Below are 72,089 nucleotides of genomic sequence, written 5' to 3'. Positions count from 1 at the left end.
ACCGCAAATAGTTTAAGTTGATACTTCACTATTACGAGCCATTTTCGCATGGCCGTACACATATACATCATAACATATTTAAACCAACAAGGGTAGTCCTATACATGCCATTTCAAGTTCAACCAAGAATTTATACCAAAATGGGGGCTTGATAGTGTGGATGACTTCGACTTCAACGATCCCGAATCCGATTGCTATCGAGCGAAATCTAGAAAACTAAGAGCCAAAGCAGCGGAGTAAGCATTTTTATGCTTAGTAAGTCTCAAGGAATATAATCAACTCTAATTACAGCAATACATTCACATAGTTAAATGCATCATTTCATTAATGCACATTCACATAATCATACTTACTTCACCATCCCAACTCTTATGTTCATACACAAATAACGGCTTCATTAAGGCTGATAACTCGTTCCATCATAGGAGCGGATATTCACACGCTTACTCCTAGCGCATAAAGCACACACCGCACTTACCTTGTCATTGGGAAATTTCACAAGTGCATTAGCTGAAATTTTCCAGCAAGCTTATAATTTTCAAATCACATACCTTCGGAGTTTAACCGGATGTCGCTACTCGATCAATCGCTTTGGGACATAGCCGGTTATGGTAACCCGCACCAAGGCCTCACGGGACTTAACCGGATATCACGATTTGCACAAATGCCTTGGTCTTAGCCGGATAGAATGACTCGCACGAATGCCTTGGTCTTAGCCGGATGTAGCCACTAGCACAATTGCCTTGGTCTTAACCGGATATAATTTCCAGCATAATTGTCTTGAGTTTAGCCGGATATCATTCAATTTCCCATGAACACATACATCAATTATCATTGGACATACATAATTCATTTTCGTTACTAAGGCTCAAACGCAATTATAGTCACAAGCATATTTGCCTTCGGGACTTAGCCCGGGTAGAATTCAAATACTCATGCATACATAATCAATAATCAATACACATCCATACTTTATTTCACATAATTCAAGTAGGGTCACTTCTTGAGGACTTACCTCGGATGTTGTCGAGCGGCTTTTACGGCTATTCGATTACTTTTCCTTCCCTTGTCCAATTGTGGCCCTCTTAGCTCTTGAGCTAATTCAAACAAATTCAATTTATCAAAACCTCATTGTGCTAGCTTATGGCCGAATATGACAAGGAATTTAAATGGTCATATGGCCACCCTTTAGCTTGAATACACAATGGTCATGCACATTTTATACTACATCAAGCAATTCAATACAATTTATTCGAGCATCAAGGAAAAGCTAAGGCCTTCAATAGGCTACCCAAGGCGAATATACTTGTCCATGTTGAGGCCAATTATGCACTTAATACCACACAAAAACAGCATGCATTTTACTAGTTAATGCTTTGCATATTGTAGCTCAAAACTTACAATATAGCATCAAGCACTCATATGTGTGCTAGGCAGAATGTGCTTACAATTTCACAATTATTCTTCAACATCTTCTTCTTTAAACAAACTTATTCATCACTTCCTTCATAACCAAAACATCATGTGCAAACATATATATACATATATGAGCATGGGCGAATTTCAAGGTGTCCATAGCCATCCAAAACACAAATTTTAACTAACATGCAAGAAGCATGAACCATGCTCATGAATGCATCATGGCGAATATGACAATCATGCTCCTTTTCAACTTCAATCATGATAAAACAAAAGAAAGCTCAAAATCTTACTCAAGAGTAGACAATCCATCATTGCATGCATCATCATCAAGCTTCACACTTAGCATGCAATGGCTTTATCACCATAACAACTTTGGCCAAATACCATTTCCATGGCTTAACAAAGATTTGAGCCATGGCTAACATGCACATCAAGTTAGCAACCAAAACATGCATGAAACTCCTAACACAACCTCATACATACCTTAATCTTGATGCAAACTTAGCCAAATCTCCTTCTAGATCTCTTCCAAACCAAGCATGAAGCAAAAATCCTCCTTCTTCCTTAGTTTTGGCTCAAAGAAAGGATGAACAAAATTTTTTCTTTCCTTCTCTACAACTCACGGCAATGGGGTGGGATTACCACACTCACACACATTTTTTCATTTTTTATCACCCATACACCTTTGTTTATTATTTCACCCTAATGCACCAACAAAACATGTTTCATGACATGTTTAGCCCATCCTCCTTGTCATGGCCGCCACCACCTATAAAGGGGAATTTGACATGCAAGTCCATTATTTTGCATGCATGCTTTAATTAGTCATCACACATTTCCTATCATACTTTCAAAGTTCATTACTAAGTCCTTTCTTGTGGAATTCACCCTTATAACACTAAATCAATCATCATAAAATGTCATACATGAGCACACACATATTATAGGCATCAAAATAAATTTTTAATTATTTTTATGCCTCGGTTTTGTGGTCCCGAGACCACCTTCCGACTAGGGTCAATTTTGGCTGTCACAACTCTCCCCCACTTAAGAAATTTTCGTCCCGAAAATCTTACCGTAAATAGGTTTGGATATCGCTCTTTCATAGAGTTCTCGGTCTCCCAAGTAGCTTCTTCTATCCGTGCTTGAGCCATAACACTTTTACTAGCGGAACCGCTTGTTTCACAACTCTTTCACTTCTCGTGATAGGATATGAATCGGTTCTTCCTCATAACTCATATTAGCTTGAATTTCAATTTCGATGGACTAATCACGTGCGATGGATCGATCTATAGCGTCGAAGCATCGAAGCGTGAAAGACATCGTGAACCTTTTCGAGTTCGGGGCAAAATCAAACGATATGCCTTTGGATCGACTTGCTCGGATATCTTATATGGCCCAGCGAACCTCGGGCTCAACTTGCCCTTACGGTAGAATCGAGTATCTTTTTCCAAGGCGATACCTTGAGAAACACTTTATCACCCACGATACTCGATATCCTTACGCTTCAGTCCGCGTCACGACTTCGACGATCGGAGGCTATCTTGAGACTTTCACGGATTACTTTCACTTTCATTCAGCATCCCTAATCAAATCTACCCGAAAATCTTGCTTTCACCGAGCTCGGTCCAAAACAATGGTGTACGGCATTTACGACCGTACAAGGCCTCGTAGGGTGCCATCTTAATACTTGATTGAAAGTGTTATTGTAAGCGAATTCAATCAACGGCAAATACCGTTCCCATAAACCACTAAACTCGAGGACGCAACATCTTAACATATCCTCAAGTATCTGAATTATCCGCTCGGATTGACCATCGGTTTGGGGGTGAAAGGCGGTCTTTGAAATGCAACTTGGTACCCAAAGCTTCTTGCAACTTTTTCCAAAATCGCGAGGTAAATCTCGGATCTCTATCCGACCACGATGGAAATAGGCACCCGTGTAATCTCACAATCGAAAGCGTACAATTCAGCTAATTTGTCAATTGAAAAATCCGTGCGTCACGGGGACAAAGTGGGCCGACTTAGTCAATCGATCTACCACGACCCAAACCGCATCCTTCTTACTTGCTGACAATGGCAGTCCGGATACAAAGTCCATTGTGACTCGATCCCATTTCCACTCGGGTATCGTGATTGGCTGAAGTAATCCTGAAGGCACCTGATGTTCGCTTTCACTTGTTGACATATTAAACATCTCGAAACAAAGTCGGAGATGTCTCGCTTCATACCATGCCACCAAAACCGACGTTTCAAATCATTGTACATCTTCGTACTCCCCGGGTGGATTGCCATTCGGCTACAATGGGCTTCATTGAATTATCGAAATGAGTTCAATTCTTTGGAACACACAGACGACTTTTGAACCTCAAACAATCGTCATCATCGATTTGAAACTCGAATCCTTGTTCGAACACACTCGGCCGTTTTGCGACCAACTCGTCGTCGACTTTTCGAGCTTCTCGAATTTGATGTATCAATAGTGGTTTGGCTTTCAATTCAGCTACTAACACACTATCGGATCGAGCAGACAAGTGCACGTTCATCGCTCGTAAAGCGAATAATGATTTACGACTCAAGGCATCCGCAACCACATTCGCCTTTCCGGGTGATAGTCAATGACCAGCTCGTAATCCTTTAACACTCGAGCCAACGTCTTTGTCGTAGATTTAAGTCTCTTTGGATCATCAAATATTTGAGACTTTTGTGATCCGAGTATACATGGCACCTTTCACCAAATAAGTAATGTCGCCAAATCTTTAAAGCGAATCGATGGCGGCCAATTCGAGATCATGAGTCGGATAATTTTTCTCATGTGGCTTTAATTGCCTCGGCGATAGGCCATAACTCGACCTTCTTGCATTAATCGCAACCTAACCCAAGTAGAGGCGTCGCTATAGATGACAAACTCTTTCTTGGGACTCGGGTTGCACTAGAATTGGGGCTTCATCAAATAAGTTTTCGATTGATCGAAACTTTTTCGCATTTCTCCATCCATTCGAACTTAACATCCTTTTGGAGTAAGCCGTCATCGGCGTGGCTATCGTTGAGAAGCCTTTACAAATCGTCGGTAATAAGCAAGCAAGCCCCAAAAGCTCGAACCTCGGTAATATTTCTGGAGGCTTCCAATTAAGTATGGCTGAAATTTTATTCGGTCGACTCGAATACCGTCTGAGATACCACATGACCCAAGAAGCTAACCTCTCTTAACCGAACTCACACTTGCTGAACTTAGCATATAATTGCTTATCCGTAAAATTTGCGGCACTAACCGCGGTGTTCAGCATGTTCGGTCTCATTTCTTGAATAGACCAAGATGTCATCAATGAACACGACTACGAATCAATCCAAATATGGTCTAAAGATCCGATTCATTAAATCCATAAATACCGAGGGCATTAGTGAGCCCAAAGCGGCATCACTAGGAACTCATAGTGACCATATCTCGTTCGAAGGCGGTCTTGGGTACGTCAGAATCTCGGATTCGCAATTGATAATAGCCCGATCTCAAATCTATTTTCGAGAACACCGAGGCTCCCTTTAGTTGATCGAACAAGTCATCGATACGTGGCAGCGGATATTTGTTCTTTATTGTCGCTTTATTAAGTCGACGATAATCGATGCTGCAACCGCATGGTTCCATCCTTCTTTTCACGAACAACACTGGCGCACCCAAGGTGAAAAACTCGGCGAAGCAAAACCTCTATCCACCAATTCTTGCAACCGAGCTTCCAACTCCTTTAATTCGTTGGTGCCATACGACACGGAGCTATCGAAATTGGAGTGGTACCGGTACCAATTCGATGCCAAATTCTATTTCCGAACGGTGGTAAACCCGCAATTCTTGGGAAAACATCCGGTATTCACAAACCACGCACGATTCGGGTTTCTTTTCGATTCCTTGTCATCGAAGCACGTCGCAAGGTACGCTTCGCACTCTTTTCTTACATATTTTCGGGCCAACATTGCGATATTACGGTGGCAACCCTTTAAGTCCGTAGACTTAACCCGAATTATCTCGTTATTCGCGCACCTCAAATCGATAGTCTTGCTTTTGCAATTTACGACCGCATCGTGCATGGTCAACCCATCCAAACCAAGAATAACGTCGAATTCATCGAGCGGCAAAAGCATCAAGTCCGCGAGAAACAAGAACCTCGGAACACTAGGGACTTTTCTTGCACACTTTGTTGACAAGCACGTAATGACCCAAGGGTTTGACACCGAATTACAAACTCGATGAGACTCAATAGGCAAAGTCTTCTTTGGATGCTAAGGTTTCACATATATAAGATTGAGTAGAACCGGGGTCAATCAAAGCAATCACATTAGTATTGAAAAGAGTGAAAGCACCGTAATGACATCCGGAGAGGCAACATCCTCGCGTGCGGCGTATGGCATAAGTCCTCGCAGGAGCACGAGCCTCGGATCGATGGTAGCATCTCTAGATCCTCTCGACCGCCATCGACATTGCCCATATTTCTAGGTGGCCTACCTCGGCGATGGTAGCACCCGAGTTTCCACTCGACTCACATTCTTTCAAGCATCCTCGGGCAATCCTTCCTAAAGTGGTGGCCGATCCACACTTATAGTAGGAGCGATCACGAAACCAACAGCTCCCGAATGCCATTTGCCACAATGTTGACACTCCGCCCTCTCTCGGCGATCATTTCCACCACTAGCGATCAAGTGACTCGTGTGGTCACAGGGGTCGATCGCGTCCTCGTCTAGAAAAGCCCAAAGCGCCTCTAGACCGGTTCACATCATCTCGAAATCTCTTGATTGCTGTTGAAGAGACTTTCCGAGGACCTCTTCGAATTCTCCGGTTCCCACATCAGCTTTTGTTTCTCCTTTCTAAGCTCTTCGACTTTACAAGCTCGCTCAACAAGTACTACGATCTCTCGTATTTCGAGAATGCCAACGAACATCCTTATATCATCATTCAGCCCATCCTCGAGCGTTTACATAATAGCCGGACGAAATGCATTCTCGCGTGTATCGGCTAAGCCTCACAAATTTTGTTCATAGTCAGTGTAGACATAGAACCTTGCTTAAGATCAAGAAATTCCCTTCGCTTTTGGTCGATGAATCTCTGGTGATATACTTTTTTTTTTGAACTTGGTTTGAAAGAATTCCCAAGTCACTTGCTCTCTAGGTACCACGAAGTCGAGTACTCCACCAATAGTAGGTGGAATCACGTAGCAAGGAGATGGTACACTTTAAGCACTCATCGGTGTACAAGATAGCTCATCGAGCACCGGATAGTGTTGTCCAACCAAAATTCAGCTCGTTCGGCATCATCATCATCCGTAGCTTTAAATTCAGTGGCCCCATGTTTTGAATCCTATCGATTGGGGCTTACTTGACCTTATTTGGTCGATTCGGAGGTATTGTAGGTCTTGGGGTTGCATTTGTCGGGAATGGAGGTTGTGGGACAGCCGTGTTAGTTCGAATGTATTGATTAAACCATTCGTTCATCACACTATAAAAGGCTTGCCTAGCCTCATCATTCGGATTGCTGGCCATAGGTTGAGAGTCATAAACCTTGCCCCTTGTGGGAGAGCGGCGCCACACTCTCCATATCATCAGCTATTGCTCGGTTGCGATCGGGATCCATTGCTATAAACAAACTCAAAGTCAAATTGTCGAAATCACCACACTATCGATTCATCATTTAATGGCATGTATAGCTAGACCCCAAACACCTCACGGTAGTCCTAGAATCGACTAAACCGTGGCTCGATACCAATAAAATTGTAACACCCGAACCCGAGACTATCGCCGATTAATCGGACACGAGGGTTAGCAAGCCAAGTTCACTTGTTTTGCCCATCCATTGGACATTTCAGTCAGGCTGGAAAAACTGCGTCACTGTCGCCCTAAAATCATATCTCGAGTTTCAAAACTCGGAAACTGGTTTCGTAAATTTTCCCTGAATTTAGACTCATATATCCATCCATGGATTTATTTCTAGAATTTTTGGTCGGGCCAATTGGTACAGTTTATTAGTTAAAGTCACCCATGTTACAGGGATCGACTGCTCTGACCTTCGCGCGGTATAACTTGAATATCTCTCTGTACAGGGCTTTAATGCTGGTGTCGTTTGCTTCTAATGAAACTAGACTCAAAATGGAATCTGTACATATAAGGTATGTCTCCTAATTCTTTCTGGATAATTTATAGTAAATTTTTAAAGTTGCGACAGGGAACCCAGAAACCGTTCTGGCCCTGTCTCACAATAGCTTTAATATCTCTTAACATGTAACTCCTATGACCATTTCGTTTCTTCCATATGAAAATAGACTCATCAATGTTCATTTACAAAGCTGATTCACTATTTAATACCATTCCTACAAATTTTGGTGATTTTTCACATTCACGTTACTGCAGCTGGCAGCATCTGTTTTTAAGGTAGGTCTTACCTATTTTGTAGTCTCCATGAACCAACTAGTCTTGCCTTACATAGGTCCACATATGATCATTTTAACCATGCCAATGGCTGATCATGTGACCAACATTCCCATTTCCAATTCATAGTCACATCATGACACCATATATATATATACAAACCGCAAATAGTTTAAGTTGATACTTCACTATTACGAGCCATTTTCGCATGGCCGTACACATATACATCATAACATATTTAAACCAACAAGGGTAGTCCTATACATGCCATTTCAAGTTCAACCAAGAATTTATACCAAAATGGGGGCTTGATAGTGTGGATGACTTCGACTTCAACGATCCCGAATCCGATTGCTATCGGCGAAATCTAGAAAAGCGAGAGCCAAAGCGGTGGAGTAAGCATTTTTATGCTTAGTAAGTCTCAAGGAATATAATCAACTCTAATTACAGCAATACATTCACATAGTTAAATGCATCATTTCATTAATGCACATTCACATAATCATACTTACTTCACCATCCCAACTCTTATGTTCATACACAAATAACGGCTTCATTAAGGCCGATAACTTCGTTCCATCATAGGAGCGGATATTCACACGCTCTTACTCCTAGCGCAAAGCACACACCGCACTTACCTTGTCATTGGGAAATTTCACAAGTGCATTAGCTGAAATTTTCCAGCAAGCTTATAATTTTCAAATCACATACCTTGGAGTTTAACCGGATGTCGCTACTCGATCAATCGCCGGGACATAGCCGGTTATGGTAACCCGCACCAAGGCCTACGGGACTTAACCGGATATCACGATTTGCACAAATGCCTTGGGTCTTAGCCGGATAGAATGACTTCATACGAATGCCTTGGTCTTAGCCGGATGTAGCCACTAGCACAATTGCCTTGGTCTTAACCGGATATAATTTCCAGCATAATTGTCTTGAGTTTAGCCCGGATATCATTCAATTTCCCATGAACACATACATCAATTATCATTGGACATACATAATTCATTTTCGTTACTAAGGCTCAAACGCAATTATAGTCACAAGCATATTCGCCTTGGGACTTAGCCCGGTAGAATTCAAATACTCATGCATACATAATCAATAATCAATACACATCCATACTTTATTTCACATAATTCAAGTAGGGTCACTTCTTGAGGACTTACCTCGGATGTTGTCGAGCGGCTTTTACGGCTATTCGATTACTTTTCCTTCCCTTGTCCAATTGTGGCCCTCTTAGCTCTTGAGCTAATTCAAACAAATTCAATTTATCAAAACCTCATTGTGCTAGCTTATGGCCGAATATGACAAGGAATTTAAATGGTCATATGGCCACCCTTTAGCTTGAATACACAATGGTCATGCACATTTTATACTACATCAAGCAATTCAATACAATTTATTCGAGCATCAAGGAAAAGCTAAGGCCTTCAATAGGCTACCCAAGGCGAATATACTTGTCCATGTTGAGGCCAATTATGCACTTAATACCACACAAAAACAGCATGCATTTTACTAGTTAATGCTTTGCATATTGTAGCTCAAAACTTACAATATAGCATCAAGCACTCATGTGTGTGCTAGGCGAATGTGCTTACAATTTCACAATTATTCTTCAACATCTTCTTCTTTAAACAAACTTATTCATCACTTCCTTCATAACCAAAACATCATGTGCAAACATATATATACATATATGAGCATGGCGAATTTCAAGGTGTCCATAGCCATCCAAAACACAAATTTTAACTAACATGCAAGAAGCATGAACCATGCTCATGAATGCATCATGGCGAATATGACAATCATGCTCCTTTTCAACTTCAATCATGATAAAACAAAAGAAAGCTCAAAATCTTACTCAAGAGTAGACAATCCATCATTGCATGCATCATCATCAAGCTTCACACTTAGCATGCAATGGCTTTATCACCATAACAACTTTGGCCAAATACCATTTCCATGGCTTAACAAAGATTTGAGCCATGGCTAACATGCACATCAAGTTAGCAACCAAAACATGCATGAAACTCCTAACACAACCTCATACATACCTTAATCTTGATGCAAACTTAGCCAAATCTCCTTCTAGATCTCTTCCAAACCAAGCATGAAGCAAAAATCCTCCTTCTTCCTTAGTTTTGGCTCAAAGAAAGGATGAACAAAATTTTTTCTTTCCTTCTCTACAACTCACGGCAATGGGGGATTACCACACTCACACACATTTTTTTTCATTTTTTATCACCCATACACCTTTGTTTATTATTTCACCCTAATGCACCAACAAAACATGTTTCATGACATGTTTAGCCCATCCTCCTTGTCATGGCCGCCACCACCTATAAAAGGGGAATTTGACATGCAAGTCCATTATTTTGCATGCATGCTTTAATTAGTCATCACACATTTCCCTATCATACTTTCAAAGTTCATTACTAAGTCCTTTCTTGTGGAATTCACCCTTATAACACTAAATCAATCATCATAAAATGTCATACATGAGCACACACATATTATAGGCATCAAAATAAATTTTTAATTATTTTTATGCCTCGGTTTTGTGGTCCCGAGACCACCTTCCGACTAGGGTCAATTTTGGGCTGTCACACTTGTGTCGATTTCTTCCCTTGGAAAAGGGGTGTTCTTCAACCATTTTGGAGCAGTAATTGAGTGTTCATCAAAGCCATGACCGATGAGGACAACAAGAAGGAAGAACGGAGCAACCAAGTCAAGCCTCGAAAAACCACCGGATTTGATTCTTGTTCCTTATCTCTTTAATTTTTGTTGTTGTTATGATGAACATGTCTATAAGTATTCATGTTGTTGGAATGGTTAATTTAATCAGCTTAGCTTGAATTTAATTGGTGTTGGGTTGATTGCATTTTGTCTTCTTAAATTGTTAAAATTGTGTTTATGTTGTTATAGGCCCCGGTAAAATGCTTGATTAAGTAAAATCATGCCTAAGTTATTCTTGCGTTACAACTGTGAGGTAACTAATGAATTAATTATTTAAATGGATTGAAATTGTATTTAACTAACACAGTACTTGATCAGTGCATGTTTATTCTTCTAAGGTAGCTAAAGGTTAAATTAGCAATGTATCTGGCAATATTATTGCCTTGCATAACTTGCAAGGTTATTTTGATTAAACTGTTTCAAGGTAGGGATACCTTGCTACCTCACATAGTCTTTTATATGCTTGTTAGATTTAATTAATTGCTTGAGTTGACATAAGGATATGCAAGAGATTAGTTCAGTTTAATGAGTATGTATGTGCAATAACATGTTTGATTACTAGAATCTGTTTAGTCGGTTGAATTGACATAGGGATATGTCAAGAGATGAATGGATTTTGGTATGTAAGTATGTTCATAAGTTAGAAAATTATTGGGTTGCCGTGATTTTATTCGTAACAATATAAACATAAGTTTAATAATTCTAAGATGAGAAGTGTAATTAATCCAACACAATTATATCATCTTGATTAAATCTTATTTTGGAATCGTGCATTAGAACTTTCTTTTAATTCATTTTTTATTTATTTTAATTTTCTTAAGTTTATAATCATCGTCATTAAACAAAATATTTTTCTTCACCAGAGTGTTTTAAATTGCATTCATAAAAAATCCTTTTCACAGTCCCTGTGGGTACGATAACTCGACATTTACTTGTCACTTTATATTACTTGTTGCGATTGAGTACACTTGCACATTTCTGTCGTTCCAACTACGCACAATAAACAAGGACGTGTTAAGCATTCAATACTTAATATGTACACAAGGAATTCAGAATTTTACCTTTTTTATCAAGTGTAGTGTGAATTCATTATGACTAAGGGAGTATAATTCCCAATTAAGTCATGTACATATACTTAAAAATTTAGTTCCATTTCACTTATTATCTACCTAAGACAATTATGATGTTTTGAACATTGCTAACTATAATCATTCCATCATTCCATTTAATTTTAATCTATCATTCACTATTCATGAATCTTTTATTGAGCTCCCAAATCAAGTCATCTATTCATTCATTACAAGTTTAATTCTTTGGTTCTCTTTTTTAAATAAGCAGATTAAAGTTCCATTATCATGTTCAACTTCAATTTTGTAATTCCAACATTCATTCCCTTTTTTGATGTAATTGTACTTTTTTAGCTTCTAGATATTATTGAGCATACAAGTTGAGGAATTCTTTGTTTATGTTCATTAATCAAAACAAGCTTATTCTATCCATTTTTATTTCAAAGTTTAAGTTCTTAGCCCTTGGTAACCTTAGAAAAATATGACTTGGGCACTCGAGATTACCAATCGAACTCTCACATACATCACTAATAGTGCTTCCAACCTTAATACTAAACATATACACATATAAGGGCCCAAGATGCACTGAAGTGTTATGTCGTAAGGCACCATATCACACTATTGTCCCAATAACATATCATCATTTTAAAGTGCACAAATTAATCCTTATTGGCATGCCAATCATATGGTAGCTATGTCACTAAGTTTACCATGGTTGTTATCAATTATTAAACACTTATTCTACATATATGTCACTTATTCACACTTTATGTAAAATACATATATCATTTCATCCTATACCACAAGGAATATAATATCATCACTACCATATGGCCATTTTTATGTGCACACATAATTTCTCATTAAAAAATTCGTTCACTTTTCACCTAATGAATCTCGTTAGGCAATTAACTACATTCCAAGGCACATTTTACACATTTATAACATATTCCTCCATGCAAATATTTTTTTTCAACAATAAGTGACATGTTTTCTACATTTAGTTCATTCACAATAGATAATCTTTTTATTCCAACTCATAAGTGTAAAGTAATTTAATATTCCAGCCCCTCAAAATAGGGTTGTTTAGTTGTACATCAGTCACTAAATCATTTATTTATTGGTTTGAAAATTTTGAAATCAATATTTGTTTGATGTTTTTAAAACTATACTTAGTGAAATTTTTAGAATAAAAATTTTAGAATTTAAATCAATAGATATTAATACCAGTTTTTTTAGTCCACTCAGGGGCTGCTTGTAACACCCCTTACCCATATTCGACACCAGAACAGGGTACGAGGCATTACAGGACTTAAACACAAGCAAACACATATTTTCGAGCCACAAATTCTTGTCTAAATTTAAAACTTTTTGCAAATACACCCAAAGTCCCTAACACGAGCCTACGAGGCTGAAAACATACTTTGAAAGTGGTTCGGGACTAAACCGAGAACTTTAGAAAATTTCACAACACTTAGAAAATTTTTCCTGTTTTAAGAGCCACATGCCTGTGTGGCTTGGGACAGGCCCTTGTGGGCAGGCCATGTGGTCACATACGCCCGTGTCCCTAGCCCATGTAACTCTCTATTTTTCATCCATGAACAAAAAGAAGTCACATGGCCAAAGCACAAGACCGTGTGCTTAGGTCATGTGGTTAATTTAATTTTCCTAAATTTTCATAAAATAGGTGCAGACTTCACACTGCCAGAGCACACGCCCATGTTTGAGGCGGTGTCGCCCACACGGCTGTGACACACTCCCATGTCTCTACCAGTTTGCTCGATACTGAGCATCCTGTTTTACAACAATTAAGGTGCAGGGGACACATAGCCGGATCACACTACATGCTATTCAACTCAAATCATACAAATTTCCATATCCATGAAGGGCATCATTATATGCATATACTTAAACCAATATGAGCCAATTTCAATGGTCATTTACAAAATGAATTATCAACCAACACAAGCCAACACATTTTGCCAAATCAATTATGACACATAATAAAAGACCAAATCCCTATACATGCCATAACTATAAATATTAAAATCATTGATACCCAAAATATTAAGTTGATAGTGTCTTCAATCCCCGAGCTGGCTTGGTGACACTATAAAACAAGGGAAAAGAAAAGGGAGTAAGCTTTAAATTTTAGTAAGTTCCTATGCAAATAATAAGCATCATAAATACACATTTATCATGCAATTAACATGAAGTGAATTAACATTTATATCATTATAAATCTCATAGTCCAACTTGGCATGGATTTTATTATAACCTTAGTATCATAACTTGCACAATCATAATCTTACAGAGGGATTATTCACATATCGAGCTCATTAAGCATAAGCCTTACGTACATATCTGTACCATCTTGCAACATATCATGGTCTTTCGCAACATTCACATTTCCATTACGATTCCCGTTGAACCACTTGGAATACTAAAGGATACTCAGGAAATCTCACACTCATAGCACGATACCAATGCCAATAGCCCAACTATCGTCTTACACAAAGTCTCATATCGACGCCATATCCCAGATATTGTCTTACACTAATCTCAAATAACCCTAATGCCATGAAATTTGTATCCTATCTATTCCTCAGGTTCAACTGGGATTTCACGCTTGTCAGAACTTTTTCGACTATGTCCAAGGGTCAATCACAATTCATACAATAATAAAGCTTTTAAAACTGTAACATGTCGACTTTGGGGCTAGTCGAAAAAGTGGTTTCGAAACTACTAACTCGAAGTTGAAAAAATTATTTTAAATATTATTTTATGTATTTTAACAAGATTAGATAAGGGCATGAAAATTTTGATGAATTAATTTTAGCGATTTCTTGCTTAATTACGAAAAAAGACTAAATCGCATAAAGCGCAAAAGTCCTATTTTGTTAGATAAGGATGTCAATTAGCTAAAGAACCTAAATTGGGGGCCTTTAAAGAGTAGTTAGACCTCCAATGCTTAGGCTAGCCGGCCATAGGAGGCAAAAGAAAGAGAAATGGTCAACATTAGGGGGGTTGGTGACCAATTTTGACTAGAATAAGAATAAAATAAAGAGAAAAAGATATCATCTTTTCCTCTTCTTCTTCATCACCGAAAAATGCAGCCATTATAGAGTTTTTGAGCTTTAAAATTTTCATCCACTTAGTCTCTCTACAAGTAAGTGATTTTAATGAGTTTTCTTAATGATTTTTACATTTTTGAGACCCTTGTGTCATGAGTTTTCTAATGAGAGGACTATTTTACAAAATAGTTGAAAGTCTAGGATTTTTCCATGAGAGCATTTAGGTTTTTTTCTGAATTTTAGTGGAAGAATATGAGTCTTAGATGAGTAATAAACAACTTTTGTGAAGGGATTTCTCATGAAAGCCCTAATAGGGATTATTTTGCATAAGTTGTAAAACAGATGATAAATGTGTGAAAAAGAGGAAATTTCAGATTGCTATAAGTGTAAAAAGGGTTTGGCTAGGCTTACAAAAGGGAGAAATTTGATAAAAATCAACTTTCGAGCATAGGGGTAAAATGGTCATTTTGTGAAAATCTAGGGCAAAATAGTCATTTTGCCTAATTATGAAATTTTGAGTGTCTAAATTGATGTGCTGATGAAATAAATGAATTTTATTCATTTAGACCAAAAGAAGCATGATTCGGGTCTTGATCAAGGTAAGAACAAAGTTTACGAGGATTAAGCTAGTCTTCATCATTTTGTATCGAGGTAAGTACATATGTGAATAATGCGTTATTGAAGCTTACTTTGGAATATTTTGATAACATATGTGTGTAATTGGCTTATTTGTTGCCATGAATGTATAAATGACATGTTATGTGAGTAAAGTACATTGTGAGCAAGTACGATGCTATTCGGCTAGTTATGAAATCCTTTTGGACCTTAGACATAGCATACGATACAAAGGGGTATGTTATAAAAATTATGTGGTCTGAACTCATGAGTTGAGTCTGAGTTCATGAGATGAATGTTATAAGTAACGTGGGTCTGGGTGCTGGCTTTGTGTACAGACCTGTGAGTGGCTCAATAAACGAACGTTACATGATAGCTATGGGGTCTGGGTCCTGGCCTGATAAAAATACCCGTGAATAGCTCCAATGTAAGCGTTTCATAGCACGAGGTAGCCCTGATTTCTGATATGGTAATTAGATGCAAATTCGCCGCGTATCCATATGTATTCCTAGAGTTCAACGGGTAACATTGAAGATTTAATTGGTACAAACTTGATGAGGTATGTATACTGAACTTATGGATAGTACCTGAGTAAGGGACGAGATGCATTAAGTATACATGAATGAAAGGAAGTGTAAGATAGAGATGTTAAAGGATTTATATCTTTTAAGCATGACAAGTTACCGTTTGACGAATATGATTTTCTTTTAATTATACTTTATTTGCATATATGTAGTTACTAAGCTCCCACACTTACCCCCCTTTCTTTTCTTTCATTATAGTGCCACCAAACTAGCATCGGAGATCCAGTGACGTCTTAAACCATCGATCATACTCTCACTTAAGACCTTGGTATAGCTAGTTTAATTTTTTTGTTTTTTTTGGCATGTATAAGGACTCGAGTCTTTTGTTTATTATTTTGTTAGTTAGCCACAATGTGTCGGCTCATATGATAAAAATGATACTCATTTTGTATAGACCATGAATGCTGGCTAACACCAATTATTATTCAATGCAATGTTGCAAATTTCTAATGGTTGTGGCTGTTTTGGTTATGCATGTTATGTTCGTATTAGTCTTGGTTGATCTTGTGCAGATAGGGGTATGTAAGGGTGGCAAAGAGGCTTGGTAAATAGCTTTATTTTGTCCACACGGGTAAACACATAGGCGTGTGTCTAGGCCGTGTGTGACATACAGTTGACCACATGGGTGTGTTGTTCAGCCGTGTGTCCCTTGCATGTAAAACTTTCAAGTTAGTATGCATGGTAGTAAACACACGGGCAGAGACATGTCATGGCCGTATGAAGGACACGGTTCATGGATACGAGCATGTGTCAGGCCGTGTGAAAACCCCTATAGGTTCGAATTAGAAAATAAATCTAACCGGGTAAAGGACACAGGCGTGTCCCAATGTGCTTAGGCCGTGTGAGCCACACGGCCCATCAACACGACCTTACCTAAATGGTCACACGGGCGTGTTGCCCCTCTCACACGGGCGTGTACCCATGTGTTAAGTGTTATTTTTAGAATTCTTTGAAAGACCCGAATTGATTCCGAATGGGTTCCAATGGATGTTTTGAGCCTCATAGGCTCTTATTAAGGAGTTTATAATAAAAACTGAAAAAGTTTTTAATTTGACTATGTTTTGGTGATATGAAAACTTTGGTATGCATGAGTTCAAGTTAGGTAATGCCACATACTTCGTCCCGGCATAGGGCACGTGTAACACCCCTAACTCATGACCGACGCCGGTGTCGGACATGAGGGGTTAACGGCCAAACCCTCTCAAGATACCAACCAATTTGACATTACCAGTCAGGCTGGAAAACTGCGTCACCGTCGCCTTAAAAATCATATCTCGAGTTTCAAAACTCGGAAACTGGTTTTGTAAATTTTCCCTGAATTTAGACTCATATACCCATCCATGGATTTATTTTTAGAATTTTTAGTTGGGCCAAATGGTACAGTTTATTAGTTAAAGTCACCCATGTTACAGGGACCGACTGCTCTGACCTTCGTGCGTTACAACTTGAATATCTCCCTGTACAGGGCTTTAATACTGGTGCCGTTTGCTTCTAATGAAACTAGACTCAAAATGGAATCTGTACATATAAGGCATGACTCCTAATTCTTTCTGGATAATTTATGGTAAATTTTCAAAGTCGCGACAGGGGACCCAGAAACCGTTCTGGCCCTGTCTCACGAGAACCTTAATATTTCTCAGTATACCGCTCATATGGTCGTTTCGTTTCATCCATATAAAAATAGATTCATCAAGGTTCAGTTCCATAATTTACTCACTATTTAATTCTACTTCTACTATTTTTAGTGATTTTTCAATCTCATCTCACTGCTGCTGTCCGCAACAGTTAATGCAGTGAACTATGCCAATTTCATGAATTTTTCCTTGGCCTTAATCATCCATCATACATGACACAAATTATGGCCACCTTATCAAAATTTGAGTTTCTAAGACTCGTGGCTATAGGTTCTAACATCCCACTCGACGACCACATAGGCCATTTTCACATGGCTTAAAGTTTACAACCCACAATTCGACAAAATATAATAGCCTATACATGCCAAATGTTCTTCAACAACAAAAACAATACCACAAGATTTCAGCCGGTGTGATGACTTCAACGACGGTCCCGATCACGCATAAACAATACGAGTCCGAGAGACCTAAAATGGGTGACAAGAAAAACACCGAGTGAGTTTACAACTCAGTAAGTCATAAGCATTCATCAATCCATCGATAAAGTTGCTACAACATGAAACAATAAGCGAGGCTAGGTACTCATCCATATCGAATCTATACCAAGTCATACATCCACATTTCATATTCTACACAACAAGATATTTGAGGCATTTTCACACACTAACTCATTTCCACCACAATCATACAATTTCAATCATCACATAGATTTAAGGCTTACCAAATTCAACCCCGAGCATGAACATATTTTCTATTCGCCATGAGCTCGAGGTACTTACCCGATCCGCTGTCGGGATTAGCTCGATAATGTCGCACACTCAGTGCCAATTGTAATGCAAGAGCATATAGTGGATCCGCACACTTAGTGCTATATGTATTCAACTCGCACACTTAGTGCTATATAATCAAACTCGCACACTTAGTGCTGTACAATTTTAAACCCGCACACTTAGTGCCAATCTTGTCACCGTGTCCATATATACCCGCACACTTAGTGCCGAGACCAATACCTTATGTATTTTGCTGCCTTTATACATTCAACAATGGCATCATTCCATACACATACATTTCCATTTACACACCAACTCATTTAAACACATTTGCATATATATATATTGATCATTTAAATCAACACCAAATATACGCTTAATGACTTACTTTGTGTTGGGTAAAACAGTCCAAGTCGGCTACTCGATGACCTTCGTCTTTCCCTTGCTTGATTCTCCTTCTTTAACTCCTTGAGCTTAATCAATAAATCAACTAGTTTAACCCTCTTGCTAAACATTCATAATTCAATTACACATGCATATGTATGTTTGTATATTCGGCAACCATCCTCACTTATTACCCATTTGGTCAACAATCTAAGCCAAGATAAGGCTTCAATATGGTTGCCTCTAACCGAATACATGCACACCAATCTACTTCCTTTGGCCGAATATGCATGTCTATGTGGAGGCCAATTTTACACTTAATACTACACAAAAAAAACAGCATACATTTTCCTAATTAACGCATTACATATTGTAGCTCTATACACATCTCTCATTTATTTCATAACCGAAACAACATCACAAGCAAATAGACACCTTAAAATAGTATACATGTCATACCAATTCATCATGTGCAAACATATATTCATGTAGGTGCAATGGCGAATTCTCAAGTGGCTTATATCCAAATATACACACATATCCAAAGCTTAAATCTTACTTACCATGCAACATGCATGAATCATACTTATGGATATAACATGGCCGAATACCACAACACCATACCGTTTCAATTTGGTCATGGTTAAACAAAGAACTTAGTATCTCATTCAAAATGCTAAAAGAAAATCTAAGAATCCTCAATCCACCATCACATGAATCATTTTCAAGCTTGATATTTAGCATGCAATGGCATTAACACCATATTCACTTTGGCCGAATTTCATTCCCATGACATAACAAAGATTTGAACCATGGGCTAACAAGAACATCAAGCTAGCAACTAAAATATACATGAATCTCATGGCAAAACATCAAACTTACCTTAATCTAGGTACAAGTATGGCCAAACCTCCTCCTAAACCTCTTCCAAACGAACATGAAACAAGAATTCCTTCCTTCTTCCTTAGAATTTTCAGCCCAAAGGAAATGAAAAATGATGAACAAAATTCTTCTTTCTTTCTCCACACTCACGGCAATGGGCATGCATGAGACCATTTTTTCTCTTTTTTTTTGTTCCTTTCATTATTAAATTCCCATGCTCACTATTTTATTTTTTCTTACATACACCATTGTCCCAACATGTTTTATGACATGTTTTTACCCATAATCTCTTGTCATGGCGGCCACTAACTATTAGGGGGAAATTTGACATGCAAGTCCTCCCTTTGACTACATGCACTATTAGGTCCTTATAGATTAGCCTATCACTTTTCAAAAGTGTCACACAAGTCCTACTAACTGAATTCACATGCTATCGGCTAAATCGAAGCTTGAAATTTTCACACATTCATAATTACATATTCTAGACAATAAATATTACGTTCAAACATTTCGGTGACTCGGTTTAGCGGTCCGAAACCACTTCCGACTAGGGTCAATTTTGGGTGTCACAACTCTCCCCACTTAAGAAATTTTCGTCCCGAAAATCTTACCGATAAATAGGTTTGGGTAACGCTCTTTCATAGAGTTCTCGGGTTCCCAAGTAGCTTCTTCCATCCCGTGTTTGAGCCATAACACTTTTACTAATGGAACCCTTTGTTTCGCAACTCCTTCACTTCACGAGCTAGGATACGAATCGATTCTTCTTCATAACTCATATCGGCTTGAATTTCAACCTCTGATGGACTAATTACGTGTGACGGGTCAGATCTATAACGTCGAAGCATCGAAACATGGAAGGCGTTGTGAATCCTTTCAAGTTCGGGGCAAAATCAAACGATACGCGATTGGACCGACTCGTTCAGATATTTCATATGGCCGATGAACCTCGGGCTCAATTTTCCTTACGGCCAAATCTAAGCACCTTCTTCCAAGGTGAAACTTTGAGAAAGACCTTGTCTCCAACCCGATATTCAATATCTTTTCTTTTCAAATCCGCATCGACTTTTGGCGATCCGGCGACTTTCAAACTTTCACGAATTACTCGAACTCTTTGCTCGGCATCCTTAACCAAATCAACCCGAAGAATTTACCTTCACTAAGTTCGGTCCGAATAATGGGTACGGCATTTACGATAGTATAAAGCCTCGTAAGCGCCATCTTAATACTTGATTGAAAGCTATTGTTGTAGCGAATTCAATCAAAGGCGAATCTGCTCCCATGAACCACTAAACTCAAGGATACAACATCTCAACATATCCTCGAGTATTTGAATTATCCGTTCGGATTGACCATTGGTTTGGTGGTGAAAGGCGGTCTTGAAATGCAACTTGGTACCCAAAGCTTCTTGAAATTTCTCCCAAAATCGCGAGGTAAATCTCGGATCTCTATCCGACACAATAGAAATCGGTACCCGTGTAATCTCACAATCGAGAAACGTACAATTCGGCTAGTTTATCCAATGAAAAATCCGTGACGACGGGATAAAGTGAGCCGACTTAGTCATCTATCAACAACAACCCAAATCGCATCCTTCTTACTAGTGACAATGGCGGCCGGACACAAAGTCCATTGTGACTCGATCCCATTTCCACTCGGGTATCGTGATTGGCTGAAGCAATCCTGAAGGCACTTGATGTTCCGCTTTCACTTGTTGACATATTAAACATCTCGAAACAAAGTCGGAGATGTCCCGTTTCATACCATGCCACCAAAACCGACGTTTCAAATCGTTGTACATCTTCGTACTCCCCGGGTGGATTGCCATTCGGCTACAATGGGCTTCGTTCAAAATTATTGGAATAAGTTCCAAATTCTTTGGGACACACAGACGACTTCTGAACCTCAAACAATCGTCATCATCGATTTGAAATTCCGAGTCCTTGTTCGGAACACACTCATCCCGTTTTGCAACCAACTCATCGTCGACTTTCTGAGCTTCACGAATTTGACGTATCAATAATGGTTTGGCTTTCAATTCAGCTACTAACACATTGTCGGGTAGGATAGACAAGTGTACATTCATCGTCATAAAGCAAATAGTGATTTCGGCTTAAGGCATCCGCAACCACATTAGCCCTTCCCGGTGATAATCAATGACGAGCTCATAATCTTTTAACAACTCGAGCCATCGCCTTTGTCGCAGATTTAAGTCTCTTTGGGTCATCAAATATTTGAGACTTTTGTGATCCGAATACACATGGCACTTCTCACCAAATAAGTAATGTCGCCATATCTTTAAAGCGAATCGATGGCGGCCAATTCGAGATCATGGGTCGGATAATTTTTCTCATGAGGCTTTAATTGCCTCGACGATAGGCCACAACTCGCCCTTCTTGCATCAATCGCAACCCAACCCAAGTAGGGAAGCGTCACTATAAATGACAAACTCTTTGCCCGATTCGGGTTGCACTAGAATTGGGGCTTCATCAAATAAGCTTTCAATTGATCGAAACTTTTCGACATTTCTCCGTCCATTCGAACTTAACATCCTTTTGGAGTAACCGTCATTGGCGTGGCTATCGTCGAGAAACCTTTTACAAATCGTCGGTAATAACCGCAAGCCCCAAAAAGCTCCTAACGGTAACATTCCTTGGTGGTTTCCAATCGACTATGGCGAATTTTGTTCGGGTCCACCACGACACCGTCGACGGACACCACGTGCCCCAAAAGCTAACCTCTTTCAGCCAAAATTCACATTTCTTGAACTTTGCGTATAAGCGCTTATCTCGTAAGATTTGCAACACTAGCCTCAGGTGTTTAGCGTGTTCGGTTTCATCTCTCGAATAGACCAAAATGTCATCGATAAATACAACTACGAACCGATCCAAGTATGGCTGAAAATTCTATTCATTAAATCCATAAACACCGCAGGGCATTAGTGAGCCCAAACGGCATCACCAAGAATTCGTAGTGACCGTACCTCGTTCTAAAAGCGGTTTTGGGTATGTCCGATTCTCGGACCCTCAACCGATAGTACCCGACCTCAAATCTATCTTTGAAAACACCGAGGCTCCCTTTAATTGATCAAACAAATCGTCAATTCGTGGCAATGGATATTTATTCTTTATCGTCACTTTATTGAGTTGACGATAGTCGATGCACAACCTCATGGTTCCGTCCTTCTTCTTCACAAACAATACAAAGCGCCCCATGGAGAAAAACTTCGATCGAGCGAAACCTCTATCCGTCAATTCTTGCAATTGAACCTTCAATTCCTTTAATTCGTTAATGCCATACGACACGGGGCTATTGAAATCGGTGTAGTACCGGTACAACCGATGCCGAATTCCACTTCTCGAACCGGTGGCAATCCGGTAACTCCTCGGGAAAAACGTCGAATACTCACAAACCACTGTACCGATTCGAGTTTCCTTTCCGTCTCTTTACTTCCAAACACATACGCAAGGTATGTTTCACACCCTTTTCACATACCTCCGAGCGGTCATAGAAGATATTATCATTGGCGCTCCTTTTAAATCGAAGAGACTCGACTCGGACTACCTCATTATTTGCACTCCTCAAATCAATGGTTTTCCTTTTGCGATCCACCAACGCATCATGTACGGTCACCAATCCATACCAAGAATAACATCGAATTCATTAAATGGTAGAAGCATCGGATCGGTAGGAAAGCAGATTCTCGAATTATTAGGGGCATCTCTTGCACACTTTATCAACGAGCACGTATTGACCCAAAGGGTTTGACACTCGAATTACGAACTCGAGAGACTCAACGGTAGAGTCTTCTTTGGATGCTAAGGTTTCACATACATATGAGTGAGTAGAGCGGGGTCAATCAATGCAATCACAATAGTATCAAAGAGAGTAAAAGTACCGGTGATAACGTCAGGGGAGGATGCCTCCTCTCGTGCGCGGATGGCATATGCTCTAGCAGGAGTACGGGCCTCGGATCGGATAGCCGTATTAGAGGCTCCTCTCTGATTACCACCCCTACCTCCAGAGATTCTCGGGGGCCTACCTCCAGCCGTCGTTCCACTAGGTCTTGCACCTTGCGTCTTATTCCTCTTATCTAGCTCCGTGCAATCTCTAATGAAGTGGTCCTTGAACCGCATCCATAACAGCCCTATTAACAGACTTACCCCAACATTCACCTAGGTGTCGTCTTCCACATTGGGGGCATTCGGGTCTCTCTTGGCGATTATTGCCCACACTAGCTACTGAAGTAGCTCGGGAGTCCGTCAATGGTCGGGCTCTAATGGAAATTCCATGATCGTCCTCGACTTCATCGTGTCCTCCCGAACCTCTTTACAGCCGAGAACGGAGCTTTACTCGTCGATCTTTTACGGTAATCTCTTGCTTCAAATTCAGCCTTCTTCTTCTCCTTCCCAAGTTCTTCCGCCTTGCGTGCTCGTTCGACTAGTGTCACGAACTCCTTTATCTCCAAAATTCCCACTAGTAACTTTAACTCTTCATTCAATCCTTCTTCAAATCTTTTGCACATCGCAACCTCATCAGCCACACACTCCGAGCATCTTGGCTAAGTCTTACGAACTCATGTTCAGATTCAGATCTGATCATCCGGCCTTGCTTGAGTTCCAAGAATTCCTTACGCTTCTGATCGATGAACCGTTGACTAATGTATTTCTTTCGAAATTCGGATTGGAAGAAATCCCAAGTAACTCGTTCATTTGGGACTATGGAAATTAAAGTCCTCCACCAATAGTAAGTGAGTCTCATAACAAGGATATAGCACACTTAAGACATTCATCGGTGTGCATGACAGTTCATCTAACACTCTAATGGTGTTATCGAGCGAACTTCGGCCTTTTCGGCATCATCAAGTAACTATGGCCTTGAATTCCTCGCCCCACGCTTCCTAATCAAGTCCACGGTGGTTTACTCACCTCACGGGATCGATGAATCGGAGGCATTGCGGGCTCTTGGGGTGGAGTATTTAAATTCGGGAATGGTTGGACAGCCGGGTTGGTTCGGGCATATTGCGACCCACTCATTCATCATGGTGAAGAAGGCTTGTTTCGCCTTCATTTTGATTATTCGCGGATGATCGAGGCTCAACGGCGGTGTCCCTTGCGCAAGAGCAGCCGCTACACTTTCAACGTCATCCGCCAAGGGTCTCTCTACCGGGTTCCATTGCTAATCAAAACAAAAATTTCAACCGTCAAGTCATCACATTATTAAGCACTAACAATTTGGCATGTATAGCTAGACTCACACGCGCTATGGTAGTCCTAGAACCGACTAAACCATAGCTCTGATACCAATAAAATTGTAACACCCTAACTCATGACCGACGCCGTGTCGGACACGAGGGTTAACGGCCAAACCTCTCAAGATACCAACCAATTTGACATTACCAGTCAGGCTGGAAAACTGCGTCACCGTCGCCTTAAAAATCATATCTCGAGTTTCAAAACTCGGAAACTGGTTTTGTAAATTTTCCCTGAATTTAGACTCATATACCCCTCCATGGATTTATTTTTAGAATTTTTGGTTGGGCCAAATGGTACAGTTTATTAGTTAAAGTCACCCATGTTACAGGGACCGACTGCTCTGACCTTCATGCGTTACAACTTGAATATCTCCCTGTACAGGGCTTTAATACTGGTTCCGTTTGTTTCTAATGAAACTAGACTCAAAATGGAATCTGTACATATAAGGCATGACTCCTAATTATTTCTGTATAATTTATGGTAAATTTTCAAAGTCGCGACAGGGGACCCAGAAACCGTTCTGGCCCTGTCTCACGAGAACCTTAATATTTCTCAGTATACCGCTCATATGGTCGTTTCGTTTCGTCCATATAAAAATAGATTCATCAAGGTTCAGTTCCATAATTTACTCACTATTTAATTCTACTTCTACTATTTTAGTGATTTTTCAATCTCATCTCACTGCTGCTGTCCGCAACAGTTAATGCAGAGACTATGCCAATTTCATGAATTTTTCCTTGGCCTTAATCATCCATCATACATGACACAAATTATGGCCACCTTATCAAAATTTGAGTTTCTAAGACTCGTGGCTATAGGTTCTAACATCCCACTCGACGACCACATAGGCCATTTTCACATGGCTTAAAGTTTACAACCCACAATTCGACAAAATATAATAGCCTATACATGCCAAATGTTCTTCAACAACAAAAACAATACCACAAGATTTCAGCCGGTGTGATGACTTCAACGACGGTCCCGATCACGCATAAACAATACGAGTCCGAGAGACCTAAAATGGGTGACAAGAAAAACACCGAGTGAGTTTACAACTCAGTAAGTCATAAGCATTCATCAATCCACCGATAAAGTTACTACAACATGAAACAATAAACGAGGCTAGGTACTCATCCATATCGAATCTATACCAAGTCATACATCCACATTTCATATTCTACACAACAAGATATTTGAGGCATTTTCACACACTAACTCATTTCCACCACAATCATACAATTTCAATCATCACATAGATTTAAGGCTTACCAAATTCAACCCCGAGCATGAACATATTTTCTATTCGCCATGAGCTCGAGGTACTTACCCGATCCGCTGTCGGGATTAGCTCGATAATGTCGCACACTCAGTGCCAATTGTAATGCAAGAGCATATAGTGGATCCGCACACTTAGTGCTATATGTATTCAACTCGCACACTTAGTGCTATATAATCAAACTCGCACACTTAGTGCTGTACAATTTAAACCCGCACACTTAGTGCCAATCTTGTCACCGTGTCCATATATACCCGCACACTTAGTGCCGAGACCAATACCTTATGTATTTTGCTGCCTTTATACATTCAACAATGGCATCATTCCATACACATACATTTCCATTTACACACCAACTCATTTAAACACATTTGCATATATATATATTGATCATTTAAATCAACACCAAATATACGCTTAATGACTTACTTTGTGTTGGGTAAAAGCAGTCCAAGTCGGCTACTCGATGACCTTCGTCTTTCCCTTGCTTGATTCTCCTTCTTTAACTCCTTGAGCTTAATCAATAAATCAACTAGTTTAACCCTCTTGCTAAACATTCATAATTCAATTACACATGCATATGTATGTTTGTATATTCGCAACCATCCTCACTTATTACCCATTTGGTCAACAATCTAAGCCAAGATAAGGCTTCAATATGGTTGCCTCTAACCGAATACATGCACACCAATCTACTTCCTTTGGCGAATATGCATGTCTATGTGGAGGCCAATTTTACACTTAATACTACACAAAAAAAACAGCATACATTTTCCTAATTAACGCATTACATATTGTAGCTCTATACACATCTCTCATTTATTTCATAACAAAACAACATCACAAGCAAATAGACACCTTAAAATAGTATACATGTCATACTAATTCATCATGTGCAAACATATATTCATGTAGGTGCAATGGCGAATTCTCAAGTGGCTTATATCCAAATATACACACATATCCAAAGCTTAAATCTTACTTACCATGCAACATGCATGAATCATACTTATGGATATAACATGGCCGAATACCACAACACCATACCGTTTCAATTTGGTCATGGTTAAACAAAGAACTTAGTATCTCATTCAAAAATGCTAAAAGAAAATCTAAGAATCCTCAATCCACCATCACATGAATCATTTTCAAGCTTGATATTTAGCATGCAATGGCATTAACACCATATTCACTTTGGCCGAATTTCATTCCCATGACATAACAAAGATTTGAACCATGGGCTAACAAGAACATCAAGCTAGCAACTAAAATATACATGAATCTCATGGCAAAACATCAAACTTACCTTAATCTAGGTACAAGTATGGCCAAACCTCCTCCTAAACCTCTTCCAAACCAACATGAAACAAGAATTCCTTCCTTCTTCCTTAGAATTTTCAGCCCAAAGGAAATGAAAAATGATGAACAAAAATTCTTCTTTCTTTCTCCACACTCACGGCAATGGGCATGCATGAGACCATTTTTTTCTTTTTTTTTTTTGTTCCCTTTCATTATTAAATTCCCATGCTCACTATTTTATTTTTTTCTTACATACACCATTGTCCCAACATGTTTTATGACATGTTTTTACCCATAATCTCTTGTCATGGCCGGCCACTAACTATTAGGGGGGGAAATTTGACATGCAAGTCCTCCCCTTTGACTACATGCACTATTAGGTCCTTATAGATTAGCCTATCACTTTTCAAAAGTGTCACACAAGTCCTACAAACTGAATTCACATGCTATCGGCTAAATCGAAGCTTGAAATTTTCACACATTCATAATTACATATTCTAGACAATAAATATTACGTTCAAACATTTCGGTGACTCGGTTTAGCGGTCCCGAAACCACTTCCCGACTAGGGTCAATTTTGGGCTGTCATAGCACGGGTGTGGGGCATTACATTTAGTGGTATCAGAGCTATGGTTCAGTCGATTCTCAGACTAACGTAGCGCGTGTACGAGTCTAGCTATACATGCCATAGATAAATTGTGATACTGTGACGACTCTTTTTTTTAATTGTGTTTTCATATAGTAAGGGATCCCGACAAAACTATGGCAGATGATGTAGAAAGTAACGCGCCGGCTCTCGTTGAAGGGGCGGTCCATCCTATAATCGACCTCCCACAGTTAGTCAGGGAGGAGGAGAAGGGGCTTGGGAGGCCTTTCTCCATATGATGAATGAATGGTACACGGTGTTCGTCCGAGCGAACCCGAATACACAACCCTCTCCACCCCCACCTATTCCTCAACCTGTCCCTGTAGCACCTCAGGGTATGGACTCTGAGAGGCAGAATAGACCTCCAGTGGACAAGATCAGGAAGCACGGACCGAGGAGTTCCGTGCTAATAAAGATGATGACCCTGAAAGGGCAGAATTCTAACTTCAGAATACCATCAGGTTATTTGATGAATTATCTTGCATGCCCGAAGAATGCTTGAAGTGTTACATATCTTTGTTGAGAGACTCGACATACTATTGGTGGAAGACGTTAGTCTCAGTGGTGCCTCACGAAAGGGTCACATGGGAATTCTTTCAAGCGGAATTCCAGAAGAAATACATCAGTGAAAGATTTATGGATCAAAAGCGCAAGGAATTTCTTGATTTAAAACAAGTCTACATGTCGGTTACTGAGTATGAAAGAGAGTTCGTCCAACTTAGTAAGTATGCTCGGGAGTGTGTATCCTCTGAGCCTAAGATGTGTCGAAGGTTCGAAGACAGACTTAATGAGGACATTAGACTGTCAGTAGGTGTCCTTGAGTTGAAAGAGTTCGTAGTACTCGTTGATCGGGCCTGTAAAGCTGAGGAACTAATCAAAGAAAAGAAGAAAACCGAAGCTGAAACTAGAGATGCAAGGAAGAGGCATATGAGCAAGTCATTTCCATCTCAGTCTAAGAAATCTAGAGATGTCTACTCTCATTTCCACTCATCTGCTGGACATTCGTACTGAGATCGTTAGAAGCAAGATTCAGATTTTAAGTCTCAGACTACATCAGTGGCTAGTGTGGGCAATGCCAGTTCTTCCAAACCAGAGTGCCACCATTGTGGTAGAAGTCACTTAGGCAAGTGTAGAATGAACGATGGAACTTGTTTCCAGTGTGGTTCTCAAGACAACTTTATCAAAGATTGCCCTGAGATGAATGATAAAGAAAAGTTTCAAAGTACAAGGCCAAGTGGCACCAATTCTAAAGGAAGGCCTCAGAAGAATGTTAGAGTTGGGGCTGGTAGCAAGAATGTGACGAGAGGCACCACCGTAAGGTCTGAAGCTAGAGCTCTGGCTAGAACCTATGCCATACGTGCACGTGAAGATGCATCCTCTCCTGATGTGATCACCAGTATATTTTCTCTCTAAGATAATACTTTTATTGCTTTGATTGACCCTAGTTCTACTCATTTGTATGTGTGCATGAAATTGGTGTCTAGCACGAATATGCCTATTGAGTCTACGGAGTTTATGATTAAAGTGTCTAACCCGTTGGGCAAACATGTGATAGTTGATAAAGTATGCAAGAAATGTCCTTTAGTAGTTAAAGGTTATTGTTTTTCGGCCGATTTGATGGTATTACCCTTTGATGAGTTTGTTGTAATATTAGGTATGGATTGGTTGACATTCCATGATGCTATAGTAAACTGTAGACAAAAGGTTATTAGACTGAAATGTGAAAACGGTGAAACCCTTTGGGTTGAATCAGGTGAGCTAGGGAACTTGCCTATTGTAATATCCTCAATGTCTGCCCAGAAATGTTTGAGGAAAGGATGTGAAGCTTATTTGGCTTTTGTAATGAATACTAACTAATCGGAGTTGAAGATTGAGTCAGTGCCGGTTCTAAGTGAAAATGTGGATGTATTCCCGGAAGAATTGCCTGGGCTACCCCCTAATAGAAAGGTTGAATTTGGTATAGAGCTAATGTTAGAGCCATGCCTATTTCGATTGCTCCATATCGGATGTCCCCGACTGAGCTGAAAGAACTAAAGTCACAGTTGCAAGAATTGACCGGCAAGGGTTTTGTGAGACCAAGATTTTCATCGTAGGGTGTTCCGGTGTTGTTTGTGAAAAAGAAAGATGGATTTATGAGGTTGTGCATAGATTACAAGTAGTTAAATAAGAGGATAATCAAGAACAAATACCCATTGCCACGAATTGACGACTTGTTTGACCAATTGAAGGGAGCAGCATGGTTTTCTAAGATAGACTTGAGATCTGGCTACTATTAACTACGAGACAAAGAAGCAGATGTGCCTAAAATCACTTTTAGGACGCGGTATGGCCACTATGAGATTCTCATCATGCCTTTCGGCTTAACAAATGCTCCCGTCGTGTTTATAGATTTAATGAATAGGGTATTTTAGCCATTTCTAGATAAGTTTGTTGTTGTATTCATCGATGATATCCTAATCTATTCTAGAGACAAGGTAGAGCATGCTGAACACTTGAGAACCATTTTGCAAACTCTGAGGGACAATCAGTTGTATGCAAAATTTAGTAAAAGTGAATTTTGGCTTCGAGAAGTCGGCTTTTTGGGTCATATTCTCTCGATTGATGGTATTAGGGTTGATCCTAGCAAGGTTTCTACTATTGTTGAATGGAAACCACTAAAGAATGTAACTGAGGTTAGAAGTTTTTAGGGTTGGCCAGTTATTACAGGCGATTTGTAAAGGACTTCTCTATGATTGCGACTCCCATGACAAGGTTGCCGCAAAAAGGAGTTAAGTTTGAATGGTCAGATAAGTGTCAGCAGAGTTTCGAGAAGTTGAAGATGTTATTGACTGAGGCTCCAGTATTAGTACAACCCGAATCAAGAAAAGAGTTCGTGATTTATAACGACGCTTCTCTAAATGGATTGGGATGTGTACTTATGCAAGAGGGCAAAGTTGTGGCTTATGCCTCGAGACAGTTGAAACCTCATGAGAAGAATTATCTGACACACGACCTAGGTTTGGCCGCCATAATGTTCACTCTGAAAATCTGGTGACATTAATTGTTCGGAGAGATATGCCATGTATACACTGATCATAAAAGTCTTAAGTACTTGATGACCCAAAAGGATTTAAATCTGAGGCAACGGGGCTGGAACTATTAAAGGATTATGAGTTGATTATCGACTACCATCCGGGAAAAGCGAACATGGCCGCCGATGCATTAAGTAGAAAATCATTGTTTGCCTTGAGAGCAATGAACGCCCGATTGACTTTGTTAGAAGATGGTTCGGTTCTAGCAGAGTTAAAAGCTAGACCGACGTTTCTTCAAGAAATTTGTGAGGCTCAGAAGAGTGACAGTAAATTACTGTCCAAGAAAACCCAGTGCGAATCGAATTTTCGGATTGGTTTCGATGGTTGCTTGAGAATTCGGGAAAAGATTTGTGTTCCTAAAGACACCGAATTGTTTCGGAAGATTTTAGATGATGCACATAGTGGTTGTTTATCAGTGCACCCTGGGAGTACGAAAATGTACAACGATTTGAAGAAAATGTATTGGTGGCCGGGGATGAAAAGAGATATTTTGGAGTTCGTATCCAAATGCCTAGTATGTCAAGAAGTGAAAGCCGAGCACCAAGTACTTTCAGGTTTACTTAAGCCTATTATGGTCCCAGAGTGGAAGTGGAGTCAGATTATTATGGACTTTGTAACGGGTTTACAGGTGACCCCAAGGGAGAAAGATACTGTGTAGGTTGTGGTTGATCGACTGACAAAGTAGGCTCACTTTATTCTGGTACGCACCAATTTCGCACTTAACAAGCTAGTCGAGTTATATATTTTAGAAATTGTGAAGTCACACGGAGTACCTTTTTCGATCATATCAGATAGAGATCCGAGGTTCACATTGAGGTTTTGGAAAAAGCTCCAAGAAGCTTTGGGTACAGAGTTAAATTTTAGTACGACTTTCCACCCTTAGACCGATGGCCAATCGGAGAGAGTAATTCAGACCTTGGAAGACATGCTACAATGTTGTGTATTGGAGTTTCAGGGCAGTTGGGAAAAGTATTTGTCGCTGGTGGAGTTTTCTTATAATAACAGCTTTCAGTTGCATTTGAAGATAACACCTTATGAAGCATTGTATGGGTGTAAGTGTTGAACGCCTTTGTATTGGACCGAGCTTAGAGAGAGTCAGATTCACGGGGTTGACTTAGTCAAGGAGATCGAAGAAAAAGTTAAGGTGATTCGTGATTGTTTAAAGGCAGCTTTAGATAGACAGAAATCTTACGCGGATTTGAAACAAAAAGAGATCGAGTTTCAAGTCGGTGATAAGGTATTTCTAAAAGTATCCCTGTGAAGTAAGGTTCTTAGATTCGGTAAAAAGAGTAAACTGAGTCCGCATTTTATCAGACCTTATGAAGTGATTGAGAGAGTCAGGCAGGTAGCCTATCGATTAGCTTTACCATCAAAATTTGAAATGATCCATGACGTATTCCATGTGTCCATGTTACACTGATACCGCTCTGACCCTTCACATGTGATTTCTCCGAGTGAAGTAGAGATTAGATTCGATATGTCTTATGGTGAGGAAGCTGTTAAGATCCTAGCTCGAAAAGTTAAGAAACTGAGAAATAAGAGCGTTCCCCTTGTGAAAGTGTTATGGCAGAGACATGGGGTTGAAAAAGCCACATGGGAGCCCAAAGAAATCATGAAAAGCCAATACCCAAACCTTTTTATTGGTAAGATTTCTGGGGACGAAAATCCCTAAAGGGCGGAATTATAACAGGCCGAGTTTGGGGCTAGTCAAAAAAGTGGTTTCGAAACCACTAACTCAAGGTTGAGGAAATTATTTTAAATATTATTTTATGTATTGTAACAAGATTAGATAAGTGCATGAAAATTTTGGTGAATTAATTTTAGCGATTTCTTACTTAATTATGAAAAAGGACTAAATCGCATAAATCGCAAAAGTCCTATTTTGTTAGATAAGGGTGTAAATTAGATAAAGAACCTAAATTGGGGGGCCTTTAAAGAGCAATTAGATCCCCAATGCTTAGGCTAGCTGGCCATAAGAGACAAAAGAAAGAGAAATGGTCAAAATTAGGTGGGTTGGTGACCAATTTTGACTAGAATAAGAATAAAATAAAGAGAAAAAGATATCATTTTTTCCTCTTCTTCTTCATCACCAAAAAATGCAGCCATTAGAGAGTTTTTAAGCTTCAAAATTTTCATCCACTTAGTCTCTCTACAAGTAAGTGATTTTAATGAGTTTTCTTAATGATTTTTGCATTTTTGATACCCTTGTGTCATAAGCTTTCTAATGAGGGGACTATTTTACAAAATAGTTGAAAGTATAGGGTTTTTCATGAAAGAATTTAGGTTGTTTTCTGAATTTTTGTGGAAGAATATGAATCTTAGATGAGTAATAAACAACTTTTGTGAAGGGATTTCTCATGAAAACCTTAATAGGGACTATTTTGCATAACTTGTAAAATAGATGATAAATGTGTGAAAAAGAGGAAATTTCAGATTGCTATAGCAGTAAAAAGGGTCTGGCTAGGCTTATAATAGGGAGAAATTCGATAAAAATCAACTTTCGAGCATAGGGGTAAAATGGTCATGTTGTGAAAGTCTAGGGCAAAATAGTTATTTTGCCCAATTATGAAATTTTGAGTGTCTAAATTGATGTGCTAATGAAATAAATGAATTTTATTAATTTAGACCAAGAGAAGCATGATTCGGGTCTTGATCGGGGTAAGAACAAAGTTTATGAGGATTAAGCTCGTCTTCATCATTTTGTATCGAGGTAAGTACACATGTGAATAATGCTTATTGAAGCTTACTTTAGAATATTTTGATAACATACATGTGTAATTAGCTCATTGTTGTTATGCATCTAAATTTTATTTGTTGCCATGAATGTATAAATGACATGTTATGTGAGTAAAGTACATTGTGAGCAAGTACGATGCTATTCGGCTAGTTATGAAATCTCGTTGGACCTTAGACATAGCATAGGATACAAAGGGGTATGTTATAAAAATTATGTGGTCTGAACTCATGAGTTGAGTCTGAGTTCATAAGATGAATGTTATAGGTAACATGGGTCTGGGTACTGGCTTTGTGTACAAAACCATGAGTGGCTCAATAAGCAAACGTTACATGATAGCTATGGGGTCCGGGTCCTGACCTGATAAAAATGCCCGTGAGTAGCTCAAATGTGAGTGTTTCATAGCACGAGGTAGCCCTGATTTCTTATATGGTAATTAGATGCAAATTCACCGCGTACCCATATGTATTCCGAGAGTTCAACGGGTAACATTGAAGATTTAATTGGTAAAAACTTGATGAGGTATGTATACTGAACTTATGGATAGTACCTGAGTAAGGGACGAGATGCATTAAGTATACATGAATGAAAGGAAGAGTAAGATAGCAATGTTAAAGGATTTATATCTTTTAAGCATGACAAGTTACCATTTGACGAATATGATTTTCTTTTAGTTACACTTTATTTGCATATATGTACTTACTAAGCTCCCACGCTTACCCTCATTTCTTTTCTTTCCTTATAGTGCCGCCAAGCTAGCATCAGAGATTTAGTGACGTCTTAAAGCTTAGATCACACTATCACTTAAGACCTTGGTATAGCTAGTTTAATTATTTTGTTTTCTGGCATGTATAGAGACTCGAGTCTTTTGTTTATTATTTTGTTAGTTAGCCATAATGTGTCGGCTCATATGATAAAAATGATACTCATTTTGTATAGACCTTGAATGTTGGCTAACACCAATTATTATTCAATGCAATGTTGCAAATTTCTAATGGTTGTGGTTGTTTTGGTTATTCATGTTATGTTCGTATTGATCTTGGTTGATCTTGTGTAGATAGGGGTATGTAAGGGTGGCAAAGAGGCTTGGTAAATAGCCTTATTTTGTCCACACGGGTAGACACACGGGCGTGTGTCTAGGTCGTGTGTGACACACGGTCGACCCCATGGGTGTGTTGTTCAACCGTGTGTCCTCTGCACGTAAAAATTTCAAGTCAATATGCATGGTAGTAAACACACGGGAAGAGACACAACCGTGTGTCTCAGCCATGTGAAGGGCATGGCCTAGCACACGGGCGTGTGCCTTGGCTGTGTGGCCCTTAAGGATTGCTAACGTCAGAAACAGAATGTCCAAGTTTTTGCACACTGGCTAATACACGGACGTGCCATGGCCGTGTGAAAGATACGATTCATGGACATGGGCATGTGTCAGGTCGTGTGAAAACCCCTATAGGTTCGAATTAGAAAATAAATCCAAACGGGTAAGGGACACTGGCGTCTCCCAATGTGCTCACACGGCCCCTCAGCACGACTATGCCTAAATAGTCACACGGGCGTGTTGCCCCTCTCACACGGGCATGTGCCCCTGTGTTAATTGTTATTTTCAGAATTCTTTGAAGGACCTAGATTGATTTCGAATGGGTTCCAATGGATGTTTTGAGCCTCGTAGGCTCTTATTAAGGAGTTTATAATAAAAACTGAAAAAGTTTTTAATTTGACTATGTTTTAGTGATATGAAAATGTTGGTATGCATGAGTTCAAGTTAGGTAATGCCTCATATTCTATTCCGGCCTAGGGCAAGGGTGTGAGGTGCTACAAAAACATAATTAAAACAATGCATTATTTACATACGAACTTACCTCGGTACAAAATAGTAGAAATAGGACCTACTCGTCAAATACCTTGTTTTTCCCCAATTCTAGGTCTAAACCTTATTTCTCTTGATCTATAGTAGTAAATTTAACTCATTTATTAATCACATTACTCAAATCAGTTCAAAAAAAAAAACATCATGACAAAATTATATTTTTGCTCCTAAACTTTGACATTTTTACAAATTAGTCCCTAGGCTCGTAAAATGAAATGTATTCAATTTCTTGATAACCCAAGCCTAGCCGAACCAATTTCATGCTTATAGCAGCCCACATTTTTCATCAAATCACATTTCTACTACCCATTTTAACAACTTTTACCAATAAGTCCTTTTTATACAGTTTCACTAAAAATCACTTAGTAAAAGTTATTTATCACACCTTAAACATACAATATCTTCCATCAAACATCAAAATACATGCATATCACACATGGATAAATTTTTAAACATGAACGCTACTTCAAAATAATGGTAGAAATAGGTGTTACGAAGACTTCAAAACCGTAAAGAGCATTAAAAACAGGGCTAGGATGTACTTACAATCAAGCTTGAAAGTTGAAGAAAACCCTAGCTATGGTGTCTTGCAAAATTCGGCAAGGAAAGAAGATGTACACCAATTTTGGCTTTATTTTCCCTTTTTATTCTTTTATTAACCAAATGACCAAAATGTCATTTTCCCAAATCACTAAAATTCTCTTACCTTATGTTCATTTTTGTCCATTAACTTAACAAATGGTTTAATTACCATATAAGGGCCTCTAATTTAAAATTTATAGCAATTGGACACCTTTAACATGTAGAACTCAACTTTTGCACTTATTACAATTTAGTCCTTTTGACTAAATTGAGTGCTCAAATGTCAAAATTTTCGAACGAATTTTCAAAAAATCATTCCATAAAACTGTAGACCATGAAAACGTAATAAGAAAAAAAATTTCTATGTCGGATTTGTGGTCCCGAAATTACTGTTTCGACTGGGCCCAAAATCAGGCTGTTACACTGCTATCTGACAACTTGAATCTTTATCATTAAATTCCAATTTCTCTGAACCAAAAATTTGGATTCTCATTTTATTATGACATTTAAAACTAGACTTGTTAAGATTTTTGAGCATATAATTTTTTCCTAATTCAATTTCTATAATTTTTGACAAATTTATCGACACATAGCATTATTGTTGTCTCCAAACAATCTAAGTATTCTTTTAATGACACTAGGTCTATCAAATTTCGCAACTAAAGTATTAGTTTCTAGAACTACTTTGAGTTATTTTCTTAAACCAATTCAAATATGTTTGTTAAACTAACATCAATAATGATAATATAAAATGATTACAAAGTAATAAGAAAGAAAAATAAAACAAACAGGTTTTACATAAAAACTCTTTCAAGGAAAAAATCATAGACAAATGAGAAGAAAAATCACTAGTGTTGAAAATCGAATGATACAAGAAGAGTTGCGACTACATCTATTTAAAGGTTGAAAATCCTTATTCTAATAAAAGTCGAATGCACGCCAGTGCGGGAATTTGTTGGGCTATAGGCCTATCACTGTATTATTTCTTTAACAAGAATTCAGGTCACACAACTTTGACAATATTAATTAACACAAGTTTCATAGAACATAACTTAATTTATCAAGCATCAATTTTTTTTTTTTACAATTTCGTTCAATTCGCTTTACTTAATCACTTTATAACAACAATCTTTTTTTAACATCATTTCACATTTTAACGTAGTTATCTAAAATAAATACTCATTTTCATCTAATTTAGCAAAAAATGAACTAAACTTTTCTTTTCTTGCCTTCAATCCATACTTTTTCTTCCTTTTCTTAGTTTAAGTTTCTACTCCGCTACTTTTCTCTTTCTCATCACAAAAAATATAAACATAAATAGCATCAAAATAAAATCTACTTATGCTCATATTTTTAAAATCTCTAATAAAATGAGAAAGAAAATGAAAACATCATCTTTATCTTTCTTCTTCATTTTCTCTTACTAATTTCAACTTTTCTCTTTCAACAAGAAAACCCCAAGCTTATAAGATGAAAAAGAGAGTGAGAATAGGCTTGAGAAAAAAAAGTTTTATAATTTTCACCTTTGATATTAAACTTTTATAAATCTATTATTATATAATTTTTTTGTTCACATCATAAATGTATTATGACTTAATTGCAAAACATGGGTCACATAAATTAATATACCAAACTTTTATTCAAGAATCTTGAAAATAGTTTCTCTAAGAAAGTTATTGTAAATGATGGGTTCTAGCTTAATTTCTTTTACAGTTGGGAAAACATATTCTCAAATTAGAAAATGTTAACCAAGAGAAAATAAATCATAGGTTGTGGTCCCATGATTATTTCTTGGATTATAAACCTTGCCTACTTAAATTTCTATATTTAACTTACCCATAGCACAAACATTACTAGGTTACTTTTTTTCTTAATAATATAAGAAAAAGGTGAAATAGATTACGTAAAATTAAGAAAGAAGTGGAAAATTTTGTTACTTTTTAGATGAAATGATGAAAATATCAACACATAATCCTACACGTGAAATTTGGATATGATAGAAAATAAACAGGAATATTTAATAAAAAAATCAGTGTTATACAAACACAACACTGTTATATTTAAATTTTAGGTGTAGGATATATTCATACTAATATAAAATTTAAATAATTTTATATTATTTCATAATTTTTATATGATTAATACTTTAATAATTCAATCGTCATATTTTTAAAGATATTTATACTTGTCATACAAATAAATTTTTGAATCGGTCTAAATTTTTATCATATCGGTCTAAAATATTGTTTACATTAATATATATTTAACGGTTGAAATTTCTTTTACATAAAATATTTAATTCATGTCAAACTTGACGTGCATAATCTACAAGAATGGACCATAAAATATGATGGTTGAATTATTAAAATATTAATTATATAAAAATTATGAAAGAATATAAAACCACTTAAGTTTTAGACGAATTTTATATATTAATATTCAAAATTTTGGAAATGAATAATTTCTACAGTGTTAACTTTCACATAAAAGAAAAAGAACTGTGTTTTGTTTTTATTATATAATTTAGTATGACATTTTAACTTAAGGATAGCAATGGGGTAACCCACCCTTCCCTTATACGAAATATATCCCTCAATCATATTATATTACTTTATTAAACTAAACCAAATACATGATAGGAAATTTCATAATTAAATTAAATAATTTGATATTTGACTTAATCTTAAAAATTTTAATAAGAAATTATCTTATTAAAATTAATTGGAGAAATTAAAATCTAACGAATTCAAGTCATTTTATCGACCTTAAATATCGTAGCTAAGTTACAAGGTGCATCCATATTTTTGTTTTCAAAGATTTTATAGGAGGTTGAGAAACTAACTTATAAATAAAAGCACAAAAAATAAAAAAATAATAAAGCAGGAGTGTCAAAAAAACAAACTATATGATAGCTAGTTAGTGGACAGAGATACCAGCTTAAACAAGATGAAAAGTGCAGTCCATAAATAAGGAGTTTTCTATAATTGGCTCTACTTTTTAGAGAAAGTTGCTAAAGAATGTTAAAACAATTAAGCGTCTGTGTCATTTAAGGTTTTATTTTCTTCCATATTTTTCTTTTTTCTTTTTGGGTTTCAGTTTCAGGCCACAAATCCAGGCTAAGGCAAATGCGCTGCACGAAATTATTTTTTCTTTTTTATTCGCTGATTCCCCTACCTGGGTTTCTTTATTGTTCGCGTCTGGATATTCATATATAGTTTATATTAAAGTTTATCCAACGTCAACAATATCGTCATCATTGTCCCATTCAGTTTTTTTCTTTTATATATAAAATTCTGATCCACGTTTTAGGTGATCATGCCTGCAATATGCTGTGGTTTCACACCAATGTTCTTTGGCTCCAAAGCCGTAAAACTTGTCCAGGTTAATATTTACAAATTTTCCCTCTTGGATTTTCTTTATTATTTTAGCTTCAACGAAATAAATATATATAAATATATATATATATATTGTTGTTCAATTGCAGAAAATTCATTGTTATAATTCACACATTTTATATGGTTAAATTTCTACAATTTTTCCATATCTGCACTTTCTTTTGTTGAATGAATCATGCAAATTGCGGAACTTTAGTTTGTATAAGAGGTTGTATCCATATGTCTGTGGCGTGTTTGATTAAAATTCTGATGTTATAAGGTATTTTACAAATCATGCATTTATATTGGTTAATTCGTTCTATTGTTATTAGGAGTCCTGAAAGAAATTTTGCAAATTTATATATTATATGCAGGGAAAATCCTCTCAGATATCAAAGGTATACAAGAAGCAAAAGACGGGGAAGGGCTCCAAGCAGGATAATTCACCTCATTTAGCATGCAACTTCATTCTGATGATGGAGCTTAGGAAAAAAATTATTACATTTAGAGACATCATTGATTTACCACCTTGTAATACCGCTTTATCCACAGATCAGGTATTATTTATTGCCTTCTTCTCAAACAACTATGTTGTTTCGAGTAGTTTTAATCTTTCTATATATCTTATCTGTGCAGATGATAATAGGGACAATGCAAGATCTTCATAAATATTACCCTGAAAGTATACCCCGAATCCGTAGGTCAAAACTCAAAAGATTACCTATTGACAAGGTTTGCCACTTTTCATTAAAGGGTTAATATATAATTTGTCTCTAAACTTGTCCGTTTGTATCTAGTTGGGCTATAAATTTTTTTTGGACCTAGTTGATTCCTGAACTTATATACGTCAACTAGGTTGGTACCTCCCACTTACACGTTAGTTTATATCAATATGACATATTTAATCAACCAGATAGTGCCATGTGGCAAGCATATATATAAATTAAGTTTGCCATGTGGTGTTTTGAGAAGCTGTCACATGGTACTACAAGATTAGTTAGAAATCCCAGCTTAACACAAACTAACAATATTAGTATGAATGGTCCAATTTAGTTGATGGAATAAAGTTTAAAGACCAATTAGGTTCAAATGGATAAGTTCGGGGTGAAATTATATATTATCCCAAAATAAAACTAGCTATTTAATTTCAAGATTTATTCAATGATTGCTATCAATCTACCTGAAATGCCTATGAACAGATTCTGGTCTACTTCTGCAAGGCATTGCAAGAGCTTGCAGACGTATCAAATATGAGCGGTGCAGGGATAGACAAATGCAAGTTAGATATAACTGACAATGAAGACTGCAACGAAGTTGAAAAACTTGGTATGAAGTAAATGGAAAATCACTGTTATTCCCTGTCATGTGTCTTAGTTTGAATCTGAAAAAAATTGCAAAGAGAGGAAGCACTTGCAAGAACTTTTGGGTCATTTTCGTTTGTGCTTTCCGGTATCCAAAACGAGTCTGGTTGCCTTCTGAACTTGCTTTCTCTTGTTTGAAATTGATAACAAATTTCCCATTCTTTTTTTCACTTTTTGGCAGTTGAAATTACTGTAACGACACTGAATGGTTTGATTAAGATAGCAAGAGAGAAAGCTGATATGGTTAATGAAGATGGAGAAAAAAAGGGTTTATGTCCAAAGGCTAAAACTTATTCAGAAAACAGCTATGGCTGCCCTTCACCAACTTCAGTGCTTCCTGAGTTGATGGATCCTCCTCTAAAATCTTATGCATCACCTCTTTTGTTATCTGTCAACGTTCAAGCAGTGGGAAAACTGAGCCCCATTGATTTGAAGCGTCTCAAATTACACATGCTTCCTGATATGGGAGACGATGTTCCCTATTTGAAGCAAAACAAGGTTATGATTGAGGAACAAGATGAAGAAGTTGATGAAACCAGAGATTCCAAATCTCAAGGTGAGGCTTTAGAGGATCCAGTTTCCGTTTCAGACAATGCAGCGGGTGGTGATACGACAACAGATGGAAGCAATGCAGCACCACCAACGCCGCCATCAGAGGTGAAATCTCCAGAGTTGTCCGGAGACGTGGAAGTGGCTGAAGATAAACCAGTAGCTCCGCCACCAGCAACACCAGCAGAAGTTTTATCCCCAATTCCACCACCACCACCACCACCTCCGCCACCGCCACCGCTGCCAACACCACCACCCTTGCAGCTTAATTTAGTATTAAGCAAACCACCAATACCACCTCCTCCACCACCCCAACCAAATGCAGAAGCTTCAAAACCACCTTCAGTAGCAAAAGAACCAGAGTTGCCCTCACAAGGAGCAACTTTGCCACCACCACCTCCACCACCACCACCAGCAGAAGCGCCATCGAAGTCGAATATGGTGGAAACAGTAGCACCAGTTTCGCCACCACCACCTGCACCTCCTGTTGTGGCGAAAGGAACGCCACCAGTTTTGCCACCACCACCTCCTGTACCTAGAAGTACATCATTACCACCCCCACCACCTCCTATTCATAGAACTGCATCATTACCACCACCGCCACCACCACCTATGGCACCTTCAAATGGATCAGGGCCAATGCCACCGCCACCACCAATACCCGGATTGGCGGCGAATGGAGCTGCTCCACCGCCTCCTCCACCTGGTTCCATGCGCCTCAAGAAAGCAACTACTAGATTGAAGAGATCAAGTCATATGGGTAATCTATATCGGAATCTCAAGGGCAAAGTAGAAGGAGTTCCAAAGCGAGGCCCCGGAGCAGCTAATGGTGGGAAAAAGAGTGGAGGTGGAAACAGCGGCGGTGGGAAACAACAAGGAATGGCTGATGCATTAGCAGAGATGACCAAGAGGTATAAACTATAAACAAAACATCTCTTACATCAAAATCCAATTAATTATATATAAACATCCGAAAATTTTCACTTTGTTTTGGCCTCAGATCAACTTACTTCATACAAATCGAAGAAGATGTTCAGAAATATGAAAAATCAATCAAAGAGCTCAGAACTTCCATCAGTACATTCAAAACCGGTGACATGTCTGAGTTAATTAAGTTCAACAAACACGTGGAATCCATTCTCGAGAAATTAACGGATGAAACACAGGTTAGTTTTAGTATGTTTCTAAAAATTAATATCTATTGCATCATGAATCATTGGCCGATCCCCAAAATGTTGAAAAATTGCAGGTTCTCGCAAGGTTTGAAGGATTTCCCGGAAAAAAGTTAGAAGCTTTAAGGACAGCATCGGCACTTTACTCCAAGTTAGAATCGATGTTGAATGAACTAGAAAATTGCAAGATAGAGCCTCCTTTGGGTCAGCTTCTTGAGAGGGTTGAACGTTGCTTCGACAGGGTATGATTGGCTCTTACTTAAACTGAAAATAGTAAGGTTTTTTTCATTAGGCATTAATACCAATTATATTACCTCCTAACAACAGATCAAAAAGGAAGTAGACTCCCTGGAGCGAACCAAGGATGAAGAAGCCAAGAAATTAAAAGGCCACAACATCGAATTTGACTTCCAAATTCTTGTACGGATCAAAGAAGCAATGGTTGATGTTTCCTCCAACTGCATGGAGTTGGCACTGAAGGTAAGACCCAGAATATATGTGATTAACATAAAAAAATTGCGTGTTTGTTATTTGGCTCATAATAATTTGGTTCAGGAGAGAAGAGAAGCAAAGTTGACGGCAAATGAAAAGACGAAGACCAAAGGTGAAGCGCCAAAGAAAGTGTGCAGTAAAATGCTGTGGAGGGCATTCCAATTCGCTTTCCGTGTTTACACATTTGCAGGCGGACATGATGATCGTGCAGACAAGCTGACCCGAGAATTGGCTCATGAAATTGAGACTGACCCTGAACATCAGCAGTAGGTGTGTTACCTATGTGTGAAACTTGAGAAATCGAATTTCTTTGTAAATTAAAGCTACATTTGTTCAATTTGTGATTTTGATGGACTAGGAAATTGAAAACTGCAGGCTTTAAAGAAACCGCCAAACTCCCCTTCTCAATACTCTAAAATAATTTATTTCATAGATGTTTCGCTTACTTCAATAAAGCACTCAAATTTCTTTGTTTTTTTTTTTTTAAAGTTAGGTATCTAATTATTTTTTTAGTGACCTAAACTGTAATAGTTATATATCCAATCGTTACTTTTTTTAAAAGAATTTTTCAAAATCAATCAAGGATTTACATGTGTTACTTTTAATTATATAACAATTTTAAATTTAATATTAAATAGTCGATTGAGTCTCAGTTCAGTTGACATCAACATTATCCTCTGTATAAGAGGATGTGTGTTCGAGTACGTTGAAGTAAATTATCTTCTTATTTAAAGGTTGGAGAGAGACTATGCCTAGTTCTAGGAATTATATATAAAAAAGAATACTACAAATGATCGCCGGATCCGAGCTATAGGGTGCTATTCTATCTAAGCATGACGAATTCTAGCCTAGTCCCCCCCTCAAACTCCTAAACTTCCTTTTTACGTGCAATACTTAATAGCACATGCGTAAGTTAAAATTGAACTTAGTGAGTTATCCATACCTCCTATCATTACAAAATTTTTATTTGCATAGACTCCATAGTTTTGGGTTTAGGTTGACTTTATTCGTACTAGGAAAGTTCACCAATATTACTGGTGTAGACTTGTCACCTCGCATTTCAAAGTATCTCGTAAGTAAACATACTATCTTCTAGGACATGAACTTCCTCTTCCTCGCTTCTCTTTATGGAACTCTCTTATGGATTATTTTTACTTGCCCGTTTTCAGTGATTAGATACCTAACATCGTATTACCTGCTCGCCATTGGAACAGAAGCGAACTACCGTCGTTGACCACCTTATGGCGGATTAGCGCATTATGGTTGAATCTTGTGGACATTTCTTTTGATGGATAATTTCTGCGACTTCCACTTGAGAGATCTTTATACAAATCTTCATAAAAGGCCAAATACATATGTGGATATTGGCTTACGAATTCATATATTTAGATACAGATTTATAACAACAGATCTTCATACAGAAATGAATTCCAATACGTGAAGGTTCTATATCCATTCATAAGATAGAATTTCATGTCTAACTTTGACACTAGAATTAAAGAACAAATATGGCGATCATCATAATCAGATGTAACACCCTTACCGTGCAGGAGTTCGGGACAAGGTACGGTATGCTACTGCACACATACTCAGATATTTTTGGAAGATACAGGTTATAAAATTTTGTTCGAATTTAAAACAGATCAAACTACATCATAGTGTCCCGATTATGGACCTACGAGGCCTAAAACATACATTAAAAGCAATCCGGGACTAAACCGAGAACTATACAAAATTTTAGTAAAATTACTAGGGTTAAGCCTTACACGCCCGTGTGGAGGTAAAGCACATGCCCGTGTGTTTCATCCGTGTTGAATTATTTGGATTTATTTTCCATTTCGAACCTACAAGGGTTTTCACACGGCCAAGCACATGCTCGTGTCCCTGACCTGTGTCCCTCACACGGCCTAGACATGCCCGTGTCATCTCACATGTCCAAAAACTCAGACATTTTGTTTATGATGTCATCACTCATTTTGAGGCACACGGTCAAGGCAAACGCCCATGTGCTAGGCCGTGTCCTCCACACGGCTAACACATGGCCGTATCTCTACCTGTGTGTTTACTACCATACAATCTGACCCAAAATTTTAGGTGCAGGGGACACACGGCCAGACAACACGCCCATGGGGCTGCCCGTGTGTCACACACTGCCTGGACACATGCTCGTGTGTCTACCCGTGCGAACCTTTTTAAGGCTATTTACCAAGCCTTTGGCCACCCTCTATTATCCATACACGCTTAAAGACTTCAATGGTATTTAACATGGCCTAATCATACTCTTAAACAACCTTAGCATAACCCAATTACATGTCAACCTCATCTCATCGGTTTAGTACATGCTAAATTATCCATTTTGTATTAGGGATTAACATAACACATTTTACATTTAGGCCATGTTGTAACCATTTACCATTATATGTTATGTCAACTCTCAAATTATTAGGTTCCATTTCAATCACTAATTCATGATAACCCTCATCATCACATCTCATGAAACAATTATGCATAGACATGCATCATTGGTAGGTTTACTACCTACATCAATATGAGCCATATCTCATGGCCATATATAAAAGAATAAGTATACCATTTAGGCCCTTACATTGGCTAGCCAAAAGACATATATAACAAAATAACCAAAAGTCATATACATGTCATTAAACAAAATGAAAGTATCTAGATACCAAAGCAGGACAAGTCGATAGTATGTTGATTCTCCAACCGTCTTCCAATCTTCATGAGTTCACGAGCTCTGTAAGACAGGGAAAAGAGAAGGGAGTAAACATTTATATGCTTAGTAATTCCGGATAACTAGAAAGTAAACTTACCGGTTAATTAACATACAACCATGTTTAGGCAATAATTCCATCAAGCGTGAAACGATATCCTTATCACATGCACTCAATCATCAAGTTAGTTTCATAAGAATACATCATGTCATTAGTCTTAGATGAGCTCAACAATTCGATATTTCCATTCTTTATATCTCATGTTAATCATATTGAACTTTCTCAGAAATCTCGATGGATAGCCATTTACCATCAAGTCATACAAGTGATCATCTCGAGTATGCACTCCTGTGAACCTTATATCTTATGGCAGGATTACCAATCTAGGCTAAATGCCCTGTAGTAGTAACTCATAGAGCAATGTCGGGATTGACAATCCAGGCTAAATCCCTTTTAACGAAAATTGCTCTCATAAGCTCGGATCTGAATTACCAGTCCAGGCTAAATTTAGCCCTCAAATTGGATTACTCGTTTAGGCTAAATCCTTAATGCACCCATATTCTTTAGGAGGCTCAATCACTTAAGGAACACCTGTCTGGGCTAGATCCTTTCCATTTTGAGATCATCGGATTACCTGTCCGCGCTAAATCCTTTTCTGCAACACATGCAGGATCTCATGTCATGTAAGCCATAATTTATCCATCGAATTTCTCTATCTATTTCAACACGGACATTTATCATCTTTTCAATTACACTACCACATTTCATGGATTATTATGCAACAAATATCTAATTTTTCATACATTCAAGAACATGCATATTTAAGTATTTAAGAGTTTAGTTCGAGTTATACGAACTTACCTAGTAATTACTTCGGTTTCGTATTTCGGTTATTCCGAAACCTTTTGTTTTCCACAGTCAACTTCCAAAATTCATTCCTCAGGGTCTATATCAATAGAATTTGACTATTAATACATCACATTTTTCATTTTAGGATTTAAAACTCACCTCGAGAAAAATGACCAATTTGCCCCTAACCTTTCACACTTTTACAATTTAGTCCTAAGGCTCGTATAATGAAATGCATGAAATTTCTAAGTTACCCAAGCCTAGCCGACTATTTTCTTGCCTATAGCAGCCCATATTTTTTTTCATTTCACATTTTTCTCCCCATTTTCACAACTTTTACAAAATGGTCCCTTAAGCCATTTCCATGAAAAACTACTTAGTAAAGGTTGTTTACCATCCTTTAAAACCCTCATATTCCTTCATAAATCATCAAAACACAAACATCTCATGCATGGATAAATTTTTGAACATGAACCCTAGCTTGAAATATGGGTAGAACTAGAGAGAGCATGTTACGAGGATCTAAAAAATACGAAGAACGTAAAAAACAGGGCTAGGAAGCACTTACTATTGAGCTTGAAAATGTTGAAAACTCTAACTATGGAGACCCTTAGAATTTTGGCAGCATGGAGAAGAAAATGAGCTGATTTTAGCTTGATTTTTCCCTTTTTATTTAGTTTATTACCAAATGACCAAAATGCCTTTCCTTACTAAACTTTCAAAATTTTCCATGCGTGTCCATTTTTTTCCAAAAACTTAGAAATTGGGAAAATTACTCTTTAAGGACCTTTAATTAATATTCCAGAGCAATTTCATATAAATTGCTTCTAGAATCCAAGTTTTTTCAATTTATTCAATTTGGTCCCTAATTTTCAATTGGACACCTTACACATAGAATTTCTTCATGAAACTTTAAAACATGCTTATTTTCATATCCTATACCTCATAATGAATTTAAAATAATTATTTTAATGTCAGGTTTGTGGTCCTGAAACCACTATTCTGACTAAGCCCTAATTCGGGATGTTACATTTCTCCCCCTTTAGGGACTTTCGTCCTCGAAAGTCTTACCAGTAAACAAGTTCAGATATTGACTTCTCATGGTTTCTTCAGGTTCCCATGTGGCCTCTTCTACTTCGTGTCTATGCCATAAGACTTTCACCAAGTCTATATTATTATTCCTCAATTGTTTGACTTCTCGAGCCACAATCTTGAGCAGTTTTTTACCATAAGTCATGTCCGGTCTAATTTCAACTTTCGTAGGTGAAATCACATGGAAGGGATCTGATCGATATTGTCACAACATGGATACATGGAATACATCATGAATCTTTTCCAATTTGGGTGGTAATGCTAAACGGTAGGCTAACGGTCCAATTTTCTCAGTAATCTTGTAGGGTCCAATAATCCTTGGACTTAGTTTGCCTTTTCGATCAAATATCAAGACCTTTTTCCATGAGGATACTTTCAAGAACATTTTGTCTCCAACTTGAAATTCAATCTCTTTTCTTTTCAAATCAGCATATGACTTTTGCCTATCCGATGCCGCTTTCAAACAATCATGTATCACTTTAACCTTTTCTTCAGTTTCTTTAATCAAATCAACTCCATGAATCTGGTTCTCCTTGAATTTTATCTAGTACAATGGTGCCCAACACTTTCGGCCATACAATGCCTCGTAAGGTGCCATTTTTAAACTTTACTAGAAACTGTTGTTGTAGGCAAATTTCACCACTGGTAAATATTTTTCCCAACTGCCTTGAAGTTCAAGGACACAACACCTTAACATGTCCTCAAGAGTCTAAATCGTCCATTCAGACTGACCATCTGTCTGTGGGTGGAATGCCTACTAAAACTCAACTTTTTACCCAAGGCTTCTTACTTCCAAAATCTCAAAGTGAATCTCGGGTCCCTGTCTAAAATAATCGATAACGGTACCCCTTGTAATCTCACAATCTCGGATAAGTACAAGTCAGCCAATTTTTCAAGAGAGAAATCTATTCGAACAGGAATAAAATGAGTCGACTGTTAGTCTATCAACTATAACCCAAATGGCATCTTTCTTCTTGGGTGTTAACGACAATCCTGTCACAAAATCCATAGTAATCTTATCCCATTTCCATTCGGGAACCATCACGGGAACCATCACGGGAATAAACCTGAAGGTACTTGGTGTTCAACCTTAACTTGTTGACATATCAAGCATTTTGATACAAATTCAGAGATATCTCTTTTCATGCCATTCCACCAATACATTTTCTTCAAATCGTTGTACATCTTGGTACTTCCTGGATGAATAGACAAACGGCTATCATGTGCTTCTTGCAAAATTTTTTGAATAAGTTCATCGTCTCTTGGTACACAGATCCTGTCTATGAACATCAAACAACCATCGAGACCAATCCAGAAATCTGATTCGGTGCCTGTCCCGTATTGAGTTCTCTTAACTTGTAAATCACTATCATTGATTTGAGCTACACAAATTTCTTGTAGAAACGTTGGTTTGGCTCTTAACTCTGCCAAAACCGAACCATCATCTAACAAGGCCAACTGCATGTTCAAGGCTCTTAAAGCAAATAAGGATTTTCTGCTTAGTATATCTACGGCCACATTCGCCTTTCCCGAGTGGTAGTCAATGATCAGTTCATAATCTTTAATCAGCTCTAACCATCTCCGTTGTCTTAGATTCAACTCTTTTTGAGTCATCAAATATTTCAAACTCTTGTGATCTGTGAATATACGGCAAGTTTCGCCATACAAATGGTGCCTCCAAATCTTCAAGGCAAATACAATGGCAGCTAGCTCCAAGTCGTGTGTTGGATAATTTTTCTCGTGCGACTTTAGTTGCCTTGAAGCATATGCTATTACTTTGCCTTTTTGCATAAGCACATAACCCAGTCCATTTAAGGATGCATCACTAAAGACCACGAATTCCTCGGGTTGCACTAAAACTAGAGCTTCGGTTAGCAACGTCTTTAATTTTTCAAAACTCTAATGACACTTCTCTAGCCATTCAAACTTTACATCTTTTTGCAGCAACCTTGTCAAAGGAGTTGCAATCATCAAAAACCCTTCTATGAAGCATCGATAGTAAGCAGCTAAGCCCAAAAAGCTTCTAACCTCAGTTACGTTCTTCGGTAGCTTCCACTCAACAATAGCAGATATCTAATTTGGGTCAATTCGGTTGCCATCACCCGACACAATGCGATCGAGAACTCCAATCTCTCGGAACCAAAACTCACTATTATTAAATTTAGCATACAATTGTTTGTCCCGTAAGATCATTCTCAAATGTCCCGGATGTTCAGTCTCGTTCTTGGAATAAATCAGGATATAATCAATAAACACAACAAAAAACTTCTCTAAGTATGGTCAAAAAACACGATTCATTAAGTCTATAAACACAGCTGGGGTGTTCGTTAGTGCAAAAGGCATGACCAGGAACTCGAAATGACCATACCTCGTCCTGAAAGCAGTCTTAGGCACCTCCAACTCTTTAACTCGCAACTGGTAGTAGCCGGATCTTAAGTCTATCTTAGAAAATGTAGTGTCTCCCCTCAATTGATCAAACAGATCATCAATCCTCGGCAACGGATACTTGTTCTTGATAGTTACCTTGTTGAGTTGTCGGTAGTCTATACATAGCCTCATAGAGCCATCTTTCTTCTTTACAAATAATACCAGAGCACCCTAAGGCGAGAAACTCGGTCTTGTAAAACCTTTATATGTCAGTTCTTGCAACTGTGCTTTTAATTCTATCAACTCGGTTGTTGCCATCCTATACAGAGTAATAAAAATAGGAGCTATCCCAGGCACTAGTTCAATACCAAACTCTACTTCTCTAACGGGAGGTAATCCGGGTAGTTCTTTTAGACACACATCTTGATACTCACATACTATCGGTACCAATTCCAATTTCAACTCAGATTCTTTAGTATTCAACATAAAAGCAAGGTAGGCTTCATACCCTTTTCTCGTATACCTTTGAGCCATCATTAAGGTAATCACAACTGGTGGAGTATCCAACTCACTTGAATCAATCCGGAGAATCTCACCATCTAAGCATTTCAATTCAATATACTTGCTACCATAATTTACAATTACATCATGCACAGCTAACCAATCCATGCCAAGTATTACATCAAACTCATCGAATGGAAATAGCATAAGGTTAGCTAGAAAACAATGACCTTGAATCGTCAAGGGACAATTCTTACAGACTTTATCAACTATGACCGACTTACCTAGAGGGTTTGACACTTTAATCACAAATTTTGTAGGTTCTACTAACATATTCATACTAGACACCAATTTCATGCAAATGTATGTATGGGTTGACCCTGGGTCAATTAAGGCAATGACACGAGTATTATAAATAGAAAATGTACCCGTGATGACATCGGGGACAGAGGCTTTCTCTCGAGTGCGTATTGCATAAGTTCTTACCGGGCCTCGAGTCTCTGATTTTGTAGTAGCATCCTTAGCAATAGTTCGACTGCCACTTACACTTTCAGGATGTCTCAAAGGTCTACCTCGAGAAATAGGAGCATTCGGTTGCGGAGCTAATTCAACCTCTTTATTAGCTGGCTCCGGGCAATCTCTGAGAAAATGGTCAAGGGACCCACATCTAAATCACACATCATTCTTCATTCGGCACTCTTCAAAGTGAAATTTGTTACAGCCTTTACACTTTGGCTTTTGATCATCTATGCTTCCCACAATAGTTACCATAGGGGAAGAAGACTTTGGGTTATGTCGCTTGGAGCTTTTTGTTCTACCCAAATATCCTACTGATGAAGTGGAACGTTCGTGGTGACTTCTTGATTTCTTTGTGGGGAAAGAGTGTGCTCTGCTGCTAGACCTCTTACTCAAAACTCGTGCCTCTCTCTTAGCTTGCTTTCTTTCATTATTTAGCTCTTCGGCCTTCTTGGTCCAATCAGCTAATGCGGTGAACTCTCGTATCTCAAGGATCCCGATCAGCAATTTAATTTCCTCATTCAAGCCTTTCTCAAAGTGTACATTTTTGTATCTGATTGGACCCACTCCGTTGCATACTGACTTAACCTCATGAATTCCCTTTTGTACTCTGACAGTCTTATTTCCTTGTTTGAGTTCCAGGAACTCCTTTCGCTTTGAGTCTAAAAATATTTGACTGATGTATTTCTTTTTAAATTTAGCTTGGAAGAACTCTCATGTAATGTCTTTCTTCGGTACCACTGAGGATACTGTCTTCCACCAATGATATGTTGTATCTTTCAGAAGAGACACAACACACTTCAAGCATTCCTCAGATGTACATGACAATTCATCCAAAACTCATACAGTATTATCGAGCCAAAATTTAGCTCGTTCAGCATCATCATCAACCTTAGCTCTAAACTCTTCAACACCATATTTTCTAAGCTTGTCCACTGGGGCTTTACCAATTCTCGTGGGCGCCATACCCTATGGCACTTCTCCCTTAGGCCGAGCAGGGGGCGGAGGAGGTCATGGTATATTGGGGCGGTTTCTTAAATAATCCCCAAACAATTCATCCATCATTTCGAAAAAGGCAGCTCTTGCCTCTTCTCGGCCTTCAGACATAGGCCTTCTGCTACTACTAAAGACAACTCATTGTATGGAAGCTAGAGCATGGCTCTCAGATCCCTCGGACTCATCTTGGGCTTGATTGAAAGACATTTACTATATTCAAATACAATTAAAAATGGTTAGGAGATGTCACACTATCATAACTTGTATAATGGCATGTATAGCTATACTCAATACATGCTACGTTATTCCAAGAATCGATTAAACCGTAGCTCTAATACCACTAAATGTAACACCCCTTACCCGTACCCGAGTCTGGGACAAGGTATGAGGTGTTACCAGACACAAACTCAGATATTTTCAGAAGATACAGGTTATAAAATTTAAAACTGATCAAACTACATCATAGTGTCAAAATTATGGACCTATGAGGCCCAAAACATACATTAAAAGCAATCCGGGACTAAACCAAGAACTATAGAAAATTTTAGTAAAATTACTAGGGTAATGCCTCACACGCCCGTGTGGAGGCAAAGCACATTCTCGTGTGCTTACGGACACGCTCGTGTGTTTCACCCATGTTGAATTATTTGGATTTATTTTCCATTTCGAACCTACAGGGGTTTTCACACGACCAAGTACATGCCTGCGTCCCTGGCCCATGTCCCTCACACGGCCTAGACACGCTTGTGTCATCGCCTGTGTCCAAAAACCCGGTCATTCTGTTTATGATGTCATCACTCATTTTGGGGCACACGGCCAAGGCACACGCCCGTGTGCTAGGCCTTGTCCTTCACACGGCTGAGACACATGGTCGTGTCTCTACTCGTGTGTCTACTACCATGCAATCTGACCCAAAATTTTAGGTACAGGGGACACACGGCCAGTCAACACGCCTATGGGGCTGCCCGTGTGTCACACACAGCCTGGACACTTGCCCGTGTGTCTACCCATGCGAACATTTTTAGGGCTATTTACCAAGCCTTTGGTCACCCTCTATCATCCATCCACACTTAAAGACTTCAATGGTATTTAACATGGCCTAATCATACTTTTAAACAACCTTAGCATAACCTAATTAGATGTCAACCTCATCTCATCGGTTTAGTACATACTAAATTATCCATTTTTTATTAGGGATTAACATAACACATTTTACATTTAGGCCATGATATGTTATGTCCACTCTCAAATTATTAGGTTCAATTTCAATCATTCATTCATGATAACCCTCATCATCACATCTCATGAAACAATTATACATAGACATGCATCATTGGTAGGTTTACTACCTACATCAATATGAGCCATATCACATGGCCATATACAAAAGAATAAGTATACCATTTAGGCCCTTACATTGGCTATCCAAAAGACATATATGACAAAATAACCAAAAATCCTATACATGCCATTAAACAAAATGAAAGTATCTAAATACCAAAGCAGGACAAGTCGATAGTGTGCTGAATCTCCAACCATCCACGAGCTCTGTAAGACAGGGAAAAGAGAAGGGGGTAAGCATTTATATGCTTAGTAAGCCCAGAAAACTGGAAAGTAAACTTACCGGTTAATTAGCATACAACCATGTTTAGGCAATAATTCCATCAAGCATGAAATAGTTTCCTTATCACATGCACTCAATCATCAAGTTAGTTTCATAACAATACATCATGTCATTAGTCTTAGATGAGCTCATCAATTCAATATTTCCATTCTTTATTTCTCATGTTAATCCCTTTGAACTTTCTTGGAAATCTCGATGGATAGCCATTTACCGTCAAGTCATACAAGTGATCATCTCGAGTACACACTCCCGTGAACATTATATCTTACGGTGGGATTACCAGTCCAGGTTAAATCCCCCGTAGTACTAACTCATAGACCAATGTTGGGATTACCAATCCAGGCTAAATCCCTTTTAACGATAATTTCTCTAATAAGCTCGGATCTGAATTTCCAGTCCAGGCTAAATTTAGTCCTCAAATCAGATTTCCCGTCCGGGCTAAATCCTTAATGCACCCATATTCTTCAGGAGGCTCAATCACTCAAGGAACACCCGTCCGGGCTAAATCCTTTCCATTTTGAGATCATTGAATTACCCGTCTGCGCTAAATCTTTTTCTCCAACTCATGCAGGAACTCATGTCATGTAAGCCATAATTTATCCATTGGATTTCTCTTTCTATTTCAACACGGACATTTTTCATCTTTTCAATTACACTACCAGGTTTCATGGATTATCATGCAACGAATATCTAATTTTTCATACATTCAAGAACATGCATATTTAAGTATATTAAGAGTTTACTTCGAGTTATACGAACTTACCTGGTAATTGCTTCGGTTTCGTATTTTGGTTGAACCTTTCATTTTCCACGGTCGACCTCCGGAATTGGTTCCTCGGGGTCTATATCAATAAAATTTGACTATTAATACATCACATTTTTCATTTTAGGATTTAAAACTCACCCGGGCAAAATGACCAATTTTCCCCTAACCTTTCACACTTTTACAATTTAGTCCTAAGGCTCGTATAATGAAATGCATGAAATTTCTAAGTTACCCAAGCCTAGCTAGATATTTTTCTTGCCTATAGCAGCCCATATTTTCTTTCATTTCACATTTTCTACCCATTTTCACAACTTTTACAAAATGGTCCCTTAAGCCATTTCCATGAAAAACTACTTAGTAAAGGTTGTTTACTATCCTTTAAACCTTCATATTCCTCCATAAATCATCAAAACACAAACATCTCATGCATGGGTAAATTTTTGAACATGAACCCTAGCTTGAAATATGGGTAGAAATAGAGAGAGCATGTTACGAGGATCTCAAAAAATACGAAGATCATTAAAAACGGGGCTAGGGAGCACTTACTATTGAGCTTGAAAATGTTGAAAACCCTAGCTATGGAGACCTTTAGAATTTTGGCAGCATGGAATTTCTTTATGAAACTTTAACACATGCTTATTTTCATATCCTAGACCTCATAATGATCATAAAATAATTATTTTAACTTCAGATTTGTGGTCCCAAAACCACTATCTGACTAAGCCCTAATTCGAGATGTTACACTGTATCTATCTTGCAATAACAAAAAACCCATACATATGGTCTACTCCTACAAATAGATTACATGTAGATGGATTCATAAGAGTGAATACTCTATTTTTGAAATCATGCCTATAAGATAGTCTTAACAGACTATCATATTTGTCATATAAAGACTTATAAAATGTGGATTTATAGAAGGAGATCCCCATTAGGATTAATAAAAAAATAACTCATCTGAATTGAGTAGACTAATCTAGCGGATTGTCATATCTTACATATGACTTATACAAACAGATAGCTCATATCTTTTGATTCGAGCATAGTAGTAGATTTCATATAACAAACTCATTCTTGGCGGACTTATAAAAGCGGGTCAAATATTTGCAAAAACATGGATGCAAACATTTTCATGGATTCACATATGTGAATTATCTCACAAACCTCAATTGGGTCATGCCATCTTGGTGAGTCTAGTAGACTTCCCTAGATCATGCCATGGCCATGGACTTGCAATTCACATACACGACTTAGAGCCTCTAACTCCATAAAGTCTTTTACCACCCTTAAAGGGCTTTCATACTGCCTATAAAAGGTTGTCATATACTAGTGTGCACCTTTCTCCGAACAGTCTGCCTGAACCTCCGTAAAGCCAACTATCATCAATATTCAATTTCAATATAGTCCGCTCGAACCTTCACAAATCTTCCTTGTTAATTTGAACACATAAGTTTTCCCCTATAAGGTCAGGGTCTTTCTCTAATCTTGGTTTGCATTCACATGCCATACCAGAGGCAAAACTTATAACATATCATATTCTCATTCGCCGTTACTCCTCCCATTATAAACACACTTTGACAACCCTCCACAACTCCGCATAATTCATACACATGCATTTCATATATAAGCAGTTAACTAATACTACTATTCATGCGCGGCACACATTATGCCAAACGTTTCATCTATTTAACGTGCTTAAACTTACAACTAGTTATGCATTTTCATATCTACACAACATTCATTAGTATTCAGCGGTAGAGTAACTCATCATTTACCCAAAACTCACTTAGACATACTTAACACACAATACTGGAAATATGTAACATCCCATTTTCAGTGAATTCAGAATAGTAGTTTCGGGACCATAAATTGGATAAGTAAATTATTATTTTATTATTATTTTAATATCTATGAGATGTTAGAAGGCTTGTATTAAAATTTTGTTAAGAAATTTTAAAATTTGCATGCTAATTACATAAAAAGGACTAAATCGTAAAAGGTACGAAAATGGAGTTCTATTAGTTAAAAGGGTCCATTTATATTGTTCATGGACTTTTATGGACACAAATTAAGTGAATTTTAAGTTATAAACTAAGGTCAAGTTAGTAAATTGATTAATAAATCTAAATTAACTAAATGAAAATTGGTATCATCTTTCTAAATGAAACTCACCACCGAAAATAGGGTAAGAAAACCCCATTGAAGAAGCTTGAAGGTTCGATTGATTTCTTTTGCTTGCATGTAAGTGTTTTTAGCCCCGTTTTTAATTTCTATGTTTTTGAAGTCATTGTAGTTTAATCTAGCTAGCCCAAGGATTAATTTGCAAAATTGTTAAAGATATAGGTTTTTCCATGAATGTTCTTGCATGATTTTTTTTATGTTTAATGGAAGATTATGAGCCTTTGTTGTTAAATTAACAAGTTTTGTTTTATGAAAATTTCATTTAGGGGCTCATTGTAAAATTGGTAAAATATCATGGTAACTTTGTGAAATGATGGTTTGTGTGGGTTGATATAGGTCCTTATAGAAATCGTCTAGCTTGGGAAAATGATGAAAATGCTTAGATTTCAATTTATGAGCTTAACGATTAAATTGTGAAAAGTTAAAAATGTTAGCGACAAAATTATAATTTTGAAAAATATGAATACGGACTGAATTGAATAATAGAGGAATTAAATATTTAATTGAATTTGTCTATTTAAATCAAGATAAACCACGTACGGATCTATATTAAGGAAAATCTAAAGTCTCAGATTAATAGATCTCATTTCTATGCAATTGTCATCAAGGTAAATCCATATGATAAATATCGTTTTAATGATATATTGATCTCTATGTTAATGTGTTATTTTCTATGTAATAAAATTATGTATATCCAATGATGTCACGACGGTTATTGAGTCTCGTTTGAACCTTATGAATTCGAAGGATACGAATGACATGTCATTAGGGGTTTCACATTTCGGGTGTTGGTCTTGAATTTCCTACTGATGGCTGAGGTCCTGCATTTGTTGTGGATACTTCATAGCTCTTGAGCAGCATTGTCTAACTTACATTCTGACCCATAGCTCGTGTGGGCAGGCCAATTTCATAGCTTGTGTGAGCAACGATGTAAACAAAATGTTACGGTTATATGTTTAGCACACTTCGTGTGAGTTTTCTCGAGAATCCGATGATATTCTAAATGTTCAACGGGTATGAAAAGGAAAGGAATAGTAAGTGTTCATGAACTAAATCATGTATTTATGAAAATGATTGAAACGGTAATCTTCAATGGAAGTTTACTTATGTTCATGAAAATGATGAGTTCAGATGAAATATGTTATGTATAATGGCTTACCTTATATTAATTCAAGTGAATTATGTTTAAATGCACTAACATGTGTTGTTGATGGTGCTTAGGCTTGTGCCAAGCTTCTGTTTGGATTATTTTATGCTTAATCTTAATGTTATGTATTGAAATGGTAAGTAATGTTTATGTTTTACAAACTTACTAAGCATTATGTGCTTATGTAGTTTTCTTTCTTATGTTTTATAGATAATCGGAAGCACAATCAGTTTGGAAGCTCATCAGAGATCTATCACACTATTCAACATAAATATTAGTAGTTTTTGATGTTTTGGCGAAGGTTATAATGGCATGTATAGGTGAACTTATGATGATGTTTAGTTGAATGCTTAGATGTTGATTTTTGGTATGTATAAGTTGGTTGTTTTGGTACCATTTTGATGATGTTTGAATTGTGTCATTTTAGTGCTTATGATGCATGAATGGTATGAATCAAATGGTAAGTTTATGTTGAAATGGTATAGGCCAAGTTATGGTATGTTTTGAGATGGAAATGAGTTTGATAGTAGAAATGTGATCAAATACATGCATGTTTTGGCAAGTTTGTATGTTTGCTATTGAGGTGCCTTGTATGGCATATTGCCTGAATGATTTTGGACTATTGAAATGGTCATTTCATGTTGGTTTTGATCATGTTTTCATGCTTTGATTAGGTGTTTTAAATGCTTTTAGGTGGTTGCATGAGTTCGTTTGGAAATGACTTTAATTTAGCCAATTTCATGTCCACACGGCTTGAGACACGGGCATGTGACTTAGTCGTGTGTGACACACAGCTAGGCGACATGGCCATGTGTCCCTTGTAGGTTTTAATGCATACATGTCAGACTGTTACATAGCTTATCACACGGCCTATCACACGGGTTTATGGCTTAGCCGTGTGACCCAACTCAGAAAGTTACACGGGTGAGGACACGAGCTGGGATATGGCCGTGTGTCCCTATTTTAATTGTTAGAAAACTGGAGACACGAGCTTGTGTCTCAACCGTGTGAGTTACATGGCCTAGTCATACAACCGTGTGACCCCTGCAGACCAATTTTTCTAACTATTTCTTAAACTTTCCAAATGTTCCAATTTAGTCCTGGATTGTTTCTAAAGTATTTTTAGGGTCTCGAGGCTCGATTAAGGGATGATGTGTATGTGAATGAATGGATTATATCATGTTTATGTCAATGTTTGAAATGTATGGATAATCTTTGGTTTGTACGATAATGCTCTGTAACCCTATTATAGCGACGGCTATGGGTTAAAGGTGTTAAAAGATACATGAACAACCATTTAAAACCTAAGTTGTGGAAGTCCCCTAGAGGTTGATGCCAAATCCATCTACTTAGCTTTTCTCTTGCTTTCTGAGCCTCCGACTTACAAAACATGATAACCATTCAGAATTTCCAACGAAGATAATTCATCATCATAAGAACCATAATTTGTTTACATGCAAAGGTCATTTAATGATTATCCATAACCTTACCCATAATAGAACAAAATCGATGGATAATTCGAATCCTTAATTTTCTTTATTTTTCTTCAATCTGTTAATACGGAGAAGTTAGAAAGCTTACTAGTTTAAAAATTTCCAGTTTCTTAGACTTAAACTTCAATCTCTGCCTTCTATGCATAATGCTTATTAACTATTCTTTCTTTTAGAACAAACAGAAAAAAAGATGAAAGAAGATCAGAAAAATAAAATAACAACCTAGAGAACAATGTCTCTTCCTTTTATAAATGTAACAGTCCGTTTTTGGGTCAAATTGAAACAGTGATTTCAGGACCACAAATCCGAAGTATAAATATTTGTTTTACTATTCCTTTAAGGTCTGATAGAATAATTGTGTGAAAATTTTGTTAAGAAATTTTATCGATTGAATACTCAATTTGACTAGAGGGACTAAATTGCAATAGGTACAAAACTTGAATTCTATAAGTTAAAGGTGTCTAATTGTTATGAACGATTAATTAGAAGTCCATAAGTGGCAACTAGACCATTATACCTTAGGATGGACAAAGATGGACATGGTTAGGTGAAATTCCAAAGTTATGCATTAAGGGTATTTTAGTAATTTGGCTAATAAGGACAAAATTAACTGAATTAAAGATGTCCATCGTCTCAATTTCATCCCCCATAGCCAAAATTCACAAGGAGTCCATAGCTAGGGTTTTGGCCACTTTCAAGCACGATTGTAAGTCCGTTCTTGCCCCGTTTTTAATGATTTCTATGTTTTTGAAGTTGTCTTAACCTAATTTAGCCTTCCAAGGACTAATTTGAAGAAGGATTAAAGTTTTAAATTTGACCCATGATGAATAAGTGTGTATTTTGATGTTTGATGGTAGAAAATACATGTTTGTTGTTTGTTAAACGACTTTTGTAAAGTGATTTTCGATAAAAACGTCAAATAGGGACTTATTTGTAAAAGTCTATAAAATTGAAGAAAATATGTGAATAAATGAAAAATGTGGGTTGTTATGAGTATAAATAACATTCGGCTACACTTGGGTTGTGAAGAAATTGAATGAAATTCATTTTACGAGCCTAAAGAGTAAATTGTAAAATGTTGAAAAGTTAGGGGCAAAAATGTTAATTTTGCAATAATGTGTTTTTGGGCTGAATTGAATAATGTGATAATGAAATAAGTTAAATGTGGTATTATAGATAAAGAAAAACGAAGTTCGGGTCTAGATCGAGGGGAAAACAAAGTAACTGACGAATAGATTTTTTTTGGCTGTTTTTGTAACCGAGGTAAGTTCGTATGTTAAATAAGATGTACTTTAAATGTTTTTTAAATACTTTAATATATGCATTATTTGTGTAATTGACCTTACGGACACATTTGACGATGATTTGGCAAGCGAGAAATCCCAATCGAACCTTAGGAATAGATTAGGATACAAGTGACATGTTACTAGGGTTTTATGTTATGTGGTCCAGGTGCTGGTCCTATACATCCTACCGGTGGCTGATTATACCGGCATATGTTGCAATTACTTGACACCGTGTAGCTACGTCTCGACTAACAGCTTCTAACACCCCAAACTTGGTCTAGAAGTTAGGCCCGAATCTGGCGTGTCACATTGAAGTGTTTTTCGAAAACCATGTTCTCATTGAAAACCCTTCTTACTATTTAAAACCTCTGGCTATTTTAAAACTTGTGAAACGTTAATTCCCTTAAAACCTTACTTGTTGCGGAAGCTTAATTTTAAACAGTTGCGGAAACGTGATATTTTGAAAACCAATTGTTGTTTTGGAAAACCGCGTCCTACTTCTAACAGATATTAAGCATACTAAATAAATTTCCCAAATAAAAAGTTAAGAAAATAAAGAGGCCTTAACACAATCCAAATCAAAAACCAAAGTGCTTAACTAAATAAACGAAATAGAAAAACATGTGCAGTTGTGTGGTCATCTCCGAGTCCCTCTGTGACACTGATACTAGCACGCCCCGCGAACTTTATCGAACAAGTCTGTCAAGCCGAGCATTGACATGTTGGCAAGCTGATCCCAGCTCGTTTCCAGCTCCACGAGCTCCGTCCACTCAAATCCGACTTATTCGAGCTCAATCCAACTTGCGAGCTAAACCGAGCTCACTCCTAGCTTATATTCAGCTCACGAGCTAAACCTTAGCTCAACTTCAGCTTAGGAGTATAATCTCAGCTACTTTAGCTTAAGGGCTAAAGCTTAGCTCATTTTAGCTCAAACCCGGTTTTAGACTTTAATGCATTAAATAAAATCTGAACATAATTATTTAAGCATCAAATTTGACTTATATTAATATTTGTTTTAATATGTCATAGTTATTACATATTTTAAATTATGTTCACATTTTAGCCGATTTAATGCATGACATTAATGTGTTCAAATGATGTCTCATAATTAGATTTTTTTTGTAGATACAATGATCAAGTACGACACAATGTATGGATGAAGAAACATTTCTTTTGGGCATTCCACATTCATGAATGAAGAAGTATTAAATGCTGGTGCATGTACGGCTAGATGCAAGGTTTCTACAAATTCATGCATGTGTCGAATGCATGTATGGACATTAAAGGCTAGTCTATGAATGGATCAAATGCATTGGATGATAGAATGCATGAATGGCTTAAGTGCATGTATGGTGGCTGTCTCCTAACTTTCCAAGGTGCTTATTCGGCCAAGAAGTAACTGCTAACTAATTCTATGTTGACCGTAGAGCTCCTTGAACATGTTCACACTTTGAATTGACCTATAAGCTACTACACATGCATGGATGGGTTCAAGAACGTCCAAAGGAAGGAATTAACTCAATAATTCAACACATTGATTGATTTAAGTGCATGCACAAAGGGGAGAACGAATTTACTAGGTTCATGCTGCAATTTATGAACCTACATGCCATTAAAGTGTTTAATTATGAAGATACATGTTCCATACAAGTGCATGAACGTCCCAAGGAGATGAAAGCAACCTTTGGTGCACATACAAGTCACTTGAAGCCTTTCTTTATGACTAAGCATTCATGCACACACTTAAGGGGAAGAAAGTGTCCATTCAACTAGTGCATGAATCTGCCGAATTTATGAACTATTTTAATACATTAGTGTGAACATTTTTATTATTGTGTGAACACCTAGATGCCGAATTTGAATGGTCATATATGTGCCTATAAATATTTTTTTTCTTTCATTTGTATAGAGGGTTTTTTTGAACTTTGTTTTATTGTTTCTTTGTTAATGAAACTATTTGGAGAGGATCTTTCTCCCATATTTCGTTGAAGACTTGTTGGCCTATCTAGTTCTTAGTTGGTGTCAACCTTGTTTTTCTTTTGAACTTATCGCTCAACCGAGTGTGGCGTTCACCCTTATACCGAGTTCCTACTTTGCTAAGTAGCGGGTCGAGGTTTATCACTTTCATCCTCCACCTTGAAAGCCTATAAGCATTTGGGTCGATATTTTCTAATATTGGTTCGTGCTTGCTTTTAAGAACCCTTTCTTCCATATCCATCATTAAACCATTATACATAGCTTCCGTCCTATTTTCCTATCAACTTCATTCCAAAAGCGAATTGAACAATACTTTCTCGTAGACAATCGGGCAACTCAGCATACGACTCGACTCTCCCCGAGGCGGTTCGTATCAGACACCGATCAACCTAATGCTGGGGATTACCTGTACAGTTAATAAATGGGGTGAGTTTATGAAAACTCAGTGTGTAATCCCTTGCTAAACTAAAACAGTTAGTAAACTGAGAGAATTTAGAATCAGTCTGGGCTAGAGCCCATTACAGTAATAGAACAATATGTGTGGAGGCCAAAGCCCAGTACAATTTCCTTCGGGTCTCAGCTCTCATCAGAATCAATTGGGCCTAGCCCATTCTCAAAATCAGTAATAGTGCATACAGTAACGGTCTGGGCCTGAGCCTTATTCAAAATGGTGGCTTTTGGGCCTTAGCCCATATTAGCCTCAGTTGGGTCGAAGCCCACATCGTAATAATATCACAATAATATCATACATACAATGTTGTGCAACCCACCCCAATAATCCAACCACTACACACCAACTCTGTCCCTCGGTACACATTATGTGGGGATGTAAATATCGACCCACCCATCTGATACACATCAATGGTAGCCCGGTTGCAGTACTACCTTCATTGCAGAAAGCTGCTAATCAAATATTGGGCTTAATAGCCCTCAGTGACGGTAATATAATCGGCACACAGCTTTTGGTAAATATGATCGACACAGAGTCATCAATAAGTATGTTAGGCACATAGCCACAGGTAAATATGTCTAGCACACAGCCAAAATCAGGTTGGTACAGAGCCATATGTAGGTTGGCGCAAAGCCATAATCAGAATAATTGGCTTTAAGCCATTGGTAACTGTATCATGTTAGGCACATAGCCATCAGTGACGATAATATAGTCGGTACACAGCCTCGGGTAAATATGATCGACACAAAGTCGTCAATAATCATATATTAGGCTTAAAAGCCACCGGTGGATCCACAGTCATCAAGCAACCATGCGATCCTTAATCGATGGATCCACGGTCGTCAAGCAGCCATGCGATCCTCAATTTCTTCCTCCGTTTCATAACCCCCACCCATGTGCAACATAATATTATATGAATGCAGCAAATATACACACGACATACAAAATCATACAAATCACAGTCATAACAGTCCAATCAAAGTCATATATTCTCAGTCAAAACATAGTCAAATCAATCAAATTGTATTATTAGTGAGTCGTATACCCTAGAGGGGCAGAACGGTCTTTTTACCTATTAGGGGTATTTTAGTTATTTCACCCTACAAGGGTGTTTTGGTAAATCTACAAACCAAAGGTATTTCGATAATTTCACAAACTAATGGTATTTGTGTAATTTTTAAAAGTCAAGGGTATTTTTGTAATTTTGTAAATCAAGGGTATTTCTGTAATTTTCCAAATCAAGGGTATTTCGATAATTTTACAAACCAGGGGTATTTTGGTAATTTTTCTAATCGAGGGTATTTTGGTAATTTTTTAAACCAAGGGTATTTTGGTAATTTTGTAAACCAAGGGTATTTTAGTAATTTTGTAAACCAAGGGTATTTCAATAATTATACCCTATAGGGGCAATTCAGTAATACTAGCCTACAGATATGAGATTCACATAGTCCAATCTAATATTTACTACAAAATCATACAATTTATCCACTTGGGCCTATGGGCCCATTGGGCCTACATGGCCTATCCCGACCCATTGTGGCCCAAAGCAACCTAAGCCCACGAGAGCACTCATAATGGCCTCAACCATCACATCAAAGCTCCCACACGTGCGCTCGCACGCTCATGTGGCTGCCATTGCCGTTTGACTGGTATTTTGACATTTTGGCATTTTCAGTTCTATAGCTAGAGTAGTGCGAAATACACACCTATTTATGAGAATGGGCCGAAGTCCACGATCACCAACTTTGACACATCCTGTATTGAGTCTTAATCACTTTCCCTCTCCCCAACTCATCTAGTTCGCTCTATTTAAAGCCAGCTTCTCACCAATTCCCATGTTAGCTTCCCGATGTGGGATTACTTTCAATCATTAAGAAAATTCCTTATTTTCTTATGACCACTTCAACCACAGAGTTCCAGCCCAACTCCACCTCCTACACAGCTTAAATAGCAAAATAAATACTCTACTGCGCATCCTAAGACTTGAACCTCAGACCTCACAGTTACACAACATGCCACACTGCCACTCCACCACAGGCTCTTTTTGTGTCACAAAATATCCTCAATTAATTATAAGGTCTATATGCCAAATTCCAGGTTCCTTTAAAAGAAAAACCAAAATAAATTGCAAGAGCCAATACTTGAACCCAGGCTCCCTTGCAACCTTAATGACGGCACAACCACTAGACCACATGCTTCCTTATGTCATTATTTAACACAATAATTTAAAAGGCCTTCATCCAAACACCCAGGGTTTTATTCACTTAAAACCAAAAGTTTTGCTAAAGCCCAGGTTTGAACCCAAGATTTCTCCAACACTTCTGAAAGCCATTAACCACCAAATCAGACATTTAATTGTGTCATTTCCTTGTACAATTAAATGCTTACATACAACCTCCTTACGAACCCATACTCAAGGCCCAATACTTCTAGGCCTAAATTCAGGGCGTTACATAGCTTGTGTGAGCAGACCCTTTAATGGCTTAAGAGCAAGCATATATGTGTTATGAGATGGAGGTAGCAATGGCTACATATGTGGCACCCTGTGTGCAAGGTTTTCCTAAGTATTCGAATTTATTATTTTGAGTGGTTCATTGGGTATGACAAGGATGAGAAGGTGTATGAAATTATTTCAAGGTGGTATAGGTATGTAGTTAAAACTTATGATTATTAATTCGTGATATGACGAATTTAAGGTAAGTTTGTGATGGTAGTGACTTTTGATCTTGAAATTATGGAAAGTTACATTGCCTTATGTTATATTACTTGGATGCCAATGTATGGTAAGGTTTGCATATTTCTTTCATACGAGTTTACTAAGCTATAGAGCTTACTCCGTTTTATTCCCATGTTTTATATTGTCACGAAGCTAGCTTGGATCTGAGATCGTCGAAGATCGTATCACACTATCGAACTATTATTTTGGATACCGATGATTTTAAGCATTTTGAGAATATGGCATGTATAGGGACGTGGTCATTTTGTTATATGTGTCATTATGAATTTGGCCAAATGTATTGGCTTGTAATTGTCAAAGGCTTGATGTGGTGTTTGGCCATGTAACTTGGCCTATTTTGGTTGAATTAGTTGTAAGCTTATATATATTTATTTATATATGCTTGCATGTGCAATTATCTCTTCTGTAATGTGGTTTATAAATGCTTGGAGCATGGTTGAATGTGACTTAATGGTTTTGTTGTTGAATAGTTGAGATTGGCTCATTGGTATGCTATGATATTTATGGAGAATCATGCATGATAAAAGTATTTGTGTTGGTACTTGTGGATGTGAGCTTGGTTTGGTAGAATATGATGTTGGGAGTATGTTATTTGTGATAATAAAATGATTTGTTCAAACCTTGATTATGGATGTTTTGGTTGCCTAAGTATACCATGATTTATGCCATTGAACTTGTGTGTGTAAGGATAAAAGAGGGTGACAAATGGCTTGGTATATAACCTTTATTTTGTCCACATGGATAGACACACGGGCTTGTGTCTAGGCCGTGCGTGACACACGTTTTTCCCCATGGGCATTTGTTTTGGCTGTGTGACCTTGCACATAAATTTTGAGAAACAGAATGCTCATAATTAAGCACACAGGTAGAGACATCAACGTGTGTCTCAGCCGTGTGAGGCACTCGACTTCATGCACGAGTGTGTGTCCCGACGTGTGAAGTCTGCACCTATTTTATGAAAATTTAATTAACCACACGGCCTAGCACACGGGCGTGTAACTTGGCCGAGTGATCTCAATTTGTTCATGCATTACAAAACAGAGAGTTACATGGGTTAGGGACACGGGCGTGTGTGACCACACGACCAAACCACACGGGCATGTGACCCTATTCATAGCAAAAATTTTCTAAGTTTTGTAAAAATTTCCCGAGTTGTCGGTTTAGTCCCGAATCACTTCTGAAGCATGTTATGGGACTTGTAGGCTCGTATTAAGGACTTTATGTTTGAATGCAAATGGTTTTAGTTTGGATGAAAATTTATGACTTGAAATTGTATGTTTGCTTGCTATGTGAGTCTGGTAATGCCTTGTATCCTATTCCAGCGTCGAATACGGATTAAGGGTGTTTCATTTAGTGGTATCAAAGCTATGGTTTAGTCGATTCTTGGACTAATGTATTATGTATAAGATTCTGGCTATACATGCCATATTTAATTTGTGATAGTGTGACGACTCCTGACAATTTAAATTGTATTTTCATCTAGTAAATGGATCCCAACTGAGAGGTAGCTAACGATGTTGAAAGTAATACGCTGGCTCCCGCCCAAGGGACAACGCCGTCCTAAAGTAGAGCAGTAATGGTTTGTCAGGGAGGAGAGGCTAGAAAATCCTTTTTCCAAAGGATGAATGAGTGGTTTGCCGAGTTCATTCGAACAAATCTGTCTACCAAACATCCTCTACCCCCACCGAACCCCCAACCGGTTCTCGTAGCTCCCCAAGGTGTGGAATTATTAAGATTGAACAAGCCTCCAGTTGATAAGATTTAGAAATAAGGGGTGAGGAATTTAGAGCCAATGTCGACGATGATCCCGAGAGGATAGAGTTTTGGCTTGAGAACTCTATCAAGGTATTTAATGAGCTTTCTTGCACACTAGATGAGTACTTGAAATGTGCTAGATCACTACTGAAAGACTCAGCATACCAGTGGTGGAATACTCTTGTATATGTGGTACTGGAAGAAAGAGTTACCTGGGGTTTCTTCCAATAAGAGTTCAGAAAGAAACATATCAATAAACAGTTCATTGGTAAGAAACACAAAGATTTTTTAGAGCTGAAATAGGGCCGTATGTCTGTGACTGAATATGAGTGAGAGTTTGTTAGGCTCAGTAAGTATGCTCGGGAATGTGTTTCCACTGAGACTATCATGTGGAAGAGATTCGAAGACGGCCTGAATGAAGATATCAAACTATTAGTTGGGATTTTAGAGTTGAAAGAATTTGTTATGCTTGTCAACCAAGCTTGTAGGCCAAAGAGCTGAGCAAAGAAAAGAGAAAAGCTGAGTTTGAGGCTAGAGATTCAAGAAAAAGACCGATGAATAAGTAATTTCAGCCTTCGTCAAAGAAATTTAAGTATTTGTATACTCGATCAAATGTTTCAATTGGGTATCCCAATAGAGATCGTGGGAAGCACTATTTAAGTTTTAAGGCCTAAACTACGTCAATCGAGAGCGTTGGTAACGCTAGGTCAAATAGACCTAAATGTCAACACTATGGTAGACGACATCCCAGTGAATGTAGGATGAATAATCGGGCTTGCTTTAAATGTGGCTCCCAAGATCACTTCATTTGAGATTGTCTTGAAATGACTGAGAAAGATAATTTTTAGAATGCAAGGCCGAGTACCACTGTCACTAGAGGGAGGCAACCGAGAAATAATGGAATTGGGAACAATAGTAGAGGTATGACGAAAGTGTTAACTGTGAGATCAGAGGTTAGAGCACCTACTAGAACCTACGCTATTTGCGCTCGCGAAGATGCGTCATCCCCTGAAGTTATCATTGATACATTTTCTCTATATGATACTAATGTAGTTGCATTGATTGATCCTGGATCCACTCATTCTTATATTTGCTTGAATTTGGTATCTAGTAAGAATTTGCCTATTGAGTCTACTGAGTATGTGATTAAAGTGTCGAACCCCTTAGGCAAATATGTTTTAGTTGATAAAGTTTGCAAGGGTTGTTCTTTAATGATTCGGGGTCACTATTTTCCGATCGACTTAATGCTTTTACAGTTTAATGAGTTCGATGTAATTCTTGGAATGGATTGGTTGACTCTACATGATGTTGTAGTGAATTGTAGACAAAAGATTATTGAATTGAAATGTTAAAATAATAAAATTCTTCAGATTGAACCGGATAAGTCGGGTGAGTTCCCTATTGTGATTTTGTCGATGTCAGCTCAGAGATATGTAAAAAAAGGTTGTAAAGCTTATCTTGCGTATATGTTGAATACGAAAGTGTCTGAATTGAAGATCGAATCTGTGCAGGTAGTTTGTGAATACCTGGATGTGTTTCCAAAAGAGTTTTCTGGATTACCATCAATTAGAGAGGTTGAATTTACTATTGATTTGGTACCGCCGATATTGATAGCTCCGTATAGAATGGCTCTGACCGAATTAAAAGAACTGAAGTCTCAGTTGCAAAATTTGACAGATAAGGATTTTGTAAGACCGAGTTTTTCGCCCTGGGGTGCACCAGTATTATTTGTTAAGAAGAAAGACAGATCCATGAGACTTTGTATAGATTATTGTCAGTTTAACAAGGTTATAATAAAGAGCATGTAACACCCCTTACCCGTATCCGAGGCCAGGCTAAGGTACGAGGCGTTACCAGAAAAACATACAAACATTAAACTAAAATACGAGCCATAAAATTTTATTCATATTTCAAAGCGTTCATTCTCTTACACATAGTCCCTTATTTGAGTTTACGGAGCCCAAAACATACTTTAGAAAGGGTTTGGGACTAAATCGAGAACTTACGAAAATCTTGGAAATTTCATGCTTTAAGGTCCACACGCCCGTGTCCTAAAGTCGTGTTCCATACACGACTGAGACACATGGTCGTGTCTCTGCTTGTGTGGAATATACCTAGGCTATTTTCCAAGCTTTGGTCAACCTTGATCTCTTACACACTTATACAAAATCAAAAGCATATAACATGGTATTCATTTAATGATTAAACATCCTCAATTAAACCACAAAAATAGCATTTGTATGTCATCATACATGTGTCCCTCATACTCATTTTACCTTGTTTATTATAGTACCACTTATACATTTATACCAAGATTATCATATTACCAAATGTCTTCAGCTTAATCATCAAGCATTCATATTTAAAGCTAGATCATATCTTTATAAAATACCATGATTCAGATGCGCAGAATAACATGTTTGCCTGAAACATTTCAATTCAATTCCATACCCAACAAGCATTACATTGAGACTAGTCATATATATATATATATATATATACATGTCATGATACATAACATTCTCTTTTGTTTTCTTATAAACACATATCATTTATTTCATTATATCAATATTTCATATACCATAGTTTCCATGTATTCCACATATATTTATTTTCCTCCTCCTCCTCTCCATTCCACATCCTTAATGTATATAGCATTCTTGTAAGTACGATTTCACAATTTACTAATAAATGTTCACATCAAACTGTCCACACGAGCCATAGTCACTTAATTATTTATAATTCGAGCTACAGAGCTCCAAATTAAGATCCATAAATTTCCCCTGAAACTAGACTCACATATCGTTCCACCATAAAATTTTCATAATTTTTGGTTTAGCCAATTAGTACAGTTTATTCATTAAAATTTCCCTGTTTCACTTTTCGACAGTTCTAACCTCTCTTCACTAAAAATAATTATCTCACAATACAGAACTCGGATAATGTTCTTGTTGATTTATCTTGAAAATAGACTCATTATGGATTTTAAAAATATAATTTTGAGCCTCTAATTATTTTTATCTAAATTTTTGTGATTTTCCAAAGTCAGAACAGGGGATCACGTAATCATTCTGAATCAGTCTCACGAAAACATAAATATATAAAAATATAAAACTCCTTTCATTTCTATGTTTATTTTATATGAAAATAGACTCATTAATATTTAATTTGATATCTCATTCAGTCTCTGATTCAATTTATACTATTTTTTGTGATTTTTCAAAATCACATCACTGGTACTGTCCAAAACAGTTTTATTGCTAATTCACTCTTTCACACTTTCTTTGTATTAACCTCATTTTAACATACGTATCACAAATCATTTTCACCACATTTCATACATCACAAATATAGGCCCATGATCACAAGGTCACCATAAAATCATCCTCATGTATAACTTACTTGTTTATAACCTTACCACATCCTGGTCACTTAATGAACACATCATTCACATAACCAAGTTCCTGCACATATTCATCACAAAAGTCACAAAGCAATACATAGAGAGTCTCCCGTTGAACACTTCGGATCAATCCTCGATACTTGGTGGTTTCAGCACATAGCTCCACCCATCATATAGTTCGGCTCTCTTGTACACATGGTGAACACTTAGTACCACCTATGTGACCTAGCCAGTTTATCTCGTAGCTCTCTTGTCTACATGGTGTCCTTCACTTGGAACCACGCATGCGACCTAGCTACATATATCCCGTAGCTCTCTTGTCTACATGGTGTACACATAGCATCACCCATGCGACCTAGCTACATCATAATGTCTTGTAGCTCTCTTGTACACATGATATGCACTTAGCACTATACATGTGACCTAGCTACATACCATCTGTATCATCCAATCTTTCCAGAAGGTTCAACAGGATTTCTCTCTTTTCCAACAATTTCACCAATCAAGTAATTATCCACAAACATATTTCCAATATTTTTATAAAATATCATAATACAAGTAATAGTGATGTATTACTTACATATAAACTTACATCTCATTTAATATCAACGCAATAACATTAAATTACACATTGTCTTATTAAAAATCATATGAACTTACAATTTCCCATAATATCCATAATCATAGAAATCACATTTATGTATGATAATTCAATGCACTTCATGTACCATAGACATATTTTTAAATCAATTCATAAACTTGGCACCATAATCATTTAATTTAACATAATTCAATTAATTCACTAAATTTAACTTTCAAATATAAATTCTGATTATTGTTGTATTATTATCATACCAACTTACATACTTTCAACACCTCGGAGATCATAGTAAATATATCAATTTTACATTGAAACATGCATAAATTAATGCTTATTATACATATGAACTTACCTTGAT

General features: G+C 37.6%; 1 protein-coding gene across 2 annotated transcripts; it reads left to right on the top strand.

Moving 5' to 3' along the window:
• The first annotated feature begins 39,102 nt into the window (after positions 1–39,102).
• LOC108482242 (formin-like protein 3) lies at positions 39,103–43,644 on the top strand. Of its 2 annotated transcripts, XM_053029922.1 has the most exons (10): positions 39,103–39,360; positions 39,619–39,690; positions 40,058–40,240; positions 40,320–40,415; positions 40,883–41,009; positions 41,226–42,504; positions 42,594–42,759; positions 42,843–43,007; positions 43,093–43,245; positions 43,321–43,644. In XM_053029922.1, exons 2-10 carry the CDS (start codon positions 39,625–39,627, stop codon positions 43,525–43,527), a joined length of 2,442 nt encoding a protein of 813 aa, XP_052885882.1. In that variant the 5' UTR covers positions 39,103–39,360; positions 39,619–39,624; the 3' UTR covers positions 43,528–43,644. The 2 variants fall into 2 exon arrangements, with proteins under 2 accessions (XP_052885882.1, XP_017640845.2); XM_017785356.2 differs by having other exon boundaries at positions 39,103–39,690.
• The last annotated feature ends 28,445 nt before the right edge of the window (positions 43,645–72,089 follow it).

The sequence above is a fragment of the Gossypium arboreum genome, chromosome 6 (assembly GCF_025698485.1).
Source record: "Gossypium arboreum isolate Shixiya-1 chromosome 6, ASM2569848v2, whole genome shotgun sequence".
Classification (NCBI taxonomy): domain Eukaryota; kingdom Viridiplantae; phylum Streptophyta; class Magnoliopsida; order Malvales; family Malvaceae; genus Gossypium; species Gossypium arboreum.
Note: the sequence above shows the minus strand (reverse complement) of the source record. Positions and strands in the feature narration are given on the sequence as shown.

What these genes read in the sequence shown, in the direction of transcription:
- LOC108482242 (XM_053029922.1), top strand. Translation starts at nt 39,625, where the DNA reads ATGCCTGCAATATGCTGTGGTTTCACACCAATGTTCTTTGGCTCCAAA. An exon ending in AAGCCGTAAAACTTGTCCAG is followed by an intron (nt 39,691 to 40,057) that starts GTTAATATTTAC and finishes TATTATATGCAG; the next exon opens with GGAAAATCCTCTCAGATATC. An exon ending in TTAGCAGAGATGACCAAGAG is followed by an intron (nt 42,505 to 42,593) that starts GTATAAACTATA and finishes TTTTGGCCTCAG; the next exon opens with ATCAACTTACTTCATACAAA.